The following is a 72,089-nucleotide window of genomic DNA, read 5'->3' as shown; positions in this document are numbered from 1 at the left end:
GGCCGTGGCTCAGTCGTTATGGCGGTCGGCCACTTACCCAAAATACGCGGGTTCTAACCCGTCTGTGGCGGTCAGCACGCGTATTGTGCGATAAGAGCGCACGTTAAAGAACCCCATATGGTCAAAACTTTAAGAGCCCATCGCTATGGCTTTCCTCATAGGCTCAGTCGGTTGAGGACATTAAAAACCCAAAAACCCGCCAGCTCATTTATCGTCAAGTTCTTGGAATTGTGATTCGGCTGGGCTCGTGATATTTCATTGCACGCGATATGCGAACGCGCAGATGTCTTCTTTGAACGTGCCTCTTTTTCGCTTTCTTCTTTCAATACCTCATGCCTCCCTTCCTTGATGGTGTGGTCGAGGTGGCCACTGAGAAGTGACATATACTGCGCCTTGTATTTCCGCCGGGGCAATTTTATTGCGAAAACAATACTACGCTCACTAATGGCCTTTCGCGTAGCGGCGGCCGGTAGCCACGTTTGACCTTTAGAACGAACTCTGACGTAGCAACCGTCGCGGTGGACACCTGAACCACACCTGACCCCTAGGCCACAGCTGGCACGATACCAGCGCAAGTACGGACACCGCGAGTATGATCGCGGTGTCCGTACTTGCGCTGAAAGCGTGCCAACTGTGGCCTATCCTCCGCGCAGCGGCGCAACCTCCTGCGTAATTTCCTTTCCTCTAATTCATTTTATTCAGTATGGGCCCTCTTTGTGTTCCTTCTTTCACTGCCACTTCCTCCCTTCCTCTGCAAACGGATGATGAGCGTTCGCCGAGAGATGCGAGACAGTTACTGCGTAATTTCCTTTCCTTAAACAGATTTTTATTTTCTTCACTACGGCTCCTCTTCGTCTTTCTTCTTTCATCCCACAGCCTCCCTTCTTGTACGGTGCGGTTCAGGTGTCCACCAGACGGACACCACGAGCATGAGCCCCGCCGCGGTGGCTCAGTGGTTACGGCGGCCGGCTGCTGACCCGAGAGACGCGCGTTCGATCCCGACCACGGCGGCTGAATTTCTATGAAAGTAAAATTCTAGAGGCCCGTGTGCTGTGCAATGTCAGTGCACGTTAAAGAACCCCGGGTGGTCAAAATTTCGGGAGCCCTTCACTACGGCGTCCCTCGTAGCCTCAGTTGCTTTGGGACGTTAAACCGCAATAAACCAAACCAACCAAACCGCGAGCATGAACGGACGCCGCGAGCACGGGCAGACGCCGCGAGAATGAGCCATTAAAGTCTTTCGCCTTAAAATGAATTAGAGGAAAGGGAATACGTACAGCCGCTAGTGACGTTAGAGCGTGACGTCATAGCAGGAGCGAGAGACGGGCTACCAACTCGAATCGTCGGGTAACGGCGGCCGCTAGCCACCAGGAACCCTTCTGTCCTGCCATAGCAAAACACTTCGATCCGAACACAGATGGGCGCTGCCCGCACTGTGGAGAGATCTGCGATATCTTTCACATGGTGTGGGCATGTACTCAGAATCCTCACCTTCCCTGTTCCCCCACCCCCACCCGAGAGGCATGGGAGACTGCCCTCCTCAACTGCTCCACGCTGGAGTCCCAAAGGGCTCTGGTCAAGCGGGTGCGAGACGGAGCCTCGTCGTGCGGTGTCCCGGACTAAGGATACCGACCATGCAGCAGGGTTTTTTAACCCTCAAGCTCTCTTTGAATAAAAGTTTTTCACCACCACCACGGCGCGACGCGCTCTTCCAACTAGAGGCGCTGCATATGCTGTATAAAACACCTGCTTTCGCAACCTACCAGCCTTACTCAAAGCTAAGCCCACTTCAATTTTTATTTCGAGCCCTATTAGACACGTGGATCGCCACAGGAACCGAAAGAAACCGGGATTCGTCCCCGGTAGTGGCGGAGGAGATTGCAATAGCCATTGCGATTGCACGACCAGGCATGAAACACGTCGTCAGCGATAGCAAAGCGCCAGTTAGGAATTTTAGCAAGGGTAGAGTCAACAATCGTGCTGCCAAAATTCTGAACGAGTCGTCTCTCGCCGAAAGCGTGACTATAATCTGGACCCCTGCACACGCCGGTCTCGCCGGCAACGAGGCTGCCCACATGCTCGCCCGCTCCTCATTACCTCGTGGTGCTGCGGACGCCTCCACAACATCATCTAAAAGCAAAGAAAGTATTGGTACGTTTAGGGATGTAACCGAAAATCTGAGGAAAGACCGGAGGATATATCCGCCACCGGATATATCCCTGAGTAAAAAACAGTCGTACGACTGGAGAAGACTCGAAGCCCGAAATTTCTTCTCGCCCCTGTGGAGGAGTTGGACGGATGACAGAGCGCGGAAGAGGGACGGTGCAGAAACCGAAATTTGTAAATTTTGCGCCCACGTGGCAACATTAGATCACATAATTTGGAGATGCGTTCGTGCCCCAGGGCGCAACGCGATTCAAACTAGCCATGAATGGGAGACCGCGCTGAGAAGTTCCGACGAAAAAACTCAGCGCATCGCCGTCCGCCTGGCGGCCGAGGCTGAAGACCTCTTCTCCTAGACGGGATCGGATGTCCTCCGGCCGCGGTGCGACTAATTGCCTCCCCGGACGCCTACGCGCGGACCCGAAGGTGGCTGCCGCGCCATATTCGGCGGAAATAAATGGTCTTCCTCCTCCTCCTCGAACAGCAAGAAAAAAATAAATGGAAATTAGTTTTTAAGGAAAAGAAAATGGCGCAGTAACTGTCTCACCTATCTCGGTGGACATTCGAACGGCGCCGTGAGGAAGGGACCAAGGAGGGTGTGAAAGAAGAATGGAAGGAAGAGGTTGACTAAAACGTTGGCGGGGGCTTAGCTTTGGTTAAGCCTGGTAGGTTGCGAAAGCAAAAGCGCAGCGCCTCGAAGTGGAGGAACGCAGTGCGCCGCGTCTACAGGTCACGCGTGGCTACCAGCTGCCGCTCCGCAACGACTGAAAGCGTCTTGGAACGCAGTGCGCCGCGTCTACAGGTCTCGCGTAGCTACCGGCCGCCGCTGCGCGAAGACTCAAAGCGTATTCGGTAATTTTTTTATATATTTTGTTTTTGATGTTGTTGGCTTTGAGAGAAAGAAACCAATCTACAGCTGGTATGACGTCACAGCGGCAGTAGCGCCACAGGTGTGCAGCGCGGCAAACACACAATTTAACTGCAACCGGGTTTTCTGAAGGAGCCAGTTGGTCGCCCATAATCTACAGCTGGTATGACGTCAAAGCGGCAGTAGCGCCACAGGTGCGCGGCGCGGCGTAACTGCAGCCGGGCTATCTGAAGGAGCGAGTTGGTCGCCCATAATCACTCCGCTAAAGGTGAAACGTAACTGCGGCCGGGTCACGCGAAGGGTTCAAAGTGCGAGTAGTATTGCTTCCGCAATAAAAATAGGAAATCGGTAAGTTCGTTTATGAGGAAAGGAAGTGACTGTTCATGTCACACATATCTCGGTGGACACCTCAATCGCGCCGTAAGCGAACAGAGGAAGGTGGTAGTGAACGAAGAGAGAGAGAGAAAGAGGTGCCGTAGTGGAGGTCTCCTGAATAGCTTCGACCACCTGGGGGTCTTAAACGTGCACTGACATCGCACAACACACGGGCGCCTTTGGCGTTCCACTGCTATCGAAACGCGGCCGCGGCAGTCGGCTTCGAAGCCCGGCACTCCGGCTCGGTAGGCCTGAACCTTAACCACTGAGCCACCGGGGCGCGTCAGAAAAAATTTCAACCATCTGGGGATCTTTATCGTGCATTCACAGGAGCCTTTTTGCGTTTCGCCTCCATCGAAACGCGGCTGCTGAGGACGGGTTCGCACTCAAGCTGTCCGGCTCAGTAGCAGAGTGCCCTAACCGCTGAGCCACCGCGCTGGGTAGCAAACCGGTACCTTGTGAGGTATTCCTCTATCAAACCCCTACCGCCATGTCCGTCGAAAGCAGTGCGATCTGCAACATTGTCTGAATGGTTAGAGAGCTGGACTGCTGATCCGTGGTAGCAGGATTCGCGTCCGGATAAGGCGGTCGCTTTCCGATATACCCAAGAACGCAGAAGCTTTCCATGGGTGTAAGCACATGTTAATGAACCCCAAGGGTTCGAATTTTAATGCGTACACAATAGAAGGCTGTGTTGATACCGGATATGTCCGCAATATGAGTCGCCGGAAGTTCCCTGTAAGGTCATCGATCATTATCTGATACATGAGAATAAAAAGGAAAGTTAATAAAAAATTGGCAGTGGTTCAGCTCAGCTATGCCAGGATATACATAGCCAAAAGTGCGGTATATACCTGGCTAGGTTATCTGTTTTGTTTATCGTCATGGCTACGTGTTAGACATCAAAGATGAGACATAAGGTGAAGGCGGCACGTGTTATTCAACTTTAATGACTGCCAGAAAGCCGACCCGGTGACGCATGAAGTAACACGCGGCCATCTCGGTGGTTCCGAGGGAGTACTGTGACTTAGCGGTTAGCCTTCGGTGTGCCAAATCTACGCCGCACAGCGTCAACCTCCCTCTTCTTGGCTGCAGTGACAGTATTTTGTAGCGAAATCTACACTGGCGACGAACTTGCGAATTCGCTGTGCCGGTGCTCCGATGAGACACAGAGACTTACCTTGAGCCATTTCCAAGTAAGCGCCAAAGCTGGCGGATGCCGCGCGATCCCCGCGGAGCCGCCGCTTCCGTTTGGTATGACGTCCCACCCCCTGCCTCGTCGTTGCACGCGCTTTCGCTACGTTATATCCTGGCATAGCCGAGCTAAGCCACTGCAAATTTTTTGTTGTGTTTGTTGCGACTGATGGAACGATGGAGAGGAAAGTGCACGGGCCTGCCCACTGGTTCAGCTGAGCCACAATCGCTGCCACGTACATATAGAGGAGAGTTGAAAGGCGTGAGAAGATTGAAAGAACAAGCGCGCGTCGCAGCAACCGTGTTCGCAGAAGCTACAACGCCTGCTGTAGCAGATACCCCAGTGCCCCCTATTTCTTTTTTTTACCGCCTCATACCATCACTTATACACCGCGACCCTCCTCCCCTTACCGCGCATGCGCAGTGTCGTGTTTGAAGCAGGACAACGGAGGCAGCATCCCTTAAACGGAAGGACTTTATTCCGTGACAAGGGAATCCAAAGAATTTCGCGCGGCGGCTGGCGCAACGCGCTTTAATAAGCCGCGTTATCACAGTGGCAAGGGCAAGCGGAGAGAGCGCGACCGAGGCGACGTAGTCACGCGGCTTTGATAAGGCTGCGCGACACCACATCCCTCCGCACTTATTTGCGAAGTTGGAAACATAGTCCTGTTCACGGCACATAGCGTTCGGGTGGTCTCCTTTCCCGAAGCGGGTATCGCCGTTCTGCAGGTTCCGTATCCGGCTGCCGGGCTTGCCCTTCGGCCTGTTGACGGGGAGAGCGGCAGATCTGCGCTTGCTCATCAGGCTCAGGGCATGACGCCAGAGGTGTCCTCTTCCGGAGCTACTCGGATGATATGGTTCTTGTGGCGAACCCACTGAAACACACTTCGAGGAGTCACAACACATAAGCGGTATGAGACCGGAGCAGTTCGCGGCCGAATTTTCCGTGAAAACTACTTTTCTCCGCGTCTGAAGTTCCTAACCTTTACACTATCACCAACCCTGAAGAGTCGCTCTTTGTGATGGCGTGACTTACGCCTTACACTTTGGATAAATTGCTTAGCAGACACCTTTGATTGGATTGAAGGCTTGACAAGATCCAACCTTGTGCGAAGAGGTCTGCCCAGTAGTAGGAGTGCAGGAAATTGAGCAGTGTTTGTATGAGGAGTGTTTCGATACGCCAAAAGAAAGTCGGCAATCGCTGAATGTAGCGGTACGGACGAGTTTTTACGCAGCGCTGCTTTGGGCGATTGGACTCTGCGCTCAGCTTGTCCATTACTGCTTGGATGATACGGCGCTACGCGGACATTACGGGTGCCAATGCTGCGCATATAATTTGAAAACGCGGCTGATATGAATTGTGGACCGTTGTCAGGTACAAGAGTTTCTGGAAAACCGAAACGACGGAAAAGTTCATGAAGACGGTCAGTGGTTTTCTCCGCGGATGTATCTTTCCTCTCGAACACTTCCAGCCACTTGGAATGAGCGTCCATTAATATCATGAACACCGCACCTCTGAATGGGCCTGCGAAGTCGACTTGAACTGTTTCCCAGGGCCGTGTAGGCCACGCCCATGGATGAAGCGGAGCAGGGCATGGTGTGTTCCGTTGCGACTGGCATGACTGACATGAACTCACTTTTTGTTCGATGTCTGTGAATTGTTGGCCACCACACCTAACTTCTCGCCAACTCCTTTGTCCTGACAATTCCAGGATGCCCCTGGTGCGTCTCCTCAAGCATGAACGTCTGGAAGCGCTCTGCAATGACCACTCATGTTCCCAGCACCAGGCATCCTTGCTGCAAAGACAACTCCAGCCGTCTGTAGAAAAATGGCTTCAGTTCATCAATAGGAGCACGATTCGGCCAGCCGCTCCAAACATACTGCACAACTGCTTTGAGTGTACGGTCGCGATTGGTCTCGCGTGCTACGTCACGGCAGTTTACGAGAAGCCAGTCGAAACGCAGAACGTAGAATTTATCTTCTCGTGCTTCGTCATCACCGCCATGCAATGATAGTCGCGAAAGGCAATCCGCGTCTGCGTTTCCCGCCGACGACTTGTACTTGAGCGTGTAATAGTTGGCTGATAAGAAAACTGCCCAACGCTGCAACCTCGCTGCAGCTATCCTAGGAATGCCTGTTGCCTGTTGTGAAAATAGTGTGCAATGGTTTATGATCACTCATGAGTACGAAGGCACGGCCCTAGAGGTAGAAATTAAACTTTTTCACGCCGAAAATTATTGCGAGTGCCTCTTTCTCAATTTGACTGTAGCCAGACTCCACCTTCGTTAATGTTCTTGAAGCATAGGCAATTGTCTTGTACCTACCATCTGGCTGGATATGAGAGCACAAGGCTCCAATGCCGTATGCCAATGCGTCGCAAGACAGCTGTACTGGCATTCCGGGCTCGTAGTGGGTAAGGACGGATGGCATGGACAGCAGCCTTTTAACTTCTTGAAAGGCGTGATTGCACTCACTGCTCCCCTCCCAAGGTACGTCACTGCGTAAAAGCCTTTTACGCGGTGCGATTACACTAGACAGGATTGGAATAAACTTGCCGTAGTAGTTGACTAGGCCAAGCAGAGACCTCAACTGCTGACTGTCATTTGGCCTGGGTGCATTGTAATAGCTGTAACTTTATCATCGGCTGGACTAATGCCATCAGCGCTTACAATGTGACCAAGGTATTGCAGCTGATCATCAAAGAACTGATATTTAGACGTCTTCAACTTTACACCCCTTTCCGACAAGCGATTCAGGACAGCTTCGAGGTTACGCAGGTGCTCTTCATCAGTCTTCCCTGTTACGAGGATGTCATCAATCTATCATGCAACCCCCTTCGAGTCCCTTGAGCATGTCATCCATTATCCTTTGAAAGATTGTAGGAGTGGACGCTATGCCAAATGGGAGGCAGTTGATGACGTACAACCCCTTGCGTGCATTTACCGTCAGGTATTTTTTCGACCTTTGATCCATTCCTACCTGTTGGTACGCTCGGTTAAGATCAGGTTTCGAGAACTTCTTTCCTCCCGCAAGGGTAGCAAAAAGCTCGTCTGCCCTTGGAAGTGGGTAATGCTCAGTGTCTCGGATGAGATTCAGTGACCTTGTAGTCACCGCACAGACTTATGGAGCCATCTGTTTTGATGGCCGGTACTTCTGGAGTCGCCAATTTGTTGCTGGCTACGGGTGAGACAACACCAAGCTGTTCTAGCTTCGCAAGTTCCTGTTTCACTGCCGGGCGCAACGCAAACGGCACGGTACTCGCCTTCAAAAATCCGGGCTCTTGATTGACTTCGAAATAAAGAGTAGCTTTCTCACCATTTATCTTGCCAAAGCCATCGTTGAACAGTGGCGCGTACTTTTGCAGCAGCACCTGCAGTTTTCCCGACGACTGCTTTGTCGCAGGTGGCAAACTCGTAACGGCATTCAGCTGCCAGATGCGGGTCCAGTCAAGCTGAATCTTTTGCAGCCATTCCCGTCTCAGAAGCGAGTGTCCGTCTTGCGGCACCGCGTAGAGTGGTAGAAGCTGTTTTTGACCGTTCGGGCAGGGCATGTATTGTGATGGCAAGATAACCGCTGGTACTTAAGGGTAACGGAGTGGATTCGAAGAGAAGGCAATGGTAGCAGGATACGGCAGAAAGTTTGGGGGGATGATAAGATTAGTTTGTGGGGATATGATGGCCGCAACTGGGAAACGACAGGGTTGATTGGAGAGACATGGGAGAGGCCTTTGCCTGCAGTGGCGTAGTCAGGCTGATGATGATGATGATGACCGACAAGTACCAAGGAGTACATTGACCATGGTGAAGACTCCAATGTGAGCGGCTTTTCCCTGGAGCAAGCAGCGCAAAAGCATTAGGTTTATCGGTTGTGAAATTTATGGCGCGAACCTCACTAGCTCCATCACGAGAAAAGAGGGCGGCGTGTGTTAGTGTTCGGAGATTATACAAAAGTGCGGCGTACATAAGAGACGGACTGACTGGACTCCGTAGCATTGAGTTTGGTTACGGTATATTTGTAGCAGATTATAGGTGGCGCCTGGCGGATTCAGGCTGGTTTTGAGGGGATTACGTTGTAATTTGTTGGAATACAGTCTATAGTTGTCGATTGAAAATTGGTATCATTTAAATTGGTGGATATAGGGCACATTAAGATAGATTACGGTTGCTTAAGGTATATTAACATTGCAATAACTTTGCAGTATGATGTATTAAGCGATGTTACTACATCTTTTGGGTTATCAATTATGTTATAGTGGATTGGTGTAAAACACGGCTAGAACCCTGTGGATTCCATTCGACAGGAGTAAATTGTTTGGAATTGCTTTGTTTAGATTGAAATTTGAGTTCAATACTTCGGATTAAGTTGGGGTGCAAATGAGCAAAAAGGATTGCACTGGAATATGATGCATTTTGGGTGGATTCTAGCTGAATTTGGTGGAACAACAGTGGGTTACATGAAGTTGGATCAGGGTGGACTAAGGAATTACGGTTCCTTAGGAATTAATTACTGTGGATTTGTAAAAAAAGAGAGTATGCTTTTGCCCACACAGCTCGTAAGAGAGCCTAAGCACCCAGCATAATTTTTACCTACCAGGAGAATTTTAGCAACAGCATGCTGTGCATTATAGCGAAATTGCAGAGCTTACCTGAGGGGCATCAAATTGCTGCAAAGTATCAGTGCTAGAAAGTTGTTGTTAGTGGGTATTTATAGTCAACAGAAATTTAAATATTCAAAATAAATAAAGAAGGAACTGATGTTGCTAGCGGTGGCATCTGCCATGGAAACCTGAAGCACGTGAGTGGCGGCTAGAGGGAATAAAAGGTCAGGCAGAGGGAAAGATAGGGGGCAGCGATAGTAGGAGAGTGTTCATTTGAAGAAAAACAATAAAAAACGGCATTGTAATTGATGCTAACCGCTGGTAAAATGTGCATAGACAGACTGCAAAGTCAACCGCTGCGTGTGTGTATGCCGGCTGGGAAAGCGTTCCGAGTTGTAGAAGCACGGTAAGAGTGAGACAGGTGCAGCGTTGAATGCGAAACTGCTCTACACGGCCGGTGGAGAGCTCACTGCATCAGTATGAAAAGTTGAATACGGGCTAGTTGTATTGCTTTATAATGGCTATCTGGTCACGTGCCATGCGTCCGTTACGTAATCGCATCCCCGCCTTCTATTCTGCTGCCCTGTGCGTGGAGAGTGCAGATGGAAGCATCTCTGCGTAACCATTTTAGAAAGCATTCGAGTTAATACGCACCATTCAATGAAGACTGATATCAGGCATTCCCCGATAGATTTTGGCTAATGGTCTAGTTCCACCGTGAGTATTAGGTTTATGCGACTATAGCTACGCGAAAAGTTGGTCGGAGAAACTAGTATGGGCCACCAGGTGTCTACTCCTTTCGAGTAGAATGCGCTCCTCGAACGTTTAAGCAAGGGTAGCAAGTCTTGCACGTTACGTGCGCACGTGCTCTGTGGTCTCTTCGTGGTTTCATCCTTACAACTGTGTTGAGGGTTGAAAACAGTAAGGCCAACATGCCAACAAATTCCTTTAACGCCTGAAGCGGCTCTTCCGCAGCAACCGCCTAGACCAGGAGCAAAGGTCTGCGCTGGGGAGCATAGAAAGTGTTTTCTTAGGTACTGATTTGCAGAAACAGACGTGATGTAACTCTTTGCCACGCAGCTCGCACATCCACCTCTGCATGGCTCTACGCCGCGACACCACCGTATCTTTTATGACCAGTACTGTTACATCGTGATCGCAGTGGCCGCCCTTCCGCTGCCCACGCCCTTCCCCCTCACCAGCTGCCTCATTACGTTGCATTCGGAAGCGCCGACCGCCTGCGTGAGGTCATTCTCAGATGCACATTCGTAGGTCTCTGAGTCCTCATATTAGTCCAATCGCGATCCGGGTTGCCCTTCCCGAGGAGCTTCGCGCGGCCAATTAATATTTTAACCACGACCTGCAAGTGATGTTTGATTGCAGGCCATGCAAGTGGTGGGACTGTGCGATCCGGACTACTCTATCCAAGTGTCACCTTCGCGCACTTGTGCGTGCACTCCCAGATCCCCTTCCAGCATGTGGACATATCGGCGCGCGACTCAAAAAAGCTGTCCCCGACTCAGCGTGCAAGCTCAGCCGTATACCAGCTACAAAGTGCCAAGGAAGGGTGGTCGATTGGTGCCGAGCTTTCGCGGGTTGTTAGAGAGAGATTTGCCGGAGCCAAAGGATGACAAAAAATACAAACCTAATAGATCAAAGAGACCATATAGAAAATTTTATAATCACTCCTAATAACACGCACCGTAGGTATAAAAAAACAATGCAACACGAGCAATGTGACAGAAGGCAGCGGTTTCAATACAGCAGAGATATTGCACCTAAAGTGCCCTAAGAGAAAATGAGGCAAACAAAAGAGAGCGCAATTAGTTCACCGGGCACTACGATATTCCGATGAGTGGACGACCACGACGGGGCTGTCCCGAAGGCAGTCCTGCGTTCCCTTTCTGGTCCGTGGCTGGGCAAGTGGTGCTGGCCCGGTAGTCGCACAAGAGCCCCCCCCCCTAACCTTAAAATGTGACTCGGGCTGACACACGGCCCTCAACGTCCTGTATTCAGCGAAGTATATAGCGCCCGCATGTGTGGTATAAAAGGGGTCGCGGTTGTTTGTCTGGGTCATAACTGGACAAGTAGAGAAGGTTGGATGACCCATGATTCACTATTATGCGGTGAGGAGATTTACGGGTGCCAAAAGGCATCTAGTAAGAAAAATTAATGTATTGGATAGGGTCATAGATCTTCGGTGATGTCTTTAATACGATGACCAAAGGAGCGGCGAGGTCGACTAAAGTTTGACTACATCATGAGTTTTCCGATGATGATCCAAAACTAAGGCTAGACTATAATCAACGTCATTATTTTCTGGTGGACGTCATAACTTTTTGACCAGCATATTTTACCTTCAAGAAAAGGGGCATCCCTATTCTAGAACAAAAACAGCGAGTAATTTGCAAAAAGTGCAAAAGACAACCCAATCAGTAAGCAACGTAGGGAGACCTGAGGAGCACCCGTTTCTGGTTTTGCGCGTGAGAAGCAGCACTGTTGTATGATTAAGGCGATCACTACTAAGGTTTTCCGCGTGATGTAGGTAAGATAACGAATAAATATACGTTCCTGGTTTTAGTGGGGATATGTACCCCTGCGTAACCAGTTCCTTAACCGTGTAGGCAGAGTGGGTATCCTAAAGAAATGGATAGCGGGCACAAGAAGTGCAGTTCAGTTTTAGTGCGCTAGTACTCATAGCGCTAGTACTGGCGCTAGTAGTCACCAGTCTCCGCATTCGGGCGTTGTGTGTTTCTCTGTTTGTCTGAAGCCAGTCTTGTGGCAAACTCCTCACCTGCCTTGTGGGTGGTGCGCAACCTGGCCACCGTGTCAGGCCACAGCCCATTTATTCGTGAGGGGCTGCTCGGGAAGAGCAACCTGGTTCGTAACCCAACCCAAGTCCCACCGATGGCAACGTCTGCCATAGCACCTGCGTTGTGCCACTGAGCCACTGCTCACGTGCCCACCTGATGGCTTTATTGCCAAGGCGTAGCCAGTGGTAACAGGTGAGAACTTGGGCCACTGTGCCACTGCTTATCTGCCCACAATGTGGTTTACTTGCTAAGTTGTAGCCGATTGTATCCAGGCGAGGATTTGGGGCCCTATTTAAGAAACACCACCTCTATGTGGACCAAACTGTCTGGAATGAACAGCAACGGTTAGGAAGAGACCGTGATTCGAATGATGCTGTCACAGTAGCTAAACAGAAGATGGAATTTCAGATGATGGTAGCCCGGTACTATCTAGCAGGTCGTAGCTCCAACCTAGAGTTCATTCCAAGCGAACGCATATATCCACATATGCCCTGTTAACAATCGGACTGACATTTGTTTATAGCAATCTTGCACAATTTCAAGAAGTATGATAAAAACCACGCCTACGGCTTGATGAGGCTGTCATCAGAAGTGATTGGCAAAAAATCCACGATGACGGGCAGCTGATTCAGAGGGTAAGCCCCCAGAGGGGTTAGACTCTGCGAGGTTGCCCTCTGGGGGAAACACTTCTGAGGGTAACCATCTTTACGTGTATCCCACCACACTGCGGAACCTTTTCGGATTTCTGCACTTCCAGAAACGCTGGGTTTGCAAAACATTTTCTCGAGCAGATATCGGCTGGAACAACCTCGATTAGGTCAATACTCGACTTATCAGTGATCTATAATATTGATACCTCTATTACCTAAATGTAACCCCACCACTTATGTAATACCTCAAAGAGGCCATAAAACAAATAAAACGCAATGAAACGTTAAAACCCGAGTAAATGGAGAGAATTTGAACTTGCCCTGACGTGATATGCGGAGAGAGGGAATTTATCTCAGGTGTCATCTCCCCTTCAGAAGGAAAGAGGGTACAAAGCGACTACGCAAGGCATTGGTAACCCGAACATTGTGGGTGTAAACGCACAATGTGGAGAAAGCTACCTCGTCTCGATCTGCCTTATTTAGGAGCGGAATACAATTCTGGACGGCTACCAAGTTCTTCGGTGTCAAGGTCATGGCCAGAGCCTGCTGGGAAGGAGGCATCGAGTGATCGTGCAGAGGTGTCGTGAAAATCTCAGTGACGCTTACTAGCAATGGAAGCAAAGTTTGTGGGCTTCGCGCTTACATTAGAAGATATAATTCTGACAGAAATGATTAACGTATGTGTATTATTTTAAAATTTACAAGGTTAGTTACCAAATCTATAGACGCTTGCATGGGACATCGAGCTGTCCGACACCCTATGCTCGCCTTAGCGGTGTCTAACACTGTAAGGATATTTTGCTGCACTTTAGCCTGCACACAAAACGGTAGGCTAGGTCACCTTATATTTAAAACCTCCTGCGAGGAGGGGGGTTCGAAAATGTCCCGTTCTCGTTGCTTTACCAAGAAATCATTTATTACAATTCGCCACTGGTGCCATCCTAAAAGTAGAGTGATATCAAGACATAATCAGCATGCTGCAAAGATCCGGCATGTGGTATAAAACTCTCCTACTTCAAGGAGAGTTACTGTGTGCGAGCTAGTTTTTCCGCATAGTACTGGTAGATCCTGCTAGCTTTTTTTGGAAGAACGCAGTATGAATCGTAGCATTCTTTCAGAATCACGTCATGATAACCATAAAATGTTTTTTCTCTCTCTTTCTCTCTTTCTCAAATACTGGATCATAGCCACAAAATCTGACTGAACTTCCGACTAAACGTTGACGGCTGGGAATGAGCCGGGGCTCCAGTACTTCACTGTACGCGCAAAATGGAAAAGAGTTTGCGGGAAGTTTCTCTAAACGAGCGGTGGCGCTGACAATGAACAAAGCCGCCTCTGCTGCACCTTTTTCATCGGTTTCAAACGTGCTGTTCGAAAATATGTGTTGCTCACCTAAACTAGAATACGCAGCATCAATATGGGACGCTACACATGAAAACCTTGTATATTGCTTTTAACTGGTCCAACATAATTCGGTTCGCTTTAATCTTTCAAATTACAACTGTACGACAAGCATCACAGTAATGAAATATAACGTTTCACTCCCACCGTTACAATCTCGCCGTAAAATTAGTCGCCTAACACTATTTAACAGGCTATATCATCACGTTGTGCTTCCCTTCTTTTTCATATCACCTCCAGAATACATTTCACGCTGCACCCATTACCGCCACAAGGTTGGCATCCCAACATGCCACACCAAATCTTCTTTTCAGCCATATCTTCCCCGCATACCTGTGGAATGAAACCGCCTTCCCCCCGATATTGCAGCCATTGCAGATAACAAAACCTTTCACGACGCAATAGCTAACCTTGTTTATTCTGAAGGAAGTTGATCATGTGTTATATCTGTTCCCACTGTGTTGTGTACATTGATTTTATGTTATTTACGCTGTGTGAATGGTATTTGGTTTATTCAGGAGAAAATTTATTTTGTACTAGCTGTTTTCACTGTATTATATTCGTTGTTCTTTGTCCTAATTAACCCACTCCCCTCTGTAATGTCTTTGGCCCTGAGGGTACAATAAATAAAAAATATAAAAAAATAATACCAATGTCGCCGGCTAAGTACGAAAAAAGCCATGCTCCCGGAGGAGCTGGCAGGCACACTCGACCCGGATTCCTTCGAGAAAAATCTATTCTTTCTCTTTATGCATCGGGTGCTAAAGAGGTGCTTGGCTTTAAAATGATATGCCTTGAAAAACAGCAATATTGTCGCGGCAACAATTAACCTCGAAGACCGGAGCACCCGCTATAATGAATTTGTTTTCGAATTCTGGGTAACACTGTCGTGAAGCAAATTTTGCTAGAAAAAGCAAGGTTTGAAAGTGCTTCGAAGAATGCAGGAGGATCGGCACATTATCTAAGATATGCCGCTCATTTTACGCGTCTGAAATACCCGAAATACAAAAGTGCATTGAATTTCGAATAAGTTCTGAGAAAAATCCGGTGTTTATCTACAGCTGCTAACATATTCTCCACTTTCACGAACGATATACTTATCTGCACTGCGCCAGAGATCCCTATAGCACACAGAACATGGGAAACAAAGTCTACCTATCGAGTGCGGAAAGAACAGCTCAAAACAAAAATACTGCAGTAGCATTCCTACACGGTGAAACACATTTCTAGGGATCATTTTGGACCGTAAGTATAAGAGAGAATTCGCGATTTTAATTAACAGCAAGAAAGCATTCGCATTAAAATGAAGTTTTGATATTCTTTGAAACAAATTTTATTCCACGCCATGCTGCGAAAAAAACATCACATAGGATGTGTTGCTAATCTTGTAGGGTTCGGCGAAACGCGACTCTGGGGTGATGTCCATGACACTGCCGAATTTCACTCTGCGTATGAAAGTTTTGGCGGCAAACAGACTGGCAGAGAGACGGGCACACGGCCTGATGGTTAGTGCCTGGTTGTTGCTTTAGTTAAGCTTCCGCCTATATCGATGATGAATTCAGTGTAGGAAATGGCATTAAGTAAATCTGACTAGTTATCGCGGGTCATATCCCTTAAAGTATGACGTTTCCCTCGCGGGAAGTATGTTTCTCTGCGGAAATTGCGAACGGAGGAGCTTTTTCAGTGTGTTGTACGCCATTTGTGCAAAAACATCGCAATGAAAGGCAACTGTCCTATTCCAGCATATTTTTCGCAAAAGATGAAGAGGTGTTTTGCTCAAGCGCAAGCATGTAAAACTCCTCCGATCTTAAGTATTTGACGCACTCTGTTCCAGTGTGAAGCCAACTTGAAATGAGTTCCGTGAGAATCCCGAGCTCCTTCAAGACAGTCATATTCCTGAGCCTGCTGTTCATCGGGGTTATACTGGTGACTGTGAGGCCACGGCTCGTGCCTTCTTACCTATGCCTTCCAGGGATTGACATGAATGACAGCATGCGGTGGTTGCTTTCTGCAAACGTGGAGGCAAGTGCTAAGACCTTTGCTATCCTAAAGCAACTGGAGACAAAGCTCAACGGCTTTGCTGAGGCTAATACCACCAAAGCTCAAGAGGCTACGAAGCTTACTGCTTCCACAAGCAAGAGACCAGGTCTCAGGTAAGTGACAGCTTAAGGTGCCCACCTAAAGGCAGCTTGTGAATGAAAAGAAGGATCCACTGTTCTCAATACTTGTGTCTCATAACTATCAATATTTCATTAGAATATCGTACGCCATTAGAAACTAAAATCTTCAGCCCCTTCTGCTGTCTCTTAGTCGGCACTTCTCAATAACATCAATGCCGTTTAATAACTGACGTCGACCGTTAAGTATTAGAGGTGCTCAAACAATTTAGGGCTACTTCTAAGCATTGTTTGAAAACAGCATTTTTTCCACGAGAAATACATGGCTTTAATACCTTAACGCAAATAATCTGCCGGTGCATTCCTGAACCTTTGTGGATAATCCACCTTTGGGGTTGTCCTTTTCTTGCCCTTTTATCTTTGCTGTAGTCTTTGGTTTCTCCTCTGGTGATCCAAGCAGTGCTCCCGTACGCACCGCGGACAACATAAAAATGTCGGAGAGTAAACACACACTGTAAGGAGTTTCCCAGAGAGACACGGCGGGTCTGCATTACGGTCGGTTTCGAGGTCTTCATTTAGTAGACGTGTGTAGTGCACCCTTGTCCTGCCAACGAGGCCGATGACAATAACGTTTCAAGAGGCGACGCTGCCTACGTTCCAGCTACTCCTACGCCTTTTGTGAGGATGCATATGGGCTAACGCATGTTTACTTGTGCTGGTCAAGGTGACAACGTGGCGCGGAGTTTTGGGTACCCCAGCCGATTTTTTTCGAACGGATGGTGAGCTTTGTTTTTCGATGAAACAGAAAAGTCATATTTCATGCTGCGTTTTTTTGGCATTATTGCAGACTTTAGAGTTTGACGCTTTAGTAGGGCTAATACAATCAATTAGAAGTGCTCAAGATAATATTGCAGCCCGATGTCCCGAAGGAAAATTGTCTGGGTCACCCCCTGTCAGAGATACATAAGTGCACAAGCTTTGTAAATGAGCAGGCAAATATAGACGAAATAAAAATTACTAGTAGAATTTCCGGCAAGCAGTAAGTTTTTCAAAGCCTAGCAAGGGGAGAATTTTCACACCTGATAAGAAAACATCAGGATGCACTAAGAGCACGGCACAAAAATAAATAAAATAAGTCTTATACAAATGCAGTAGAGATAAATGCAAATAGCGGAAAGCGGAGAAATCGAGACATTCAAAATGAGGGGCAAGTATGGGCGCCCACCGTTAGAGTGTGGAGCAAAACGAGGAGTTTAGGTCAGCTCAGGCATGGCTTAAAGCTGAATCAGTCGAGATAGATGGCTTTCAGTAAGATGGAGAATGCGGTCTGTGATGCAGGTAATTTAACAGTTAAGACTGATGAGTGGAAGTGTATTATAGAAAAACTGCACTTTTTCACATTATGAGCAATCAATTTGGTATTATATCAATTTTGCAGGGAACAGGGTGTTGCTATTCACAAGATAAGATACGGAGAAACAAAGGAAGTTTAATATAATCATAACCGGCACCATTCATCATAATGTGTAACTGCAGGTTAATGATGTGTCTATTTCAACAACGTTTAGGTCAGAGTAATAATGTCAAGCAAAGGCAGTGTGTGGGGTAAAATATAAAACTCGGAACCTTGATTCTGCAGAAGAGAAATACATGGCAAATGACTCGTACAAATATTTCCCCATGATGATGCAGAATAATTAAGGCGACTTTTAACGAAAACGTACTGAACAGACATGCGAATACGGTGCGTAAAGTTATCTCTAATGTTAATTACAACTCTTGTCCTAAAATAATTTTTTTGCTAATGAAAGTAGTGCACAAGGTAAATTTCAGATGGGTGTCAAACATGATGCCGAGAAATGTAGAGGATTCGTAGGAATGGGCGACTTGACCTCGAATCTAAATATTTGATATTGTGAGTTTACGAAGTTTATTGAAATGTCATATAACAATCTGGCCTCATATCGGCGAAATGTTTGTCGGGGCCCCAATTTCAGGACTCCGCTCTCTTCCGCAAGCCTCTTGGCTCGTCTAACCGACAATATCTGGTTGTCTAAAATTTTAGCTAGTGAGCAGTGCCTACCACTGATTCCAATTGGATTGGATATGTGACGTTTTGTTGTGTGATGTAGAGTTTTGGTCAAACGTCGTAAGGCCATAGCGTTGAACTACAGCGAAATGAATGCTCCTACAATGCTCCGTCATTCAAACCATTCAAAGCATAAGTCGAGCAGGCAGCTTCTCTGCCTTAAGTACAAATCTCTTGCTAGCATTTCAAAGAACTTCGGTCTTTCATTGTGCCTTAATGGCTCTCTTATTCGGATCCAGCCAAAAGCTGAAGTAGTGGCGGCAGTTTGGAGCTGTTCCTCCTTTTCGGCCACGCATAGCTTGGCTGACCATATTGTGATATCATCCGCATAAAAGGTTTTTTTCTTAAGTCTTGGGCGGGTATATTTTTCTGGCCAGGCCGATCATGGCGATATCGAAGGATATTGGTTGGATTACCGCCACTTAGAGGTGCTGTTATTCGGAGGCTGGAAAGTTATGGTTTCCACTTCTTGGAAATTTAGCTTCGCATTCCTTTCGCTCAGGAAGATTCGTACGAGATTTACGTTTGCTTCCCGTAGTTGCTGTTTGCTTGTCCTTCCAATATTTCTTGGTGGCTCACGTTGTAAAAAGTCTCTTTGAGATCTAGATTTATGACAACCCGTTCTCCTGCATGTGGGATGTTGACGACTTCTTGTTCATTTAACTGGGTGAGGATGTCTTCTGTCCAGAATTTGCTCGCAAGCCATGCAGGGTGTTCGGGGTCTGCCCACTCTTGCTCAGGAATTGTTGCAGTCTGATGGTCACTGCCCTCTCGAAGGCGTTTCCTAAGCAGGATGTAAAGGTGCCGAGTACATGAACCAACTAGCAAGAATGACCTTGGATAATTTCTGCTACTCTTTGAATGGGATCCTGGGCAGGACCAAAATATCACGAATTTAACATGAAGAATTTAGTGGAAAAAAAGACCAACACATTACCACAGGTGAAGGCCAATTAAAAATCACCGGAAAGACTAGCACCGACATTCTCGGGCCAAGACGAAGACATCCCTAAGGACATAAAAATTATATGTTCCGGGGACTTTTCCCCTATACACATTTATTGAGAAAGTTAAAACTCAACCGGAAATCTAGAGTAAGACGAGCGCATCACGACAGAAGAAGTCTGAAATGGAATAGAAAAATCGACGGGCTACACGACTGCAGGGGTTCATCGCATATCTAACGCCACCACTGGCATGAGCGACACAGCCGCACTTGCTGTCACAATATTCATAAATGACCACTGGAACAAGAGCATCACGCTTGAAGAGCGGAAGCACAACGAATTAATCATGTTAGCCATGCCCGAGAAGTAACTAATGGTTGAAAACTTCAGAACAATTCTGCTCAGAGGCTGCTAGTAACTATGTTTTAGCACATTATACTTTAAGTTTGATATGAGCGAAATATTGATACAGCTCAGAAGTGGACGAAGAAGAAGTGCTTCGCCATCTCGCTGGTGACGAGGAAGAAGAAGTGGTTCGTCTGCTTGCTGGTGACCGCTCGGCAGACTGGAGCAGTTCTTGTGTCTCTGTGTGCTGTGTAATATTCGTGACAAATCTGGTGGAGGTCAATGACAGCACCGTTCGTGTGGAGAAAGTCAAGACCGAGGATCAAGTCCCTCGAACACTCACGGAGGACTACAAACTCGCCGACGTACACAAAACCATGGATATCGACACGAGCTGTGCACCTGCCGGCAGGGATAATCAGGTGACCCCCAGCAGTGCGAATGCTAGGCCCCGACCACCCCGTCAATACTTTCTTCAGTTGTACGGCAAGGGCCAGGCACATGACAGAATAGTCGGCACCAGTATCCAGCAAAGCGGTCACGTCGATTCCGTCAATTTTGACGCACAAATCGGAGGTAGCGCGTCGGATGCTGTCGCTACTCGCTCCCGGAGAAACATCGTCGCGTGGTAGTGGCGCAGGAGGATCTTCACAAGTCCCGGCATCAGCGGCCTTGCCTCCAGAGGCCGCTGGAATCAGTTTTCCCGGCGTGGACTGGGAGAACGGCGTCCGGAGTAGCCTGCGGCTTGACGGGGGCTTGGAGAACGGTAGCGTCGCGGCGACGGTGATCGAGCCTCCTGGTGGCCTGACGTGATGTGGTTCTGGCGCGACGACAAATGGAATGCTATCTCCTGCGGTCGTTCCCCGTTCTGAGGGCACGGGTCGTCCGGCGCGAAACCACGCAGGCCCACGCGGCGGTATGGGCACGCCCTGTAGAGGTGACCCGCCTCGCCACAGTGATAGCAGAGGGGCCGACGATCCGGGGCACGCCACACTTCGCTCTTTAGCGGCCGCTGATAGGCTGGCGGAGCGTCACCACGAGGGGAGCTCGACGAGAGCACTGCTGGAGTCGCGGCAGTGACGTCGTGCCGAGGGGCCTGGCGCAGGACGGACGCATACGTGGGCCTTGCATCAGGCTGGCGAGGAACCTCGGAAATCTGGTGCTGTTGTGCTGCCAGGCGCACCTCGTCCCGGATGACTTCGCTCAGTGGCGTGAAAGATGGCGTCTCGGACGGCGTACGGAAGGCCTGCAGTTCTTCTCTGACGACGGATCGGACCAGCTCGCGTAGAAAGGCCGCGTCGATACCGGGAGGCATGGAGATGGGATCAGGCCCGAAGGTGTTGACGTCGCGATTGTACTGGCGGGCTCGCTGTTCCAGCGTCTTCTCCATAGTTGCCGCCTCGGTGAGGAACTCTGCCACAGTGCTTGGTGGGCTGCGCACGAGTCCTGCGAAGAGCTCTTGCTTGACACCCCGCATGAGGTGGCGAAGCTTCTTGTCTTCTGTCATGTTGGGATCCGCGCGCTTAAAAAGGCGAGTCATGTCCTCGTAGTACATGCGTACACTCTCGTTGTGGCGCTGGTTGCGCGAGTGTAACGCAGCTTCTGCTCGCTCTCGACGGTCTGCATTCGGAAAAGTGGCTTTAAGATTGCGGCAGAAAGCTTCCCAGGACGTAAACGAAGCTTCATGATTTTCGAACCATGTCCGAGCCGACTCTTCAAGTGCAAAATAGACATTGTGGAGCTTACGGTTGTCACTCCAGCCGTTGTAACGGGCAACCCGTTCGAATATCTCGAGCCAATCCTCGGCGTCCTCGAACACGTCGCCATGAAACAACGGGGGTGTTCGTGGCTGATGACAGAGGATGTGCGCCGGGAGCGTGGTCTCAGTTGCCATGGCAGCTGGTGCCTCCGAAGGCCGGGGTTGCGTCGCCCTGGTTGCAGCCGGAAGGAGTCCAAATTCAGGGGACGCTCCACGGAGGCGGCGGCCGCGGCGCTGGTGAACTGGGGTGAGATCCGTATTGGTCTGTAGCCTACGCGGGTCTGGAAGCGTACCCCGCACCTCCACCAGATTTGTCACGAATATTACACAGCACACAGAGACACAAGAACTGCTCCAGTCTGCCGAGCGGTCACCAGCAAGCAGACGAACCACTTCTTCTTCCTCGTCACCAGCGAGATGGCGAAGCACTTCTTCTTCGTCCACTTCCGAGCTGTATCATTGGCTCAGAAGTGGACGAAGACGAAGTGCTTCGCCATCTCGCTGGTGACGAGGAAGAAGAAGTGGTTCGTCTGCTTGCTGGTGACCGCTCGGCAGACTGGAGCAGTTCTTGTGTCTCTGTGTGCTGTGTAATATTCGTGACAATATCATGAGGCTAGTTTTTTTCGTGCTAGATTGAAATTTGACTTGACACTGTAAATGAATCTGCACAAAGTGCATGCTTTTTATTACGGATGCTAAAATGTTAGGCCGAGTTATTGTGAGAAATTCTTATATGGTTGGTACGACAACTGCCCAAAAAGACTAAGGCAAATCCAAAGTAGCAGAGGGATTCTAATTCTTGGAGGTATAATATCGTTAATTAAGTTAAATAGTTTCTTGAATATAAAGAATACATCAGTGGAAAATAATCCATTCTCTATAAATTGTTTATTTTCTTATAGGAATACAATTTTTCCGCTCTTTGGACAAATGAGGGTGCAAGCTAAATTGGAGATCTGCTAACATCGTTGATTTAAGATGGTCGTTCATTAGACGATCAACGATTAGATTAGCTATTCCTTTTCTAGAACTGACGGGAATTGGATTTCAGTAGTAAGATACCCTTTCTTGTTCGACAAGAAAGCACGGCCGCGGTCACTGAGAATTTCTGGAGGAGCGTCGTGATGCAGGACGAAGGGATGAAGAAGGAAGAAAGCGACGTAGCCAGCAGTAGCCGCATGTAGGGCAGCGGTCTCAGCATACCGAGTGAGGTGGTCCACGGCGTCTATAACCCATCGATTCCCAGCGGTCGTGAAGGGGAGCGGCCCATATAGGTCGATCCCCACACGACGAAAGGGCGAGCCGGGCACGGTAATGGCTGTAACGGGGCAGTCGAGGGGTGAGGTGGCGACTTCCGCTGCTGACAGGGTGTGCAGGAGCGAATGTAGCGACGAAGGAAGTTGTACATGCCCCAGTCGGAGTCTCATTCCATGCTAAAATCAAAATAACGGCAAAAATAAAGTGGAATGAGAAAGAGCCTGCACCTGCGGAGCATCAACAGGCTTAAGCCAATCAAAAATAAAAGAAAAGGGCCCAAATGGCCAAAAGTAGAATTTGGTGGAAAAAGCCAATGGAAAAAATAAAAGGAGGGCACGGTAGCATTGTGTCCGAAGGGCTCAACGAGCACAGAGGGATGATAGATCCTCGGAGAGCTTCTTTTATTTACAAAAGCGATGATGGTGCCAAGAAAGAGAAAGTAAAAAAAAAGGAAATCTTGGAAATGACAAGAACATATGTACAAGAAAATTACAATAAATAGTAATTCACAAAATTATAATATTTACAAAAGAAAAATATTTATAGCAATATTTACAAAAGGAAAAGAAAAGGAGAAAGGGAAAAGAAAAGGAAACTAAAATAGGGAAAGAAAAAGAAAAGGCAGGAAAGGAAAACAAAGGAGAAGCGAGAAAAGAAAAGGAAAGTAAAATAGAGGAAAGAAAAGGAAAAGTGAGAAACGAGAAACAAATTGGAGGTGAGAATAGAAAATAGAAGAAAAAGAAATGAAAAGAAATGATTAGGACATATGTACAAGAAAATTGCAAAAGGAGTAATATTTACAAAAGTACTAGTAATTACAACAGAAAAATATTTACAATAAAATTAACAAAAGAAAAGAAAGAAAGAAAGAAAGAAAGGGAAAAGAAATGAAAAGTAAAATAGGGAAAAGAAAGAGAAAAGTCAGAAATGGAAAACAATTTAGAAGCGAGAACAGAAAAAGAAGAAAAATAGAGAAAAGAAAAGAAAAATCAGAAATGGGAAACAAAAGAAAAGGGAAAATAGAAAATAGAAGAAAAAGAAATGTGATGGGTATGGGTATGATGAGGAGAGGCACAAGTTGAAGCCAGGTGATGCAGGTCTATGGCTCGTCAATCCAGGAGGCAGGTGAAAGAAGGTCTCGGAGGACGAGTAGAAAGGGAGAAGGTGAAGATCTTGAAGGCGTAGGAAATGGGTAAAAGGCTTGTGAAGTATAAGTCAGAAGGGAAAGCAGTGGGAAAGAAACGTGGGCGAAATGAGATAGGTACTGAAAATGTGCCTCTCGTACGTGATTTTTATGAAACAGAAGAGAAAGAAAAAGGGAAATTAAGAATTGAAAAAGGTTAGTTAGGAATAAGGAATGTGTGGAAATTATTTGGAAAGTGTGAGAGAAGAAGGAAAATGAAAAGGAAAGGGAGGTGGTGTATAGAGTTAAGGAGAGTGATGTAAGAAATGTTAAAGAAGAAGCGAATAGAAAAGGAGTGAAGCCAATGTATGTGTAATTGTAGTGTAAATGTGTGTATAGGAATGAGAAATAAAAGAAAAGTGTAATGTGTAAGTATTCTGAGTAACCGAGACACACCGCCACAGAGAGGAGGACACACCAGCATCCACCCATGATGGGGCCAAATGTCCCCCCTGTGGAAGCGGTACTCAGTCATGTGTATGTGTATATGTGAGGGAATGTGTCATGTGTAATGTACTAGCGGCGTGAATGATCGGGGAGCGACTGACTGACTACGGACACAATGCGGGGTAATAGAGCTACGGTGCGGCGGTCATCGAGCCAGGACCGCCACACCGCAGTGGTGTTTGTTTGTGTTTGTGAACGTGGTAATTGTGTAGCAATGTCTTGTGTAATTGGACAATGTGTTGACAAATAATGAGGCACATCACCGGTTGGATGACCACAAGGACATGACGGTGATGATGCAAGTCCAAATCGGTGAAAATAAAATGGGAAGCGGCCATGACCGGTGAGGAGTGTTGTTAGTGGTTTGGGTGGTGGAATTGTGTCGGGAATGTTATGTACACTGGGAATCCAGGAATAAATTCCGGTTCCCTCGTTGTTGTGTTGCCACCAGTGATGCCAGTGTGCGAGTACAGTGTTGTGTAAGTGTTTCCTTATGGATGATCGAGTTAGAGTGGATCGTCTGATGCGTGTGGATCGGCTGGCGCGAGATGCGATGATGTCCGCGAGTTCGTTACCGAGGACTCCAGAATGAGATGGAACATGGTATAACACCACGGGTCGAGCCTGTGTTAACGTATGTAATGATTGCTTGATGTGAAAGATACGAGTGTCTGTTGTGATGTAATTGTTTAATGTTTTGAGAAGGGATAAGCAATCTGTATATATGTGTATAGGTAGTGTACCTGGTAATGTTAAAGAATATGTAATGGCCTCCTGGAACGCAATGAGCTCTGCACCGTAGGCACTGGATGAAAGCTCGACCCGAAAGCGACCGACTGAAATGAGATGTTCCATGGAATCAAACATGACGTATGAAGCGCCAGCCGATGTTGTTGTGAATGAGCCGTCTGTGTATATGTGATATCCGTGTTGACGAGAGTAAGTGGATATGTCTGCTGATTGTAACTGTGTGTGTGGGAATGAGACGGCCTCGACAGGGTGCTGAAGCGTGTCGTCGTATGGTGCCGCCACTTCGGAGGCGCGATACGTTCTAGAACCGAACGTGACGTCCAATCTACGTTCGAAGAGCGCAAACTCCACATTCAACCGGTCAAGGTCGAGATGCAGAGGAGGCGCCCGCAACAGAATTTGGAGCGCCCTCGTGCTCGTAGTGGAGTACGCCCGGACCAACGGAAGAAGCGGGGCCCTTTGTACGAAAACCAGTCGAGCACGTAATCCCGAGTGGGGACTGTCGGTCCACCACACAGGGGACGCGTACGTGAGGGCCGGCAAGACTACCTGTGTGTAAAGTGCTCTCAGCTGGCCGGGAGCCGGCGTGCCGCTAAGCCGCAGGAACGTGCTAAGGCGCGCAGAGAGCATCTCGGCGCGCTCCTTGAGCAAGTCCCCGTGAGCTATGAAGGACAGGGTGCGGTCGAAGACAACGCCTAGCACTCGAACGGAGGGCCTGAATTGCAGGCGGGCTCCGTCGAGGCGAATGGCGGGAGGTGTGCGTCCCATACTCCCTCGGGGGGGGGGGGGGAGAAATGAGAAGGCACACCGTCTTCTCCCTGCTGATGGAGACCCTTGCCCCCTTCGCCCACGAGGCTACTCGGCCGAGTGCCTCCTCCGCGAGAGCCGTTAGCTGCTTCCTGCAACTGCCAGGCACAATGACGACAACGTCGTCTGCGTAGGCCTGGAGCGACACACCCTCTGGCATCGGCAGCTCGAGCAAACCACGCACAACTATGTTCCAGAGGAGCGGTGACAGCGGAGATCCCTGCGGGCTCCCCAAGGTGGGACGCGCAACCGCGTCGCCCGCATGAGAGCGGAACACCACCTCGCGGTCCGACAGAAAGGACCGGAGCAGGGCGCAGAGGTTTCTCGGACATCCCCATTGTGCGAGAGAACTGAGCACAAGGGGATGCCATACACTGTCGAAGGCGCCCCTGAAATCGATCGAAATGAGTATGGCGTGGAGGCCGTCTGTGCGGAACCCTCGTAATTTAGAGACTAAAGCGAAAAGGGCCTGTACGGCGCTTCGCTGTCTTGTGAAGCCGAATTGGTTGGGATGAAGTAAATTTTGGTGGGCCATGAAGTGGTAGAGGCGACCACAGAGAAGACGCTCGAGCACCTTGCCTAACACCGAGTTCATGACGATGGGACGATATGAAGTGTCTGCGTGTTGTGGTCTGCCAGGTTTGTGTATGAAAATGATGCGGCCCTTTCGCCAAGCCACCGGGAAATGGCCGAAGCGAAGGGCCGACGAGAACACGGTTATGAAGAAGTGAGGGTGTTGTGTCCAGAGTGTAGTGACGACACGCGGCGTGAGGCCGTCGAGGCCCGACGCCGTGCCCTGCTTGATGCGAGAGAACGCTATGTCTACCTCGCCGTAAGTGAAGGGCACGTCGTCGGGGCCGCCCAGCGCAGTGTCCCGCGCCAACGATCTTATGTGCGTGTGCTGTGGTAAGTCTAATGTGATGTCGTCTGTGGCAACGTGTGCAGTGAGCAGTGTGTTGGCGGTTTCGAGTAGTGATGTTGTTAGTGTTCCGTCTGGTCGCTGTATTGGTGGCAGTGTGAGTGGTGCACGTAAGCGTTGGAAAGCAATTTTGAAAGGCCGGCCGAATACTCCGCTCTTAATGAAATCGCGGGCTAACGTCTGTGTGTCTATGTGGCGTGCCTCGTCGATGTGTTGTCTGTAGACGCGGAGAGCAGCGTAATAAATGTGTCCGTAATGTTGTCTAATTGGATTGTGTTTTGTGCGTTGGTAGCGTCGTCGTAGTGCACGCACACGTGACCTCTCAGATGTAAGTTGAGGTGTCCACCACGACACAGGTAGGTGTGTTTGTGTTGGTGCGGGTCTGAGGGATGAGTGTTTCTTGCGTGACTTGTCAATGATGAGGTGTAATTTGTCAATGATTGTGTCAATGGCGTCCGCCGAAGCCAAGCGGACGCCGGCCACCGCATCGAAAAATGGATTTTGTGACATGTCATGTAGTAGTCGTGTAGTTCCTCTATATGTAAGTCTGCACTGTCTGGATGTTGAACGTGTTCCGAATATAACTTCAATGTGTTTATGTTCGGAAAGTGTACTTGTTTCAGAAACCAGCCATGTGTATGGTAACGTGAGCATGTGAGTGGAGGCAAATGTTATATCAATCCAACTGTCTGTGTATGGTGGGGAGTACGTCGGAGGGGATGCCGGATCGTTTAAAATTAACAGGCCTGAGGACATTGCGAAATTTAGCAGCTCCCCTCCCCTGATGTCACAAATATGTGGTCCCCAGGCCGTATGTTTGGCGTTGAAATCGCCCCCCAATACAACCGGCATTCCCTCCGTCAGGATGAGTGCGTGTCTAATGTCATCGAATGTCTGAGTAATTGGTGTGTGTGGTGGAGCGTAGGCTGAAATTAATAAACATGATGCGGTGGCCGTGGAACAGATGACGGCAACCACGCGTGTTGTGACTTTGATGGGAAACATGTCATATTGGTGTTGTCTTGCGATGATGGCGGAACGGGGACTGGACTGGGCAGCGAACACGGTCCACTCTGGTGGTATACCTGTGATGGTGTCTGTGCGTGTGTAAGGGTCAGAGATGAGAGCGAAATGAAAGTCTCCCTCCCGTAATCTTTCTACCAATACCGGGGTGGAGTTCCTGCAATGATCTAAATTTGCCTGTATGAATGAAAAAGTTAAGGAAGGCATTGCGGCGATATGTTGTTTGGGATGAGTAAATTTACGAGTGAAGCAGGAACGCGAGGTGTTATGGAATGTAGTGAAGAAGGCAGGAAAGTCGAACGCAAGAGTGTGAATAGGAAGAAGAGAAAAGTATGTGACTGTGGGAATGAGAGGGAGGGAGACGGGTAATGTGTGTGTAAAGTGTGAACAGAAGAATGGACCGTGTTGCGCCAGGTGTAGGCGTGACGTGTGAAGGTGAGAGTGTTGTGTGTATAAATCGAGGAGCGGAGGAACCGTGGCTGTAATGTGTAGCAAAAAGACAGACCGCTGAAGGTGGCGTGAAAGGAGGAAATGGTATGTGGAAAAGGAAAGGAAGTAAAAAAGGAACACGGTTATGCCACGTTCCTGGAGAAAGAAGGGAGGAAGAGGTTTAATGTAGGTATGAATGAGAGAAGGGGTGCGGTCTGTCAAGGAAAAAAGAGGAAGAAGTGAACGAGGAGAAGTGATACAGCGCCGCAAGCAAAGTGCTGGGCACCGTTAAGAGATGTGAGGTTATGTAATGAAGCACGGTCCTCCGCTCCTCGTAGTGCTTGTGAAAGTGTAGAGTGTTACTCATAATCTGTCCGTAGCCGCATCCTGGCGATGCTTTCCGCAAGGATGGGGCACTCCCTTGCCCCGGCCCTGTGGGGAGGACAGTCCCGTCCCGCGCGCCTGCACGCCGCGCAGGCAACCGCAGCTGCCGCGCAGGAAGCGGGACAGTCGGCAACGACGTGCGCCCCGGCGCAGCTTGTGCAAGCCGCCCTAGACGGATCCGAGGCTTGGCGGCAATTGCGGCGGGAGTGACCGTAATGTGCACAAAAGGTGCACAAAGGGACGTGGAGGTCCTCCTCCACCTGGGCCGAGGACCACCCTATCGTCAGTCGCCCCCTAGCCATGATCTTCTTGAACGTCTGCGGGCTCGCCGCCAAGACGTGAGTCTTTGTTCCGTTGCGAGCCCGGAACGTGTAGCGCCTCAGTATGGAAGAGGCGTCGATGGCGAGGTCAGTGTTTTTCGCTACAATTTGTGATATGACGGCGTCATCCGCGACGTCCGGGTCGACGCCCCACACGCGAATGTGGGGCTGACGTCGCTCTGCCACCCTCACCGCCATCGCGTTGTTGGTGACCGCATTGTTTCGTACTGCTAAGGAAAGGTTATGCAAGGTGTCTCGAGTTTTTGCGATTACCGTGACTCCCGTTTGCGTGGGCTTAAATTGAACGGGGCCGATGCCCTCGTCCTCTGGGATGATCTTTCGCTTGATCGTTTGTATTAACTGTGTTGGTGTTGTCGGGGGGGTGGTTGGTGTTAGAAAAGCGACGTGCCTCACGGTTTGTCGCTGTGCAGCAGAGGAGGGCGGCAGAGGCGTCGCAGACGCAGCCGATGGTGCGGGGGCAGGATGGACGTTGCCCCGTACGATGTCCGCAAAGGTGGGCGTGGCGGGTGGAGGCGGGCCAGCGCGCAGCCTGGTCTCCGCCGCGGAAGCCCGGGAGCGGGCCTCAGCAGCGTCGCGCCGCTCCGCGCCCCACATGGTCCGGAGGACCTCCACCCGGCCCCTGGCGTCCGAGGCCAGCGCCCGATACTCGGCGCAGCGGAGGACAAGCTCGCCGAACATCTGCGAGATGGTCGTGCAAGCGTGCACCGGCACCTTATTCTTTTCCGTGTTCAGGAACGCCGTGAGGCGCTCCTGAAGTGCCGTGACAGTTGAAAATTCCGGCACCGCGGCGAAGGCCAGGTCGAGCCTGGCCTCCGCGCTCGCAGGCCCCTCGGGGGAGGGACTCAAGTCGTCCGGTAAGGGCCCCGGCCCGACAGCTTCCGGGCGGGGAGCCTCCGGTGGTGGAACATCGGCCGAGGTCGGCGCAGCGTCAGGGGCACCGCGCGAACCCAGGGCGGCCGCAGAATCGTCGTTGCCAACCGATGGCGTCTCGGTTGGCCGCAGGTTGACATCTGGGACGCCTGCGAGCAAATTGTCACCGGCGTCCGAGAACTCCGAGCGGGGCGTCGCGGCACCCGTGCCTGACTGCCCGGAGCCAGAACTGGGGTCCGGAGAGATGCGGTGGAGCGTCACCACAGGTTGGTCCCGCCCCGAGGGCGAGTCAGGGGGAGACGCCCCCAACGAAGACATTCCCGCAGACGCGGGCGATAACCAGCCCTGTAACCAGCGGGACAGGGCTGGGCTGGATCGAAATCACGCCGCGACGAAGGTTGGACTCGATCCGCAGAGACCCGAACAAGCCCAGACAAGGCCACGGGCAGGCGAACGGCCCGGGAGACCAGGGCCACTGAAGGAGCCCCGAATTCGCGAGGGCGCCGCGAAAACGGGTCGCGACGGCAGCGGGAGCGACCGGGAGCGCAGACCGCAGGTGGAAGCCGCGACCGGAACGAGCCCGGGGCGGCCGAGAAGGCCGGGAGGACATCTTCCTCTTCCTCCTCCTCGACCGCGGCAAAAGCTGCCGCGGCTAAGTCCAGATCCGCGAAAACGCGGCGGAAATCGCAAAAAGCGATTGAAAATCTTGAGGCGGCTCACCCGCACCTTGTTGTCGCCGTCGGAGATGGCAAACGGGACGGCCGAAGGCAGCCCCGAAGTCAGAGGGTGGCGACGAGATGTAAACACTGGCCAGTGGCCAGCCCCACCTCGCAGCTGGTCGAAAAGCGGTAGGCGGCCGCGGGATGTGGGCGTGGCAGGTCCGGGGACGTCCGCTACCGCGAGCGGCAGCAGAAAACCGCGTCCCGCAGGACCCCGAGGCAGCAGGGCAGCCCAGTTGGTTGGTTGGTTGGCCTCGAGTAGAATGGCACATACCCACTACGGGGGAGTGGCCAAGACACAGGCGGTGAACTGTTGGAATGATTAGGAGCTTTAGAGGAAAAGGAGAATTAATAGGGTATAGGCTGACAGATAGGACGACGCAACGAAAGGGGTCCTGTTAGCTGGGAGATCGAAGATGGGAGGACGGCATAATGTGCAGATTTGAATACAACATCTGGAATGGTTCAATTTTGTATTGACTGAAAGAGAGGCAGAAAAAATAAAAAATAATAATATTAAATTAAAGTTTGATAATCAGAAAAATGAAAACAAAGAGGGGAAAAAAATAAATAAATAAATAAATAAATAAAAAGTAAAAAAAATAGCATGGGAGTCGCTGTGTTTCTAAAAGAAATTTTTGAACTGCACAGCGCGCACTCCTGTTGCTTCGTCCAAGCGAAGTAGCGCCAAAGGAAAGAACAACCTCAGTGGACACAGGCAGACCCAGCTGATGAAACGGAATTTCTAATAGGCGCCTCCTCAAAGAAGAGAATCGGCGGCAGAACAGCAGGAAGTGATCCACTGTCTCAGGCTCGGAACAAAATGGGCACAGTGGAGAAACCGCCAGACCAGATCTGTGAAGGTAGAAATTTAGCAGAGGAACTCGGCATCGCAAACGCGTGAAAGAGACCTCCAGTCTGCGCGAACTCCAGTCTTTGCTGCTCCAAGGGTGCAGAAGATGCTTGTATTCGGGGGATGAAGTAAGCGCCGAGGCTGAAAATTCCTGAAATATTGTGTAACTGCGAAACCTCACCGCAGCTGTATATGCGCAGGTTGGCAGGACCGAAATTATTGGGCCACAGAGAGAGGCCCTTGCTAATGAATCAGCGACCTCATTTAACTGAATGCCCACGTGACCCGGTACCCAAAGCAACCTCACCGAATTTAGATGAAGCGGGATCAGCTGCTTAAAGAGGCGTAATGCCCGAGACTCAGAGGGTGATGATAATGAAAAGCAAATAGATAGAGAGTCCGTCATAACCATGGCTTTGGAAACGGCAGGATCTAATTTACGTAAAGCTAGAATGACAGCTAATAATTCGGCCAGATAAATTGGAGTGAAGTCAGGGAGACGGAGAGAAAAGGACCATCCCAATGCAGGAGAAAAAATGCCCACACCTGCCTTTTCATGATCCTGTGAGGCATCGGTAGCAATGAGAATATGAAAAGGAAAGGATCTTAGCTGGTCCTGTAACAAACCGAGAAGGAGAGGAAAGGGCTGGAGCTTGGCATTCGATGGGAAAATGTTATCAAATGCAATCTCGACTGAAGGTGAGATGTTATGCAGAGGATGGATATCTGTGAGCTTAATGTTTAAGGGATCGAGGAGAGACTGCACGAAACATATCTGCGGAGTATGCAAACGAGACCAGCCAAGGCAGCCCAGGAAGCCGATCGAACAGCTTCCTCTTCCTCTTCCACAACCGCGGCGATGGAAGGCCGCGGTTGCGGAAAAACCGCAAAAATGCGGCAAAAACCGCAAAAAGGCGGTTAAAAAACCGCCTGCGGTTGCAGAGGAGCTCGGCGGGATGAGGTTCTGGGCTGCGGAACTGCAAAAAGCAGCCCCGAAATCGCAGAGGGGGCCTATGGGCCAGATGGGTGTGGCTGGGTGGGTGGGGCAGGCTAAGCCCGGCTGCCGGGAGCTCGGCCAGGCACGTCCATACGCTCGGAGCCGCTCGGAGCGGTCGAAGGAAGTTGTACATGCCCCGCCAGTAATACCTCTGGCGTAGTCACTCGTAGGTTTTTAGCGAGCCAGCGTGAGCGCTCTGAGGGTCGGCATGGTGGTGCGCACAGATCTCAGACCGAAGACGTCGGGTTATCACGAAGAGCCACTTTCGGCCGTCCGAACGATAGTTGCGGCGGTACAGGAGATCGTCGCGGATGGCAGAATGGGAAGCTTGGCAACGAAGGGCCCGAGGGATGGAAGACGTAGAGTGTGCTCGAAGGACATTGAGCAACGATGAAATCCATGGATCCTGGCATTGTCGATTGGGGATGTCACTACTATAGTAGTGAGTGCTGCGAGTAGGGAATGAGATATGAGGGAAGAGGACGCAGAAGAGGGCAGTGGCGATTGTGACAAGGTGTCGGCGTCGGAGTGCTTGCGGCCCAGCCGGTAAACTACGGTAATATCGAATTCCTGAAGACGGAGCGCCCAGTGGCCAAGGCGTCCTGAGCGACCTTTGAGTGAGGCCAACCAGAACAATGCGTGCTGATCAGTGGCGACGGTGAACGGGCGGCCATATAAGTATGGGTGGAATTTTGTGAGAGCCCACACTACGGCCAGACACTGCTTTTCAGTCACGGTCTAGTTCGACTCTGCTTTGGCTCGAGCATGGCTGGCGTACGCAACCACGTATTCAGAAAATTCGGGCTTCCGCTGGGCCAGGACAGCACCGAGGCCGATTCAGCTTGCGTCGGTGTGTACCTCAGTAGGAGCACTGGGGTCATAGTGCCGAAGAATAGGGGGTGAAGTTAGAAGACGACGGAGCGCAGAAAAAGCTGCATCGCAGGCAGAGTCCCACGTAGACAGGTCGGCGGGACCATTGAGGAGTTTCAAAGGGGCGCGACGATAGCGGCGAAATTAGGGACAAAGCGCCGAAAATAGGAGCAGATACCCACAAATCGCCGCATCTGTTTCGTAGAGGTTGGTTTAGGGAAGTCAGGCACAGCACAGAGTTTCTCAGGATCAGATAGAACGCTATTTTGGGTACGAGGTGGCCGTGTATTCTCTTTTGCCGGGCACCAAAGTGACATTTCTTGAGGTTAAGTTGAAGGCGAGCACTGATGAGGCAGCTCAATATCTGGCGCAAGCGCTTCAGATGCGTCGGAAAATCTGGCGAAAACACATCATCTTAATAGCAGAGACAAACGTTCCACTTGAGACCGCGCGAATCATTCGTTCGAACGTGGCGGGAGCGTTACAGAGACTAAATTGCATTGCGGTGAATTCATATAGGCCGTCAGGGGTAACGAATGCCGTTTTAGGATGGTCGGACGCAGACATCGGGACTTGCCAATAGCCCGAACGGAGATCCAGGGAGGAGAAGAACTCGGCGCCTTGCAAGCAGCCAAGGGCTTCATCAATGCGGGGTAGCGGGTAGACGTCATTGCGCGTAATTTTGTTAAGCCGGCGATTGTCCACGCAAAATGGTGTCGACACATTCTTCTTTTTCACCAGGACAACTGGGGATGACCAAGGACTGGCAGATGGCTGAATAATGCCGCGTTGTAGCATGTTGTCCACTTGCTCAGCGATGAGGTGGCGCTCGGGAAGTGACACACGGTAGGGGCGCTGGCGGAGAGGAGTATGTGTACCGGATTCCATGTGGTGCTCGACAGTGGTCGCGCGGCCCAAAGAGGACTGGTGGTCAAACGATGAGTGAAAGTGGTTTAGCAGGGCAAGGAGATGCGCGAGTTGAGCTGTGTTGAGGGCGGGGTCAATAGAGCGATCGAAAATGTCCGAAGGCAGTGAGTCATCGGGAGTAGCCCTACGTGCGGTGAGGGCAGCGAGGTCGGGACTGGAGGAGGTCACATCGGTGTTCAACGAAAAGATCAAGTTAGCGGTTGCAAAATGACCAAGGCACTCGCCACGTAGCATGTATTCCTGCGTTATAATAGGGCGGTAGATCGTGGTCCTCGACATTTGGGTGCTAATTTCTCTTTGCACCGGAAATCCTAACCGCAATTATTAGGGGCACAAGTGGGATGTTTACTTATCTCAGCTTTTTAATTTCGCTCACTTGCTTGTAGTTTATCAATATATATTATTGCATTATTTCTTCCCGCCATTCAGTGTGCCAGACCCCTATGTTGAGGGTCTGTAATACGCTCTTAGGCTTATTCCTCACACTTTTACTAATACGTTCTCTTTTGTCCGTTCTATGCAGAAACACAATCACGTTGGTGTTCGCCATCTGTGAGGATAACTTTGATCTTGGCATGACTGCTGTCAAATCTGCTGCGGCTTACTCCTCGTCCCCGATACGCATAGTCATCTTTGCAGACAAGAAAAATATTCAGAAGGTTAAGAACGCGGTGAGTATGGGCACACACCTAATCTCTCGGTAAATGATCAAGCAATTCTCGGAATTACCTTACGACCGTATAAAGGGTAAAAGAGATCTAAAATACATTTATTTTTCTGAACTATATGACACTTTCTGGATGTCTAAAATGAAGTAATGATGCGTTTCTTCACCAGAATATATAAACAATGAAAAGCCCTGGATAGAAATATTGTCATATACGCACAGGAACGCTTCACGGGAACAATACAAACAAGATGTTTTCCCCCTCGCGCACAGTCTGTGTGCGCGCTCTTACTTTCCACACAAGGCGCCATCTTTCGGCGTTCGTGGACGAGTGGACTGCGGGGGGCGCGTGCCAGACGTGCAACGCGTCCAGTGTTGACGTGTTCTTTGCTTCAATCCTTGATGAGCGCCATCACATACGGTATATGGGTGTGTGTTTGCATCACGACTTACATTTTCCCTCTGCCAGACCTACTACTGTTATCTGACGGCATTGTTACTGCTTAAGTTTTTATTTGAGGGTAGTCGACTAGGTAGGCTACGGACTTGAAGCCGGTGCTTACAAAAATATTTCTGCTGTGTTTTGCATGCGCTGCCATAAGTGATGACAATTGTATGCATCAGAACGTACAATCTTTGTCAAAACTATGCTGCCCAAGGGGTAAGATTCTGAGCCCTGCAGTATGGCTCTTCTTGCATACTCGCAGACCGTAGCCTTGAGAAGGACGGAAGAATTTAATTCATAAACGCTCCCAAGCTTGGAGCTGTCACATGTGGTAAGGAGCCCCGCTACGCGGCCTGGAAGCAAACCTGTAGGCTATATATTTCCGAAAAAGAACATTTCACGGGATGGTGTAGCGATGAGCAAGAGCTTACCGGATCGCGGAGCTCACTGAATCATGTTCAGGCGAAATGTGTGTTTTTGATTCTTAGTAATTTGTCTTCGGCATCCATGCGCTGAACTTGCTATTGTTCAGATGAAACACAGCTTGCGTACGGGAATATAACAGAACCGCTACCGGCTCAAGCTGGCAGTTTCAGGTGTCAGAGGAATAGGCGGATTAAAAGGCTCATTCTGTTGTAGGCCTGAGCCCTAGAAAAATACGCAATATTTTATTGCATTGTATGGCACTTGGTCAAAAGGTTACACGCCTCTGCCATACGTGCCGAGATTTTCCGAATATCATCGACATGACATCAGCGCACAGAACGAATAAAAGCTAGTTTCTCAGGTAATATTTATGCCAATAGCATAAAATAAGCTGAGCTGCTTTGTTATGCCCAAGTTAGCATAAAGCATGACGGACGTTTTCTCATACACAGCGACTCAGCTGAGCTCACAGCCATAATTTCTTGACGCGACTGCCGCATCACCGCGCAGGAGGAAACACAGCCATACATGAGGTTTGTGTTTTTACGGCCGGCAGGAAGTATTAAGACCGCCCTGTAACTAGAACGGGAACCGCATGCTTGCCAAATATATATTGCTTAAAATTCACGAAAAACACTTTCTCTCCCATGTAGCACCAAGACAACACCCCTTACGTTGGCACATGCTTAGCGCCGGCTCAATTAACGGGAATGGCAAACTAAATGTAACGATTAAACGATCAATTTGCCTATTTGATAACAAAAAATTTCTACAACACAAGCACGCTGTGGTATGCCCGGCAGTCCTTTTTTGGCGCAAGAAGGGCATCACGGCTCTCACGCAGGCCCGACCGCGGAGCACCTCAGCCACGCAGTCCCCAAAGAAACGTCCCCACGGCGGCGCGACAGTCGGCAGAAAATGGCCGCTCTTTAGAATGGCTGTGAATCGTGGTCTATACACGAGAAATTTTTGAATCGCTGTTCTTTAAAAGTAATCAAGATGTTCTCAGGTGCTTGCAGAGGAATGCGGGGTTCAATATACAGTGCACTGTGTGAGCTCCAGTGGTAGGTGCCCGCTACGCAATAGTTCTGATCATTATCAGCAGGCTGACGGCGGCCACTGCAAGAACGAGGCCTCTGCATTGTCTCTCTAATTAACCTTCTCATTTGCCAGCTGTGGCTGCCCAGTTCCCGCTAAGTTCTTAATCTCGTCTCCCTTGCTACACTTGCCTCCTCTTGGAATCCACTCCGTAACCCGCTTATCTTGCGATCGCATTACATGCCCAGCCATTAGGACCGATTATCTTGCCATCGCATTACATGCCCAGCCCAAGCCCATTTCTTCCTCCTGATTTCGACTAGGATGCCATTGACCCTTGTTTGTTGCCTCATCCAATCTGCACGCTTCCGGTCGCTTAACCTTACACTTATCAATAGCTCTAACTCAATCTAATTACAGGGGTGCTCCACAAAACAGATTTAGATTTGCATTATTGAATTAAAAAAAAAGAAGTGATGCCGTGTGATGCCGACCGCATCGCAGGCAAGGCAAGGAAGGACGAGCTGCAACGAAGGCACAAAAACAAGCAAATAGTCAGCACCGGCACGTGCGTCAGCTCGCGAACACACTGCTACCACGTATGTTATCGTTAGACATACAACGTGGCCCATCTCGTTACAGAGCTGTCAGCGCCTTGTTGGCGCGGAACTGTCTGGGAGAAAATCACGGCTATCATTCCTCGCATGACATAAAACAGTAAATCCCGAGCAAGCAGCAGATAAACTTGGTAGAGGACAGGTGTCCACATCCAGTCTTGATTATCTTCCCATATGGTCATTGTTGTGGTGCGTCGTTCACCATACGCGCGCGTTCATAAACGCGCGTTCATCGAAGGATCAGGCAAGTTTCCAGGTTCGAAGCGACGTTCATTGCCGCATGTTCGTCGGTGCATGGCTGGCCGAGATAAGCCCGCGCGTAGGTTGCGGCGCACGCCTTTTATTCGTTTTGGTGCGCCTGCGCATTAGCGACGGCGGCGATACCCGACCCCACAGTCATCTTCTTGCAGCTGAATGTTGTAGCGGCGCGCACCAGTGCCTTGTTGCTCGCAGAAGGACACTTGAACAAGCTGATGGTCTTTTTGAACGCGCTGAACGAATTTCAGGGTGGCTGTGATGTTAAAGGTGGTCATCACTTGGACGCATAAGAACAGCATCCCTGCTCTGAATTTCATCTTTGTTTACAAGAGGCAAGATAGCGCACGCTATAATTTCTTACATGGCAATGTACGCTGATATGTGAAACACGGTAGGAGTATATCGAATGTTATGTGGTGGACTTCTGCGTACATTGGAAGCATCTCGTAGTGATCTCGTACAGTTGGTCGGTCAGTTAGTTGCTCCGTGGATATTGGGCAGTGGTCTTGCCATGACTCTTTCATCAAAAGTGGAAAATGTGGCCGATGTAGATCTTCCTTAAACACATTTCCTGTGTTGGTAACGGAGAATGATGGGGGCCCGCGCCACAGATCGATGTGTCGCGAGAACAACTATATGACTTGGGAGCCTGTTCAATGAAAGTCCCCTTAGTCTCTGAGTATTGAGGGATTATTGATTATTGAGTCTCTGATCATTGAGGTGAGGAGGAGGTCCATTTTAATTGGGTTAAAGGGAGGTCTATAAGAAATATGGCGGTTGAGAAACCCTATACACCAAATGTCGGTTTCTTCATTGGCAGTGAAAATGGCATGAAGTCGAGGCCAGTTGAACATTTTGTGTTATCTGTCGTGCGCTCGTGGAGCATTCAAGTGGCTGGCTGAACACTGATTGTGAAACACGAGAAGAATGTCTGCCCGGATATTGTGAGGAATGACTGTAAAGTATATCTGTCTTGATCAGCCAAGTCATTTGTATGCGAAATACCTTCAACATGTGCAGAGAATTGGGCTTGTTGAACGGTCGTCATCATTTAAATAGCAAAAAGGACAGGAAAAAAATGAATTAGTCGAGACGTGACTTTTCCTTCTTTGATGCCCTTAATTCTGCCAGTCAGCATTCTGCACAAGTTACTTGTTAATTTTTATTTGTGCCGTTTCAAACTACTTATTTTCACTGTGTTAGTGACAGGAAATAAACTGGTCCACTGACTAGACAGAACTAGAGCGGTAAGCTTGGCAGCACGTCCTTGAGGAAGGGAGCCGGCCAACTTCAAGTTCCTTCAGTTCGAGACCCACGAGTGCAAACGTTCTTGAGTGTGATCGCCGCCTGGCAGCCCTCTCCTTTAAAGAGAAGCGCGCCCACAAGCACACATAAGCACAGAAAAATGTGCTTCATGCGCAAAACATGGACAACCTCTGGACTGGATAGTCGCCGCCCTCTTTGCTCTGGGAGTGTCTCGTCCGGGGGCACGTAATAATCCTGCAAGCGCGTCTCAATACTTTATAAGGACCTAAATAGCGACAAATCTGGTTTTCGAACAAGCCTCTCTGTTGAACAGGGGTCAACACCCAAACCTTGTCGCTGAGATCATAGAAGACTTACCTGTGCCGAAGCTTGTACCGATGCGCATCTAACCCTGTTGCTGTTCGATGTTGAGGCGTGCTTGTTGACGACTTTGCGCGGAATCTTCGGCTAACTGCCCAGCGTGGCCCGAAAGTTGGTCATCGGTTCAGCAAGGGGTCACTGCGTCTAGCTTCGCCTGAAACTCTTTTGTGTAGAGGAGTCGAAGCAGTGTGCAACGCATCGCCTACTGTACGGCCGTATTATAGGCGAATGTCCATTAGGGCATGATCATACTGATATATATCGCCAGCATGACCGCCGCTCTTTCAGCCTGCTCAGCTGCGGGTGGTATGTAGCAATTTTGAGTCGAAAGCCTTTACAGGCTCATTACTCGACAGCATATGCGTCCACGAAAACCAATAAAAAATATGACGTCATAAATATATGTCATGCCAAGGGACTAGAGCTATCAATCAGGCCTAGTTCAACAGCGTGGCATCCTACACATGATCCTATACTTTTGTTCTCCTGTATACGTACAGGGCGTCCCAGATAACTGTCACAAAGCTTGTAAATAAGAGGATGTTCCTTAGCCCAATGAAATCAACTGAGGGTTGTTGACAGTCGCGAGTCCCAGTTTGCAGTAGTTTTTCTTTACGCAAAAGTAATAATTTAGCAGAGACTAAATAGCTAACTTTTTAATTATTGCCTTCAGGTAAAAAGTCTGAATGCAGGAGTTGTAAATCTTTCTGAATAACAACCGGTTGCCGTGCTTGCAACCAAGTACCACTGATGTGGCTACTTTTATTTGCCTTAAAAGAAATCCTGCGAAAGATATAAAGGACCATATGATAGGAAAGCAGTTTCAGCGCTCCCAAACGACTGGTCAAGCAACGGCATCCGCTTATATATCGAATGCTCTCCCGAACGGGATTCGACGCTTTGAGGTGGTGGCGAGATATGCGCCAGGAACTGCTAATGCGTCGTGTAAAGTTAGCGGGCGCTGCTTATCAAGGAAGTGAATCAGGGCTCGCATGTAACATTTTTCATGCAAAAATTCGCTTCGCGTGATAGGCATGTGGCCATACCGCTGAACTTCCATCGTCACGCGCTGAAGAAACGGTCATCCATGCGCCCACGATAGTGGATGTTTACTGGTAGGGTCACGTGCGTTTCATGCGCAGTGCTTGCAAAAAGCTCCATGCTGCCAGGAATATAATTTTATTCAGCAATTGCGAAGACACCAGGGAAGAATATGGGCTAGAAAAACTAAGTTGGAAGAAACAACATGCACATAAGGAACCATGTATTATGACAACATACAATAAAGATTGCAGGAGGAATTTAGTGTGCAGTTACTCAGGATCGCTTGTGTCCCCGGAAAAGATGACAATAACGTGCGAGAACGTGTTATGAAGGTCAGTCGTTTTTTCACGTGCGATCCTCAAAAAATGTCTTGGCGTGCGCCTCAGCCCAATTTTTGCATTCTACAAGAAGTGTTCAAACAAGTCTCCTTCTGAAGCGATGCACAACAGGCACCTCTTCAACGCATCTGTAGGTGCGCTTCTGACTAGATCTCAGTGCGTCTCAGTTCAGTGCACCTGGCGTGGTTCTTTCGGTTCGATACACGCGATCTTTCATGTAGCCCCGCCAAAAGAAGTCGAGTGGGGTCATGCCTGATCACCTTGTGGTCATAACACTGGTCCGCGCCCCCCCCCCCCCCCCCCCCGATCTATTGCGTTTGGAAGACGGCATCAAGCCAGCTTCGAGCTGCAGTAGTGTTGTGGGGAGGCGCTCGATCATTCTGGAACCATGCGCTCCGAAGGCGCTTCCGTTAAAGGTCACTGCAGGAAGTATTTATTGGACACTTCAAGATCTCGTCTCTATAGCGGTGCCCGTTAAGCCTGTTGTCAAAGATGGGACAAATAATCCTGCTGTCGAAACTTCCGCACCAGACATTGAAGGACCACTGATACTGCTGGTGCGATCGGACCAACCAGTGCGGGTTCTCTCCGATCCACTAATGGGCATTGTGGAGAGTGACTTGGTTGTTTGAAAAGCTTGGCACATCAGTCCAGAGAACACCGTTGAGGAAGCACGGCTCATCAGCACACTCTATCAGAATCCAGTTGCTGAAGTCAAGACGGCTTTGGAAATCGTTCATTTCTTACCTTTGGAGGAGTGGAAGATGGTATGCGTGAATATTTGCCTTCTTCATGATTGTCCAGGGAGATGACTTCGACACCATTGCGTCAGCACTTACGTCGCGAACGCTTGCATCAGGGTTCGCAGCCGTGAATGCCAAGACGTTCATCTCCACTTCACTTATAGCCGAAGTTCTGTGCCTCGTTCTCTCTAGAGTCCGTGCTGCCGTAGCGCCTGGTAGATCTTCATTATTGTGAATGCAGTTGGCTGCCTGCCACAGTCTAAAGATTAGTATATTTTCGAGGCCTTGCTCCTATTCCCGTCAGCGGCTCCCAAGGCAAGAATCATAACTGCCTTTGTGCTCATTTGTAAAGCGCAATGTTCTCGCCGTACAGGGCAAAAATGAAGAGATACCGTTCCATCCAGGCGTTCCTTGTGGTTGACATTCTTATTAGAGACTAACTCCCGTACCATACTCCCGTTCTGTTAACCTTACTAAGCCCTCCTGCCACAATCCCAATTGGGATTAGCAGTATTTGTAAATAAATAAATAAATAAATAAAGCATTCCCTTACGCTGGCTGTCATGGACATCTCGTTAGCCTCTACGGTGGAAAATCAGACACGTTCTGAAAACAATAACAAATTGCAAGAAAGAAATATAAGTCTGCAGAAATAATAAAGAAGTTTCGTGAACTTCTAAATTTCAATGCCTCAGAAACTTCTTTCAATAAAAGCTGAGTGCTTGATTATTTGCCAATATTATTTGCTTTTCCTAATTGCTGTTAGTTTATTGACTTTACCTCTCTATATATATGTATAAAACTCCTCATAAGGACTGCGCATTGATTGAATTTTTTTTTGTTGTGAATGCGCTTTGATGTTTTCTGGAACACATTCAGCAAAAACTTTCATTCTTCTTGCAGTAATTGTGTTCTGATTTTCGAGATGTGCCTTTTATGTTTATATCCATTTCAATGCAGCATGCAGCTGTGTATAGAACGGGGCTGGGACCTTCGTCAGCCTCTCTGGGCCTTTAGTCCCAGTTTCTCTTCGTTTTGCCGAAAAATAAGTTTCTCTGAATCAAAAGTGAAGTCCATGCCTGTGTCCTTAATAAGGTTGTACGCGATTCCGCAACAAAGCTTGGCCTCGGCGTATGGAGAGATGTAATCAGCAGCAAAGTTGATGCAATGGTTGCCACCCGGTCAGAAGAAAAGTCCGTAGAACGTTCATGTCAATTTGATTGAATTAGGCAAACGGTGAAGCATAGGTTTATTCAGTCCCTAAGGTTTGGAGGGCAGATTCTTAAGGCACTGACATGACCACACCTCTGTACATAGCGCTCAAGAACAGTGGCAAGGTTTGCCCATTAGAACAGCTGGCGTTTTCTCGCAAGCGTGTGACATTATCCCGAGCGTACAGAAGCTGGTTCATCGCGGCGCGCAGAAAGATTATCCTCTCGCGGAGTTGTGAGGACGACGACGAGGAGGTATACTAATTAATTAACTGGAGCCAGGGTTCTTATACAGCCCGTTACATTTCAGGAAAAACGACGTCAGGTGCCATCAAAAAAAGCACTTAGGTGTCATGGTTGGCTGCCCATCTAAATAATCGATGAGCGGCCGCTACTCTGGATCGGCGCACGGCTGGGTTGACAAATCAGAGTAGATGTGCTGGAAGAAACTCCAGTCGTCGTTCGTGTCAGAAGTGGCAAGCTCGACATGCTCAAGAGAGAGTGTTTCGAGATCTTCATGCTTATGTCCGGACATATAGACAATGTTGAGGTTAAACTTGTACACGAAGAGTCTCCATTGCACCATACGTCCAGATGCGACACGCAGGTTCGCCAGCGAACACAGGGAGTGCTGCTAGTGACCGCTTATGGTCACCATGAAGATAGTGGCGAAATTTCGCAGCGGCCCAAATACTGGCGAGGCTTCCCTTTTCTGTTGCGGAATAGCTGAACCCGGCTTGTGACAGACTGGGGCAAATCGATGACTCGTTAGACGCCGCCTTGTGGTTACACGGGAACTGTGCCGAGGCAGATGTTGCTGGTCTCGGAGCGTATTTTGTGTCATCCTGCCCATGAAAGTGAGCAAGAATAGGCTGCGTTTGGAGACGGAGGCGAGTTCGGGGATAGCCGCTTCTTGCTCATGGCTTCAAACAAAAGGTATGGCGTCCTGGGAGTCAGAGGTTGAGCAAGATCAGCGAAATTTGTAATAAAACGCCGATATCAGAATCAAAGCCCGAGAAAGCGGCGTAAAGCTTTCTTGTCTCCTGGGGTTGAAATTTCCGTGACCGGTGGAAGCTTATCGGGGTCCGGCTTCACACAGGCGCCGCTGATGACATGACCCATAAATCTGAGCTTTTCGTAGCCAAGGTGACATTTCTCTGACTTCAGTGTCAGGTTAGCTCAACGAAGGAATTTCACGACCATAGGCAGGTGCTCCCATGTCCCACTAACCCGACGGTTAGCAGGAGTTCGAGCCCTATATTGGACGACACGCCATTTCACCGTGCAAGCTGCAGGCTACGAGGCTTACCAGCTGAGCTTTCCCCATTCGGCATGCCCACAGAGCGACCTCGCGCCACAGCGCTTCTTGACACAACCACCAACAAATTTACGCCCCAGAACCTCCCCCCCCCCTCCCCCAAGTCTTTCTCCACGGCAACAACTGAAGCCGCAATAGAATGGTTGAAACGCTAGGAGAGAGTTGCAACGTTAAATCAAAGGGATGATGCTGACGCCTACTATACAGCGCTCGGACGCGGTTTGAAAACCATAAAGATCCGCTCGCTTCTTGGTGTGGGTACTGGAGTCGTGTCTTGGAAACCTACGGCAGCTCGCATTGTCGCGATTGAAGAGATCGCGCTCTGCTATCTCGCAATCAGCTCCCAAACGAGAATATCGCAGCGGACGCCGAGGGCACGACGTGCCTCTTCAAACGCGTGAGCCGTACAATGTACGATGGAAAAAGCGGCGGGACCTCATGCGTGGCGTCAATGCGCAGCTCTTCACTGACCTTGTCCGAACCCCTCCAAAAACTGTCGATGAGTTTCCCACGGAGTCATCCACCGTTCAGAATGTGCTTCTGGGAATAGCGTCTACGTACTATCGTACTGTGGCCGGCGCCTCTGTTCCCGGGAGTTGCCATCGAATGGCAGGGATGCCGCTGTGCGCTTCATTACATCCGTTCGATAATGTGCGACGAACCCAGGCAGCTGTACCACGCACCTATCACGACTGCCAGCTCTACCGAGAGCCTTATCCGAGCGGAGGTCTAGCAAGCTCTCGGCCGCCCTTGCCCACTGACGAACTTCGCCCATCCCCTTCTCTTGTCTCCCCTGAATATTTTCATGTGTTACAAAAGAGCCCAGCTGAAAACGTGGGTTTTTCACCTCAGAGGCTGCAAGATCATGTCTTCAGCTCAGAACTCTGCCGCGGTCAGTAATGCGGCGCGACCAAGCCAGATGCTTCATTTGTCAGCGGACACTGTCACCCTGCCACATCGAACCAGTGCTTTCTTTACTGTTGAGTGTGATGCACTTCCGGACTAGAATCCATCACTGCAATTGGCATTTCATTACTGTTGACGCAGTTGTGTGTGTGTCCCGCAGTCTGACCAACTTCAGAATGGCCAGTCACATCTAGTCTTCGTCAAAAATATAGAGCCCAGGGAATTTTTTCAAAGCCATGCAGCGGAGCTTTTAAGCCAATTTAACAGTCCTAAGCTTGTGAGCGTTGAGTATTTAAGTTCCTCTCGCCTTTGTGAGACTACGGTCCCTAAGGACCCAAGAGGGGCCGCGTCGCAGGGCTCAGAAGCAGGCTTTTCGAGCTGTATACTTTTCACAAAGGCTGTACTTTCTACCAGTTTTACGCACTTGCATCGGGATCTTTCTCGCGGCACTTCGGTAGCATTTGCCGAACACATGTCTGAAGTTTCGCAGTGTTTCTGCTCTGAAACGCTGGAGACTGCTCTGTTGCCCGGGAGTCTCATAGCCACCTTCGCGGTAGCAGCCAGCAAAGAGAACAGCTGTGTGTGCTGTTCCCCGGATTCAGACAGTGCTTCGCCGCCTCGGCGAAGGTGCGTCAAGGAACCGTTGCCAAGCACCACATTGTGGCGTTCAGTGACATACACCCTATCATCAACACACCTAGCGCGTCTTGTCGAGAGAGCGCGACGTCTTCAGTCTCAGGCTAAAGAGATTCTAGAAGATTCAGGTATACAGCCTTCCAACAGCCCATGGCCCTCTCCGGTCGTCCTCGTTAAAAAGGAAGACGGCTTGGTGCGTTTTTGCGTCGACAGCCAGAACCTGGACGCTGTAAACAAGAAAGAAGCTTTCAGGTTGCCCTATAGTGATGACTCTCTACCGCCTCCTGCGTGCTCGGTATTTTTCGTCCATCGACCTAGAATTGGCTACTGGTAGATTGCGGTCGATGAAAAGACAGTGAGAAGACGGCCTATACCACTTTCAATGGCTTTTATGAATTGAAAAGTTCTTTTCGGCCTTTCTTTCGCACCTGTCACATTTTAGCGGATGATAGGTGTTATATGTCCAACAGCCGTTTCAAGGAGCAGACAGATCTGTTGTCTCATGCCTATGGGGTTGTGGCTCGGACGGTACAGAGACCACTCGCAGACAATGCTCGGCTTTGAACCGTTGAGCGGCCCATGCGCACTTCACAGACTGCCTTATAAGGGGCGCGCACAGACAACACAATGAACACAGTCCCGGCTGGTTTTAAGTGGCAGTGTTGCCTAGTATAAAGATGTGGTTGTTTTGGTTTGGTTTGGTTTTGTGGTTTAACGTCCCAAAGCGACTCAGTCTATCAGAGACGCCACAGTGGAGAGTGCCAGAAATTTCGACCACTTGGAGTTCTTTAACGTGTACTGACATCGCACAGTAAACGGGCCTCTAGAATTTCGCCTGCATCGAAATTCGGCCGCCGCGGTCGAGATCGGTTTTGGCAGACTTATAGTAGTCAGAAACTTGATCGCCGCCTGGCAATGTGTTTCTAAGCTTCACGAAATTATAAACGATGGTTGATAGATAGCGATTCAGGTGTCTCCTCCTTTGGGTCCTGTCCTTCGCGATGTTTTAACTACGAAGGTATCTTGTTGGAAAGAAAGGAAATTTTCGAGCTGGAGACGTGTCATGCCGCACCGGGTATTCAATGAGCCATCGGATTTCCGCGCAGCGCATTCTATGGCCCCCATGTCTCATGTGTTCTGTTTAGTATTAAAAGCGCTGTTATCATCGGGTTCATGCTGACTACTATCGACTGGTACAGGGCACCATGCGGTCGCCTTCATGTTTACGCCTCGTCTTACCGACGATAGGTAAGTCGACCTGCTGAAACTATAAAATGGAGCTGGAAATCCTTTTCTCTGGTCGCGCACGTCTGCCAGCCACTGGCCACATTTTCACTAATGAATGCATCCACTTCTTTTTGCATGCGAATTACGGTTCGTAAAGCCAAGAATGCGCATGTTTTGTTACTGCTCCCAACGCGTGTCTAATGCATTCATCAGAAAATTACTTCACAGGCAAGGAAGGGCGAAAAAATGGCGAAATATGGCGCAGGTGCGAAATATTGCCACTGCGCTTCATATTTGAAACGAAGTGTTCGCTCAATGCCAGTGACACTCTGTCAGCACTTATGTGAGAAGAACAGTTCATTATCTGCATTTCTTTTTGGCAGTTCATAGCAAAATATATATCACACTTTCTTTTTTTGTTTGTGTACTTTAAATAGCCTTATTTTCCCGACAGTGTATTTTTGATCAAAATCAAATGCTTTCTCTTCAAGAGTAAGAGAGGGCAAACAAGTCCAATTATTATTCTGAGTAAAAATTTGTAATCATGCGCTTTCTGGTATGTTGAGTGCAGTGGCGTAGACAGAAATTTTGTTCGGGGGGGGGGGGGGGGGGGGCGCTCATGTTGCAGCGCGGCCTCCTCATAGCATTTGTGGAGGGATCAAACCCAAGAATAATAAATGCGTTGCCATTGACAATGTCATTGTGTAGTAGGTAACACTATGCACTGTCTAGACAAGTGGAATATGTATTTTTTAAGTAAAAAAATTTATTCGTATATCTTAAAAATCGTGGCAGATAGAACTGATACGATTGCTTGCATATTTCTGCGTATTTAATAAGCAAAGAAAATATCGCACGAAGTATATAACTATATCAGTACGAAACCAGCAGAGCAGTGCATTCCGCTGATATGAAAAACGTAAAGGTGATGAAATGAGCAAGTAGAGGATGGTTTGGTTTGGTTAATTGGGTTTAACGTCCCAAAGCGACTAAGGCTATGAGAGACGCCGTAGTGGAGGGCTCCGGAAGTTTCGACCACCTGGGGTTCTTTAACGTGCACTGGCATCGCACAGTACACGGGCCTCTAGAATTTCTCCTTCAAAGAAATTCCAGACGCCGCGGCCGGGATCGAACCCGCGTCTTTCGGGTCAGCAGCCGAGCACCATAACTACAGAGCCACCGAGCAAGTAGAGGAGAAATATTCTAATGAATCTTTTTTTTTGTTCAAGAACCTTTGCATTTCTGTATATATGCTACGGCCAGGGAAAAATCTAAGTGACGCACCGAAATTTTTGTCGCAGAAGTGAGCACATGTATAAATGGGAATGAATCACCACAACGCTTCGTCTCATCGGACCCCTCTACGTGCTTTGTCAACTTGTCTTATAGTGTTTTGATTTGGCTTGTCTCGTTGTACGGTCCGATGTAGGAGATTAAAAAAGTCAGTGCACCTTTGGCGTCGAAAGTTTATAAGAATAATAAATTAATTGAAGTTCCTGATTTGAATATCTAAAAACGCCCGACTTCTGAAATCTGAGCGGGGCTTCCGCGTCAAAGTTTATGGGAACTTTATACTCATTAAGTGTCGGAAATGAAATGCGTGACTCCGTAGACTCCGCGGCGATCCCGCTTGTCCTTGACAGCCACTTGAAATATTGCGCTTGGATGGGGCTCTTTGCGTTACGAGAATACAGGTGCAAGGGCGTTGCCATGAAATACAATCCAAGTTTAGCAATGTTCCCGCCAAAATGTATTTTATAGTCTGAAAATACATTGTAGGCGACAAAATCCAGAATGACTTCAGGCGCAGGTGGTTGTTTGGTCAGCGGAGCGTGAGTTCGAAAACATTTCGAGGAGGGGAAGGGGGGGGGGCTGAAGCCCCATAAACTCCCCCCTGGCCACGCCCCTGGTTGTGTGTGTCCGCCAGGAAGACAATTTTCAATGAGGAAGTGCATTTTAAACCTTCCGGACAGAAGGTTTCGTTTTGTGATGCCCCAGAACCGGAGTTGACGTCCGCATTTTACTCCCAAACTCGGCCGTTTTTGGTGAGACACGTAATAAGATTTTTCGTATTTGTTTGCTTGCAAAAACTATTGAGAGGTGTTGACGACCTACATTTAATCAAGAAGAATTGGGCACAGGAGGGCATGTGATTTGAAGGCAAAAAAAAATTGATGGGCCCTTAGGGTACTGTAAAGGAATCCGACAGAAGGCGAAGCTACCAGGGGCTGGCAGAGCTTCAGGTGGACGGATGAGGTTGCTTGTGGGACAAGGTGTCACCAGCTGGCTGATAACAGGGTTATTAGCATGGATGAGGGTAGACGAGGGTCAGTCTTTGTCATCGATTCGACGCAGTGTGGCTGTTGATGATTGCGATGTTTCTATCGGTCGTTCTGTGTTTCAGTCTAGGAATGGCTGGGTGGCTTTAGGGAAGAGGCGTCGGCCGCGTATTACCTCACTGATTCTTTTAAAAAAAATAAAGCTATCTGCCAGACAAATACGGCGCAGACACAGGACAGCAAAGCGGTGAACGACGCAGGCGTTGCTTCCTTTGTCCTTTATCTGCGCTCTCTCTATCCGTCGTGTCAAACCAACTAACCTCAACAGTAGTCCTTTTTAGCTGTCTTGTCATGAATAGCAGGTGTAACGGCAAAATCGTTTGCGTCCATGCCTGAGGAAATTCATGGGCAGCTGATAGGTTGTATTAGCAGCAAAAGGGTAACGGCCAAGCTTACAGGATCCATTACGCACCCCGCTGCCTCTCTCTACCGTTCGTCGAGCGCAAAGTCTCGCTTCCTTTTCTACCGCTAGAACTGCCTCCGCGAGCAAGCGCTCTTTTGTGTCTACAGCGGGGCTGCCTTCCTTCCACGTGTCGAACCACTCCTGTTTATGTGTGGAGCAGGGCGCCCAGCATCGCTGGCTGCTTTGGGTCCTCTACATCTAAATAGTGCTAGCTCACTTTTATCGACCTTAAAGAGGCGTTTTGTGGTGTTCTAACCTTCATCAGCATCTGCAAAATACAGCCGTTGGCGACATATCTGACTCCATGGCTCTCTCGTCTCAGCAGGTTCAGTCGCACGGGAGTGACGGCAGCCGTAATACTACCGATCCGAAGTCTCGATTGAATGGTTTAAAGATGAGGGAGACGAAGATATTCAGTGGGCGGTCCGTGAGACTGCCAGTTAGAAAGTATTGCGTGAGGGGCGGCGGCTCTTTTAAAAAGTGGTTTACAGTATCCGAAAACGAAGCTCCTAAGAACAATGCTGGTTTTCCATTAATGAAAGCTGAAAGCATTTCTTGTCTAGACATTTCTAAGACATGCAGCTGCAAATGCAGTGCGTAGCAGCGCTGCCGTTCAAATATATTACGCCGCATGCTACCCGGGACACCAGTGTATTTGTGATTTTGCTTCACTCCACTTTGCCAGGTGTCCTAGTAGAACTGAAGACGCACATGTTGCCCACATTACCGAATTCTCTTCTCGGCACCGAAATTGACTAGTCTATGGGGGCTTTGTCTGGAGAGGAGCAATATCATACGATGTGCGCAGCTGTCGGATATTAGCCGAAGGAAATGAGGTCGTTGAGAAAGAAGCACTTGTTAGGCATCGCTCAGCTGACCCTCTAATATCTGGTTGCTTAGCGGCTGGGAAACAAAACAACGATGACGATCAGGTTTCAGTATTCTTACTTCTCTTGGTGCTGTTTCTTTTCAGTGAGTGGGCACATTTTTTTTCCGCTCTATCGGCTGTACTGACTGTATTTTTTTATTCTATGTGCGCCTTCGTGGCATATTCTGACCCTTCTTCACATGACTGAAGTCCTCATCGTGGCCCCCCAGTGTCCTTAAAAGGGTCCACGTCGATGTCCTGCCGACGGCTTTCCCAAAAAGAAAGAATGAAAGATGGCGTACCATATTTCGGCCGTGCTCTGCACAGAGGCTTTTCGTACCGGTAAGAGCCCTACTTTTTTGGCCTGCGTTTATATTGGGGAACGATTTGTTCGATGATATTGATCGTTTCTCATGCTTCTAAGTGCACCAGAGAATATAAACTCCGTAGATTGGTGACACTCTCTTTCTACGCCAGCCTCTGCGTTCATCTCTTGAGAATATAGCAGCATCTCTCCTAAAATACCCCTAAAGTTTGTAGTTTCTTGAAGAATTTTACTCCCGCCACTCATTTCGAACTTCTGAGGATAGCACTAAGATATAATAAACCAATTTCAACATATGTACCTTGAAGAAACGACGAAGTGGGGACGCGGAACAAGAAGCTCGCCATCTGCGTGCTCACGCACCAAATTCTGGTCGACTCAGCTTCTTACATACAAGCTGTAATAACGTGGAGGAGGTGTTGAGTCGATGACCATCGATCCCTCTCGACATTGCGGGAGCCGCACTCGCTGGACTGACCCCGTTGCCCGTGAAAATAACCCAGAATAGCGACGCACATCAAACTGGAGCAGCATCGCGCACTTGGCAGCACTACCACGAGCCGCGGACCTTTTCAGGATTTACCACAGAGTGAGCAACTACAGCTGCTAGGATACCACAGACAAGCTGGCCACTGCTGTTTTTTCTATGAGCGGTACCGCGTAAACAAGAATTGCAAACTATGAACCGTCCGTGACGAGTTGGTATCGGAACTGCTTCGAGATCTGGAACTGCTTCGCGAATTCCGTTGCACAAAAGAAATACGCTCAGAAGACCTAGCTCCAGAGAGCGGAAGAGCCTGGTGACACGTGCGTCACCTACCTACAAAGGGAGTTGAATCCACGGATGTACAAAGAGAGAATTGGCCATCTAAATGGCATCGTACAAAAAATGTAGTTTTCTTATTTTTGAACTTTGACTCTGCCCCGTAAGTCACCATGTATTTCCGAAAATTTGAAGCGTTTAAGCGACGTCGCGTTGCTCTCAAGGTAGGCCAATTATGTAATGTCAACACCACCAAAAGCGTGGATTCCCACGAGCCTGTGAATGCTGTGAACATTCCTGATGTCATTAGACAAACTGACTGCGATGAACTTCCACGGCAGCAAGACCTAATGCGCCGCAGTGAAGTTTCGTTTTTTGCGGGAATCTCTTTCACAATAGGATTTTTCAAATAATTTCTTAACGTTCAGGAATTCATGCTAATGTAAGGAGTACGTCATGCCGGAATGATTTCACATCATGAGCCGAGTAAGGTGTGCATGTTTTTTCCTGTCTTGAACAACATTCATTGCATTCATCTGTGAATATCTAGGTGTCCTTCTGTACACAAAAACGTTTTATAAGTTGTCTTTAGAGAGGCATTGAGGGAGGTGACAACATTCTGGCCGACCTTTCTGACTTATACAAGTCAGGCGCAGTATGATTTCTACGTCCTTTCACTCTGGCTAATATTCGCTCACTGACATAAGCTTAGATTCTGATCAAGCGAAGGCCATCGACGTTGAACAACACGTATTCTTGGAATTAGATCTCTTGATGATATGAGTGATTATAAGGAGTGCTCTAACATCATCCTTGCTAGGAAGGCAATATTATGAGCTTCAGCCAAATTACGCAACGCCACACAGCATGACGATCGGTGTCCGCCCTTGCTTCGCATTTGCTCGCGTTTACAACCTACATGCTGAAAGTTTACGGCAGCCTTGTGCTCAAACTAAGTCTCTCTGAGTGAGAGAAGATGTTTTCGTTCCTCACGTTCTAACGGTAGGCAATAAACGTAGTAATTATTGCGGCTTTTTTAGTCTCTCCTTCCAGATGCTGATGCTGCGATTTACGCGGACACTGATACGATATTTATGCACCGGGTTGAAGATGTGTGGAGTATTTTCTATTCCATGGATGAATTGAAACTTGCTGCCATGGCACCTGAAACCGAGGATCTTAAGGTCAACCCTTACTTCCCCAGCACGCATATTCCAATTGTACCACCAATTGGTAAGTTATGCTGCAGAGATGACATGGTCTGGAAAAAAATGCTTTTTCTCACTTTGATGTCTTCAAAATGTGTTCTTAATATCTTGCTCTTAACGTGCTTCGAGGATGGATCCATGAGAATGTTGACATGACGGTTGCCACTGCTTAATGCGAGACTCAACTTCAGCTGCAAGTGTATTTATACTGCCCCAAATCTTCGTACTATGTTTTTTATGTGGTGTTGTCTTCGTTGGTGCTGTGTCTTGATGCGTCGAGGTTGTTGGAAAATCTTCGTTGATTCGTCGGCAGGGAGCTTGACGTCCACAAGTTGCTTTCTTTATATTTCAATGCGGGCGCTGTGGGACCTTCAGGGAACAGCCGCTGCGTAGGTGCCGCCCGGCGACATTAACACTACACTACGCACACGCCCCCTCAAGCGTCCAAGAACACAAGCCCATATCCCAGATTGGACGAAATTCAGGCAAAATTTTAACTCACTTGATAATACACCCATTTCCGCGCAAGGCTACACAGCATGGTCCCAACAGCTGCTGGCACACCTTTCCTCGCATGAAACACACATCCAGCTCTCAGAGGCGGTCACGGACGTGGATAACCACCTTCTACACCTCTGGGAAGCCCGTCGCAGCCTCGTCCGCCGTTGGCGACGGCAGAAACACAATAGAAAGCTTAAAGCTCGAATTGCCGAGCTTACCCAGAAAGCGGCAGAGTACGCGGCCCAACTCGCCGACTCCAACTGGGTAGATAGATGCAACACGGCCGCGCGACAAATGTCCAGCCGAAACACGTGGCGTCTCTTTCGAGCCCTAATCGACCCAACCCAAACACGATCCGAAACACAAAAACATTTGCAGCGAGCACTGCACGCTTTTCCTGGCAACACGACTCAACTGGCACAGAAACTTCGGGACCAGTATCTGTGTACAGCCCAAGACCCCCGTGGATCTGCGTACTCTTATGCAGGCAGAGAGAACACGGAGCTGGATCAACCTTTCCAGCTCCATGATCTGCGGGCGGCTCTCGCCAAAATGAAACGGGGCACTGCGCCAGGACGGGATAAGGTCACCGTCAAGCTTTTGACGAACCTGCCCGACTTGGCATACCAGTCCCTCCTGGAATACGTAAATGCGATTTGGCGCGGGCACACCCCCCTGCCAATCGAATGGAAAACGGCTTTGGTCACATTTATTCCTAAAGCTGGCAAACCAATTGACACAGATAACCTCCGCCCCATCTCTCTCACCTCATGCGTGGGCAAACTAATGGAGACGATGGTGCGGGATCGGTTATCTACATATCTTGAACACAAACAAGTCTTTGCGAGCACCATGTTCGGATTTCGCCCACACAGATCCGCACAGGATGTCCTCCTGCAACTCAATCGGGAAGTCCTTGACCCCCTCGAATGCCCCCATAATGACCGGGTAGTACTCGCCTTGGATCTTAAAGGGGCATTTGACAATGTAACACATGAGATCATACTCACTAACCTAAGTCACACCGACTGCGGCCTCAACACATTCCAATACATAAGCAAATTTTTAATGGATCGTCAATCCTACATTCGAATTCAAGATAGAGACCATGGTCCTTACCTACTCGGCACGCGGAGAACCCCTCAAGGCGCGGTACTTTCCCCGCTGCTCTTCAATCTGGCCATGATGCACCTGCCGGCCCAGCTGAGTGGTGTCGCCGGCGTGCAGCACGCCCTGTACGCTGATGACATCACTCTGTGGGCCACGCAGGGCAGCACAGGAGACATTGAAACCAGCCTGCAAACAGCGGCGACGATAGTAGACCGCTACGCCCGCCGCTGCGGTCTTCAATGTTCTCCTCAAAAATCGGAATTTGTGCACCTCCGCCCCTCACAGCAGTGCACAACTAAAATATCTCTCTCTCTTGAGAGTGGTCCCATACGCGAAAGTGATGAGATACGGGTACTCGGACTCTACATCCACAAACACAGGCGGCCAGACACTACATTGGCCAAACTCCGTAAGGTGGGGGACCAGGTGGGCCGCATGGTCCGCCGGGTTTCCAACAAACGCGGAGGGTTACGAAGTAAGGATGCCTTGCGGCTGGCAAACGCCTTCGTAACTAGTCGAATTCTGTATTCGACTCCTTATCTCCACCTACGGAAACAAGAGGAGGACGCCCTTGAGGTCATCCTTCGCAAAATTGTTAAACGTGCCCTTGACCTCCCTATCACTACTTCAAACAGCCGGCTTATGGCTCTTGGGGTGGTGAATACTTTCCGGGAGCTCCGGGAGGCGCACCTTACAAACCAGTACACGCGCTTGTCGCTAACGGAGTCGGGTCGCCGCCTTCTTGCTCGACTCCATATCCAACACACCCCTCCAATGGAAGACAGGTTTCGCATCCCGGAACTGTGGAGACGTGCCCTCCACGTGCGGCCTCTTCCAGCAAACATGTCACATGAAGACCATAATGGTCGGCGCCTGGCACGAGCGGAAGCGCTAGCCCGATATTATGGCAACAAAAACGGTGTATACTACGTGGACGCTTCCGGCCCTCACCACGGGGGATGGTACACGGCCGCGGTAGTTCACAACAGCAACACAGTTAACGGCCTAACTTTTAGAGCTCGCAGTGCAACACAAGCAGAAGAGGTCGCGATTGCTCTCGCGGCCTCACATTCCAATTCAAAATACATAATCACCGACTCGCGAGGGGCCTGTCGGAACGTCGAACAAGGCTGCACTCCCTTCCTAGCCTATCGAATATATCAAAATTGCATACGGGATACGGACCCCGCACACCGTTACCTCATATGGGCCCCTGCTCATCAGGGGTTGGCAGGAAACGAGGCAGCAGACGCAGCCGCCCGCGCGCTCTCTCACCGGGCTGTTTTCTCCTCCCCATCCGATCAGGAACCCGATTTTAATCCGGTCTATACATTCAAAGATATTACAACATATTATCAAAATTGTCATCGCCTTTACCCTAGCCCATGTAAAGGCCTGAAGAAGGCGGATGAGCGGCTCCTTCTCCGCCTTCTCACCAATACTTTGCTGTGCCCGGCAGCGCTAAAACATTTTGACCCCTCCTTTAGCGGCAGCTGCCCACACTGTAGTGCAGTGTCTTCTGACACTTATCACATGGTGTGGGCCTGCCCCTCCAACCCCGCTATTCCCCCCATCCCCAACCCAACCCGGGAGGACTGGGAGGCGACCCTGCTCGGCTGCCACGACTTACAGGCCCAACAAGCCTTAGTCGGGCGCGCCCGGGCGGCGGCAACCGCCACTGGGGTCCCATACTAGGGACCTCCACCTAGTGTTTGTAAGGATCGGTCCCTTACGGGCTGATCCAAACATACCTCCAGTTCATTCGAAATAAATGTTTTCACCACCACCACCCGGCGACACAAAGCGTGGTGTGGACGGTGACGTTGAGTGGGTACGCCGGACGCGGTTCGCTGAGGCGTAATCATCTCGGCACAGGTGTTCTACGATCTCCCCCGTTGGTTAGCCGGGAAAGGGTCGTGGAGCCTCAGTTTAGAACCCCGTTAGCCCATACATCTGCAGAGGTAGTGCCGAGGAATGTGGCCGGGTACGCAGCAATGGAACCAGAGCGGGCATTGCTGATCCGGGGATCTCCAATGATCGGCTTTTCTTGGCTGAGCTTGCAGCATACCTGGGCAGGCGGGCGACTAATGTCTTAGCGTCCAGGCACACAGCCTGTGCGTAGAGTGGCAGGACGCATTGGGCTGTGCACCATGGTTGCGTACGCCATGATCTGGTGTTCTGTGGCCCTTGGAGTAGGGTTTCCAAGTTCACGTTTCGCTTCTTCCCGTGTCATGTCTTTCAAAGTCGGAGCTTGCGTCTGTGAGAGGATGGCAACAGTCATCTTAGCTCCTCGCGGATATTCTCACGGATGATGTGTTCTGGGCTTTGATTGGTTGTCGTTGAGGTGGCCTCGTGGCTCATGGTGGTGTCCGGTCGCACTGACGCGCCCATTGTCGATGGTCTTCTCGGTAATAGACGCTGTAGTTGTGAACTCAGTTAAGGTCCCAGGTTAGTTGGGAACCAATCCGGCAAAGAATTCTTCCCTAGTATCCTGCAAAATGAAGCGCACATTCTCCTCTCTCAACTTTGAATTTACACTTCAGAACAGACAGCACATCTCCCCGACGTAGGAGAGGACGGTCTCATAGCTGGCATAGGGCATGTGTTTCCACTCTCAGTGTTCATTGAGTACAGTACGTTTTGTTTGTATCAAGACACCTTATCTGTTTCGCAGCATCGGGTCGATCCTCTTTGCGCGAGAAGTAATGACGCCAATATTTATAGCTTTGTTTGTTTATTATTCAAAGCTGCCTGCACGTGTCTTTATCCGTTTCTTGGTGACCGTTGTAATGCCGTGTGGTATCAAGTCGCAAAAGAGAAAACGCCGCAGATGCACCGACGAAGCTTAACAACTGCGCGTTGTGTCGAATGCGGTCGCCCGTTGCGCTCGGAGTTCCCCTTTTGTCAGTTCATTTTTCATCGTAACAAGACATTCGCGTGGTTTTGCCTAATTTGGGTAACTCACCACTAAATAAAAAAATGCCGTAACCAGTTCCTTATACCAAGATCAACCGCTGCCACACCTTCGTTACCGGGAGACCACAAACACAAGTGCTTCAAAGGCGGCGGCATTGAGTAATTGACAAACTTTGTAATATCGACAATTTATCTGTATAGAGGTTCGCGAAATCATCTTTAACTGTGCTAAAATTTGGCGGTATGACTGGGCCGAAAGTAGAAGGTTAACAAACTGCCACGCCAATTGTAGCGTTTACAAGAACTCAGTACCGCTGCTTAAAACACCATTAAAGAAGAAAAAAGTTGCAGAAAACCACTAGCAGCTTAAAGCCGTGCTCAGTGGTGGCACGACCATGGACACTACTGAATGCCTGTGGCCACTTCGCAGGGTGGCCGGTAAACTATTAGGTTAATGAAGAGAACTTTGGGCCAGCCAAAGAGACTCTCCAATCGACGACATAAAATAAAATAACCTTAGAGATCACTGCAGTAACTCGCATTCAGAGAATGCAAAAGCACTGATGCCGCCACGGCACTAGTTATCTCTATTCCCCTCTCTTCGATACTTTTTGTCCCTGCTTCGTACTCTTTGCATTTATTGATTAACCACTTTCATTTATTTATTGATCGCGATCGATTCGTTTTACATTTTTGTTCCTAATGAATCACCTTAATTAATCATCATTACTCTAATTACACCCAGTCTCGCCTCAATCACGCATTTTAGTTTTCAAAATTTGGCCCATTGCTGCTTTCCCATCCTCGTACTATACCTTCGTCCAGCCGATTCGACCGTCCAACGAATTTTACTTCTAATTAATTAAGTAATTATTCCATGCCAAGCATTTTCGATTAAATATTACCCATCAAACATATTTTAATTTATTTCAATCTCCATCTTCACTCCTTTGACTATTTATTCGCTATGTTACCGTCCCCGGCTGTTTTCCTGTCCTTTCACTATATAGACGTCCGCTTTATTTTGATGTTTTTTGGAGATTTTTGGCTCTAATTAACAACTGTATTCATCCTATTGACATCAAATTTTCGCGCATCATCCTCACATCCTCCTCTATCGCTTACAACCTCTCTCTTTTTCCTACCTCTTCTGCGGATACGTTTTGGTGACACGACCTTGCCGACCAAGCCCAGCAATGCTTTCGCATTAATGAACAAGAGACAAAGACAAAATGTTCTTCTGACTTCTCAAACCGCACAGCCCGAAAGCGGAGTGGCAGGCGCTCGATCAGAGGTTTGGGGATTTTTAAAATCGACCACATTGACGAAGATAATTCCTGTAAAGCATGTGAATAGCAAATCTAAGTCCGGTAATTACGAACGATCGATTGTCAGGTTATCGTACCACTTCAAGAGAAATGAAGCTGGAAAAGTTTACCAGTACATCATACAGTTCTTTTTTCGCCGATTCTTTTTTCCCCAGCAGCTTTGTCGCTGTGCCGTAGTTTGTGTGCTGTTGTGACGCGTGCGGTTTTGTCCTTCGCTGTTCTCTAGTGTTATCATAGAGCATAATGAGCGCATCTTTGCACCGCTGCGCCCTAGGAAGTGCTTTCTGACAAAGTACATTTTCATGGTTCGCTCCAGAAGGAAATGTTGCAGCCTTAAACTGCCACTGTAAATACGCGAACTGCTAAAGCAGCCGTAGTTTCTACACATACGTTCATGCTATGCATATTCTGCTGGTCACATTAGAGCGTGGAACTATTTCCTCTCCTTGACCATAAAGGAATCACTTGAATAATGGTAAATAGCGAGGATGAAAGAAAGAAACGATCGCATGGAGACGTGTGCGAATAACTAGGCCTGCCTTATCGTAGTAGTGCAGCTGATTTACAGTGTAAAGCTGCGGTTAAAAAGAACAATGAATTGTGAGGACTTTCCGAGGAACGCTGCATGTCGCCACTACTAAGGGCAGAAAGGCAACGGGGGGGGGGGGGGGGGGTCAAATAGCCTGCAATCTGAAAAAAAAAATGAGAGAGCAGGAACGAAGAGAACAGAAAAATGGTTGGCTGTTGCACAAGCAGGGAACGGGAATACATTAGGAAACTTAAAGGGTTAAGATGGGCATATAGTTTGCGCAGGTTGATCGAAGATCAGTGGCAAAGCCACCCTTTTCTCTTACTTGCCTTGTTAATTGGATGTTTCCCTTATATTCTGCGCAGGTGCGAACGCCGGTTTCATGCTAATGAACCTGACGCGCATGCGCGCATTCGAGTTCGAACGCTACGTGCTGGAGATTGAACGAGAGTTCGGGTGGAAGTTGAAGTTTGGAGACCAGGACATCCTGAATATCTTCTTTGCGCGCAATGAAGAGCGCCTTTTCGCCCTAACGTGCCGTTCGAACTTCCGCCCCTGGCACTGCAAGAGGACGCCTCCCTGCTATGACAGGCCTGTAGCTCTGGTCCATGGCTCAGCTCTGGTATTCAAGGAGAATAAGGACCGCGAGTTTAGAGCGCTCCAGACCTCCATGAATAAGGTGAGCGAGAGAAAGCAAAACCATTAGCTAGGCTTGCCACTACGTAGCATTGCATATTTTTCGACAGCATCCGATCGATGTCCTCTTGCCCAGTGGCATAGGCAGAAATATTTTTTTTGGGTGTGTTATAAGCCGCCGGTAAACAAAAATAAAAATAAAAAAATCGAGCCTGCATCAAACAATATCCTCATTTCTCGGCCTTATTACAGCCGAAGGGTAAGTTGTTTCGTTAATTCTAATATCTACATAAAAATACGAGTCACGCAGGACTCCGAGGACTTGATTCGCAGGACTTGATTCTTAAAGAACATTTGTTTTCTTAAAAAAAAAGCATCGCACGGAAAATCGCGGCTATTCGCAATTTTTATACATACTACAGAGCAACAAATAGCTTTTGCTCCACAACAAAGTCGGCAACTGCGAAGTAATGGCAGTTGTAAAAACTTCTACCCCATGCATAATCTCCGGCAAAATGCCGCAGAGGCGCTTCTAAAAGGAACGCAGCACTTTTTATTTTCCCGATTGTTTCTGAACATTTGAGGAGAGTGCAAACGATGAAAAACTAGGCTGACCTGTAACGGTACGTTTAATCGGGTGAACAGTGCATACTGTTAAGAGAAGTGCCATAAGTAGTGCAGCGACGAAGGAGAGTGACTCTTTCTGCACTAACGTCCGCTTCCTAGTATAGCGCGGTGACTACGTACTCATATCAGTCTTTTGAAGAATAAACGGACACTCTTCTTATTTTCTTTTACATTTTATGAAATCGATGCGATGTGTATATAGCATGGGAAGAAAAATTGCTCGAAAATCTCGCGAGGTGTTCTGGCATCGAAACGCCAACCTGGCTATGGTCCTGCTCTCGCCCAACATGGCCGCGTGAAAAGAAAGCTCACTGTAATAGGCTTGAGGACAACACCATTATATTTTATGGAGTTTTAGAACATCAAAGCGAACCAAAAAACAAGTTGAAGATGCAATTTCGTTTTTAAACTTCCTGCCGTGTTAGTAACTTTTTCGTTTGAGGTGCTTTTTTTGTTCGCAGCAGAACGCCGCCCTCTACATTTTACATCCGGTTCGAGGCTTCATCACCCTTACATATGCCGGTAGTAATGTGCAGGTTGTCAGCTTCGAACATAGAGCCCGCTCTGGTAACATCTTGTTATCCGAAAGTGTTTTCTACGAAACACGGAAGCTGCCCAGACATCTAAAACGATCGCTAAGAATGGATGTGCTCCTATAAGCAACTGCATTTTGAGCATGTCGCAGGTCCGAACTTTCTCAGGAGAACAAAAGATATCACCATAAACATTTTCCATTGATACGTTTTGTTTACGCCTTTACCTACCCGCCTCACATCAGCACAACAGGCGTTCTGGTTCCCAAAATCGTAAAATGCGGAGCTGCTGTCTGACGGATAAAAAAAAACTGCTAGCCATGTAAGTTTTTCGGTGCAAGTGAAGTGACGGGAACAGGAGGCGCCAAGAAGCGCAGTGGCCAAAGCCGTAACGCTAAGGGGAAAAAATTCACTGGTATTTATTTCTTCCCAGCTTTTCAGACTACTCGTACAAATGCTGTCAATAAGCTTTGAAAAGGGTTTAAGCTTTACGGAGCTGTAGGTATTTAGGAGTGATCATTTATCATCATCTGTGCTGGCAAAACCCAAATGGGGGTGTTTTGCTCAATAGCGTATTGAAAACTGCTATTTGAGAGAAAAAGTGCAAAATTTACCAAAGAACCTGAAATAAATTACCTACAGACAATTATTTATTCGCATAGTATGGAGGAAGCATCCTCTGTTCAGTGCCCTAACAAAGTGTACTTACGAGGAAACATCAAAACAATTCAGTGATCCGCAGCGCGTTTCGTCTAGTCGCGTTATCGGATGAACGATTCTATCTCAGTCCTGCTGAAATATTGTGACTTGGAACTGTGAGAAACCATTGGGAAAAAAAGAACAGAAACTCTGTTCTCCGATAACTTAGAATCAAATAAAAATCAATAAAAACATGTATATGTAGTCCTCTAAAATGCTGTACGAGCATGAACCAGTGCGCCCCAACACAGCTTTACAAAGGATGACTAAATAGTTCAAAACGGTTTCTGGCCTGCTTGTAATTTTAGGAATGGGCTTCTTGTCTACACTGTGGAAGCGCAGCGTGTACGATTTCGAGCTTTCTTAGGAATTGCACTGCAGACAAATTGAGAATTAGGAAAGTATTATTATTTTGTGATATATCGTGCTGGGATGAACGCTTTCACAAAGGCTGTTTTGTTGCCGTTTCTGCCTTTGTGTTTTGATCACGATTTGTAAAGGTATATTTCCGGTGCTTAAAAGTCGCGTTTTGTTTATTTGTCTCCAGTAATGACCCTCAGCTGAGAGCAACAGTATTCTTAAATAAGCCTAAAAAAACAAATTGACGAACGGTGACATTCAACAAATGTACCGAGAAGTGTCAGTCGCGATAGGATCTGTGTTTGTTTGGATGACATGTGATAACTTTCGATAGGTGAAGCGAAATAACATTCTCATGCGTATTACGCAGTTAATGCACGCATGTAAAACTAGAAGCACGGTTCTCTGCTGACTAGCAAGCAAACACCCCCCCCCACACACACACACACACAATCACACACACACACAAAAGGGTATTATTCGGCTTCTTCCCAAGCAGTCTTCAGATACTGCCTCCCTCTCCGAAGCGCCGTCTTGCAGTGCTTTCTCGGATAAGGATGAAAATCCTGCATTTCTGCCGGCGCATGACCATCCAGATTCCAGGGCCTGAAGGGGCCTTGTCACGATAACTTCGTTCATGAAGAGAACTCGGCAATGACACTACTCAGCGATTTTCCACTCGACCATTATTACGGCATTAGTCAAACACGGCTCGGCCGCATAACGAGCAAAAAGTCAACTCCAAATCCTGCATGTTTTCTTTCGTCCGTACTTAAATCTGAACCATCTCGTTATTCTTGAATTTTATTCCACACGAGCATTTGTCAGAGTGAAATGATTATTGACTTTCGTGTTGAGGGTTACTGGGACCTCACTGTTCATGTGCATAGATTACTTTAACAATGTTGAATGGAGGGAACATTCGGACAGCCGTTTTTAAAACTGAGAGTGCAGCTTTCAGATATCACATGGAAAATGCGGCGACAGGACGAACGCTACATTTGCAAATGAATGAAATGAGAATCGATTCGTTGCAGGGGTGAAAACATATGTGCACAAAAGTGAAAATACTGCAGCGAAAACCATAAAAGCAAAAGGTAACAAATAAGCCTGCTTTATGCCGGCAGTACTCACTTTCTATGCTTTGAGAGCAAAAACCAGTTTTGAAGCGAAAGCTTCACTATGGGCCTTCGTGCTTCGATCGCCGCGTGCCTAGTTTTCACTTTCCAATGACCTTGATGTTCTAAAGCAGAGCATAAGCGCATAACTGCCCCCTGGGACAGTAGACATCTTAGCCGCGTTTTAAGCTACGAACCCAATAGATCGGGTGCTTGGAAAGCAAATGAAAAGCGCATAACTGCTCTCTTGGAACAGCGTACACGTCAGTCCCGCTTTAAGCTACGGGGTGGTAGTGACAGATGTGCGCTGCATGCGTTTACATTGACAGCGTTGTGCGAGAAACGCAACACTGAAGCGATAGGCCGTCGGTGTTCACTGTGTTCACTTGCGGGGGCGGTAACATTTTACACCCAGATGATATTATTGAAAGAAAGTGCTCATAACTGGCTCCCTGGCTCCCTGGATGCCTGAATGGCGCCTATAGGTACGTATGGGGTAATGAGAGAGAGAGATGTGGGCTGCATGCGTCAGCGCTGACAACGTTCTGGCAGACACATGGCACTGCTGCAATAGGCGGCAGCTTTCATTAGGTGTGCAAACTGTCGCGATCAACCAGTAACTGCCACCTGCAAGGGTGGAGGGTGGGTGCACTGCCTGCGCATTGTCCGGAATGCACTGAACGTTACAGTTGCCTAACAGGTTAGAGTTACCTGATAAGTTACTGCTCTCGCTCTCAAATAGATTCAGCAGTAGTTGAACCACAGCTAATTTTGACCACCAAAGCCCGGCGTTTTCTCATGTACTTCCAGCGTTTGCGGAGGCTCCGGAGAAGTAGCTAAAAAAACAAATTGCAGCTCTCCCCTCCATAAATATCTGCAACCAGAAAACAAAGCGTTAAGTACTGTCTAATGTGCACAAGCTCTCGCACAACCTTACGAAATTTGACTAGTTGTTTTAGCTTCTGCCTCTTTCAAGTTATCCTAGCTTCGCGCCCTGCTTAATGGAGGGGGGTTAAACTAGTCGCCTTAACGCGTCTTGGAAACCATGCCTCTTCCCTTCGTTGAACACTCGCGAGCATATAGGCACCGACGGTTTCGCAAAGATTAATTTCCCTGTCCAAATTGCACGCATCTTTTAGCGCGCGGGAAATGTCAGTTGGGCAGAGAAATCTTGGGAGCGCATGAAATCTGGTAACGCCGCATTGAATGATCTACTGGTAGACCTTCAGTGTAAGGAATGGAACTTTTTCGAAGACATTGGGCTTACCGAACATTCTTATTGCACACTTATTTGACATGTTGACCTGTATATTTTGTTTTCATGGTGGTTTATGGAATTTCTTCACGTTTACGCATGTTTCTTTCTTGCTCAATTAAGGAACGCATTCACATTTCTTCAGCTCCAAGTGCAGCGTCCGGCCTGTCTTCGTCTTTTCTAAGTGATGCTTTAAAGCTGCGTTGTCTGTTTCAAGAAACGTAGAGCGCATGCTATAAGCTTTCTACATCATTGTCCTAGCAATTTTGCTCTCTTGGTAGGGATCTGCCATCCTTACTCTAAACATAATCGCTCGTCTATCCCATCACCTTTTTCCCTTTAGTAACCTGTTGCCTCCTTCTTAGCCTGTTGATCTCTTTCTTTATTTTGCGAGATACTGCAGTTCAAAGCCCAGGCAGGAGGCGCATACACAAAACAAAACAGTTTTACAGCAACCATCAGAAAAACATAAAAATTGTTGCACAGGAAGTAGAATGGCGTAGCAGTATATATACACAGTAAAAAGCACATGGTGGTACTAGGGGATGTTAAAGAAAAAGCTGGTAGTACAGAGAGGTATGAAATAAGGAATTCGAGGTACACAAGCAGAGGCATGACATACAAACGAAAATGCGAATGAAAAGAGACTATAGGAATTGAGCACATACAGAGATATAAAGGCGTGAAATACAAGCACAAAAAACATTGAAATGCAAACATGTTTTTAGGCATTAATCCCTGTAGTTTAGAACGTGTGCCTCAATTGTACTCAAATACAGACGACAGTTTTCTAGTAAGGTGTTCCAATCAGGTGGTTCAAGACGGTTATTACCAATAGTATCAGCATTCTCCTGCTGGTGAACTCCGCTCTGCAAATGTAATTATATATTTTCCGTAATATACAAAACCAGCTTATATCAGATGATTCTATTCTGTGGATTTCGCCCTAAACTGATTCATGATTTCAATTTCTGCTACTGAAGAATTCCTGAAACTTATCTGTTAGATTGTTCGATTGCCGTCTTAACAGTTCCGACTACGTTTTCCATTATCTAAGCAAGAACCTTGTGGTAACTGATTGATTGGTTGATTTGATTAAATACATCTTTATTTGTTCAATATTCTCAGAACATGTGGGTGGGCCGCCTAGTCCAGTAGTCCACTGGCTTCTGCTGCTGCGCTGGCCCTCCCCACCAGCCAGTGCTGATGGTCAGGATCATCGCTGAACAGAATAGCCTCCCACTGCTCCTCCGAGGGGTTTGGAATGCGGTCAACTAAGGGATTAAATTGGCATGCCCACACCATACGGTAGAGGTTAGCTACCTATCCACAGTGTGGGCACTGCGGAGAGTTTAGTGTAGGGTACCACTGGTGTAATTTAGCTGGTGTTGGGTATGTGTTGGTTTGTAGTTTTCTAAGGGCGTTCTCTTCTAACTTATTGGGGAATTTGTGTGGTGTTGGGTACTCCTTTCTGGCTGTTCTGTATGGCGCGAGATTTTCAGCATACACTGCTAAATCTATCAGGTCGCGGCACCCTTCGTGGTGATAAGGGGAGACGCCCGGTATAGAAGAGCTCGGGCATGCCTGTGAGCGGCTTCGTTTCTTCCTGGTAGTGCCAGGTGACCGGGAAACAAGATGACTGAGGCTTGGTTGCGTGGATGCTCAGTCAGCAATGACAACCCTGACCTATGAATTAATCTGTAATTGAAGTTGTGACGGGCGTTAGATGCTACAGCTAATGCAATAGCTGCCTCCTCTGCGTGAGTGGGGTTAGATGTTTTCACCGAGGCGCAGTTCACCATCGACCCTGAAGGCGTTGAGACTAGAATAGTCATGACACCATTCTTTGGTCCTGCTGAGTCCACGTAAAGGGGTTAGTTTGCTTGTCCCATTTCTTCTGCAGGGCTTCCCCTCTTGCTTTCTTCTTCTCGATGTTATATGCGGGATGCATATTCCGCGGAATGGAGTACACGTTGATGCGTCTTCTAACATCGCGTGGGACTTCTTTCCCTTGGTCAATTGTATAGGGCTGATTAACATGGATCTTCTCGAGCAGTTCTCTGCTGGGTTTTGTAAGTGCGAGCCTATTGAGTTGCGAGGAACGGTATACGCATGTTATGTGATCAAATCGAAGGAACATGCGCAATATCAGAGTTCCCACACAACGAAGTCATAACAGGTGCGCTGGTAGCAGTAGAAAACACCAGTTAATATGAATGAACCAATATATGTGCAGCGTGTTTAGGTAATGTAAATAGACTGAGAGCCGATTTAAGTTTTATCGAACGTTTTGTCTGCGCGCCAGCGAAAGTACGCTTCCAAAACCTAAAACATCCGGTTTGGGCAAGAAACACCAGATGGCGCTTGAAACATTAAAAATCAATATAATTTTTCTTTATTCTACACATGAGCATTCTGCTAGAGAGAAATTGTGTAGTTTTCTCAATAAAAGTATATATATTTTGTTTGTAATAGTGCTTGCATTTAACAAGCACTTTCTTTTGTTTCAGTACAAACTGGGCGGAAGCCTGGTGGATCATTTCATCCATCCTCTGAACGAAAGCCTTCGAAGCCTAAACACGACATGCTCACAGGAGCTACTGATGCAGCTTCCCTTATCGAAGGCGGCTGCCGTTCGTATAGACAGTGCTTTGAGAAAGCCAGGAAGCAAGAATCGTCGTAAGCAATAAACATGACGGATGGCCATTGTGCATCCCCTCGTCATTGTGCAGGGCTTCTTTTATCATATATAATGAACATCTGCTGTTAGTTGCACACCAGACATACATTTCCTAGGGAAAACAACTTGTACAGAGAAGAAAGTGGTGTAATGCTGAGTGAACATACTGGTTGTTGCGCTCAAGCTGTCACCGTTCTTGTCCATCCTACCAGAATTTCAGGTGCGTTGAAGAGCGCTGCGGTGCAACTCATATGCATCAACAGCTTAGCGAGTCATATGCCCCTACCAGGAATGCTTATGCATTCTTATTTTAACCTACTGATCTCGGATGGTCGTAGCGCCCCTACTATTCTATAGCCGTTAGGACACTACGGCTCTTTTCATGTGTGAAAAACGACGCTGGCGTTAAAAGTTCGGGCGGGCACGACGCAACCAAAGAGATACCCGTCATAAATACCTGTAGTACGCCGCTTTCAAGCAAGCTCTTGAGTGGAGCCTTTTCCGACTTATATGCTATGGTGATCTGACAGCGAGTCGAAGATGAAAGCCGTGCTTGGTGTTATGGCGGCGACGTCTCCAGCCCCGTTGCCTCTACCACCCCCGTCTTGCATTGCAATGGCCCTTCCTTCTAGTCTTACCGGGGCTCCTATTGGACGTTAGCGCGAAGATGCTTCCGCACAGAGTACAGCTGGTAGTATAGCGTTGTTCCAGCTTTTGTCCACAATTGTGAGTAGGTGTGTGTTAATTGTGTGAGCATTTTTGTTAGCCCGGAAAAAACTTATGTCTTGTCGATTTTGCACTGGTGTCACTCGCCGGCCCGGACCGTGGTTGGCAAAGTCCACATAAAATAAGTTGTGGCGTTCTCATTTAAGTCGACCAGCTGTTCGTAGCTGTTCGTACTTCGCCACTGGCCTCCATGAGCCTACAACGGCCTGATGCATGGAATGTATTGTCGCGTTCAGTGTGTCTTTTAACGCGACCGCTACAAAGCAACTATGTTCGCGCTATACAAGGTACCTTTACACAGGGCATCTAAATTGCCCAAACATTCATACTTTTTTGTTCGCAGCGAAGACTAAAACAGAAGAACCACTTGGCTCACAATGATTCGAGAAAGGAGCTCTCTCTAGAGATTGTGCTTTCGAGCGCACATTGAGCGCATAGCAAATAAAAGTTACAATCAAGCAGACATTGATGTGCCATGCCTCACAGCCTTAAGAAATCCGGATAGGACTTTTTATTATTTAATATTTATTTATTTTCAAATATTGTTGGCCGTCCGGAGTAAGATGTGCGTCTGCAATTGTTCAAATAAACACGGTTCATCTTGATATACACAATCAATTTCTTGTAACGTTACTTTTCATTTTATAGAAGCAGTGTTAATAGATATTGTCACGGACGCCGGTAGGACGTTCTATCCCTGGCAGAACAGTACCTGGCGAGCACACTGGGCAGAGCGCAGCCGGCAGGCACTAGCACCGAGCAGAAGAGGACGAAGTCCGTCGCGCGACAAAGGTCGAAGACAGACCGCACGGGGGCGCCGGTAGAGTGATTGCTAAACTAAGTGCGGCATTGCCCCTCCCCTCTGGAAAGGCATCGACTCGATGCCTGAAAGTGAGGGGGAGCCACGTGGGGGTGTTAACAGAATCCCAGGCACCGAACGTGGTGAGAGTTGTCCTAGCGGGCATGGTCTTGCGACGTGGACAATTTCGGATGTCGGCGGGTGTCTGGAAGAACGAACACTCCCTTGCGGGCGCACTTCATACGTAACGCCGCTGAGTTTGCGGAGGACCTCGTAGGGGCCGAAGTAACGGCGCAAAAGCTTCTCGGAGCGACCGCGCAGACGGATGGGGCTCCAAACCCACACTTGATCGCCAGGCTGGAAAATGACTTCGCGGTGACGGAGGTTATAGCGGTGAGCATCGACTTCTTGCCGCACGCAGGTTCGTTGCCGAGCCAGCCGGCGGGCAGCCTCTGCATGGCGAACGAATGCATCAGCGTCGGCAACGGATGGGCGTGCAATATCGGGCAACAACATCGTGTCCAACATAGTCACGACTTCACGACCGTGTACCAAACGAAATGGCGTGAACCCCGTCGTCTCTTGAAGGGCAGTATTGTAGGCAAACGTGACGTACGGAAGGATTTCGTCCCAGTTCTTATGGTCATCGTCGACGTACATAGAAATCATATCAGCGATAGTCTTATTGAGGCGCTCGGTTAGGCCGTTGGTTTGAGGATGGTAAGCTGTGGTCTTACGATGACTTGTGTCACTGTGCCGCATAACTTCCTGAGTAAGCGTGGACGTGAACGCTGTGCCTCGGTCAGTTAAAACAACATAAGGGGCGCCATGGCGGAGGACTAAGCTGATGATGAAAAAGTCAGCAATTTCAGCAGCAGTGCCGCGGGGAAGGGCTTTCGTCTCACAATACCGGGTGAGGTAGTCGGTGGCAACCACGATATACCGGTTACCCAATGATGACGTGGGAAATGGGCCCAGTAAGTCCATGCCGACTTGGTGGAAAGGAGTTCTCGGCGCAGCAATGGGTTGGGGCAAGCCAGCCGGCTTGAAAGGTGGTTTCTTCCGACGTTGACACTCGCGGCAAGTGCATACATAACGCTTGACAGCCGCAGAAAGCCTGGGCCAGTAATAACGGTGACGAACTCGTGCCATCGTTCGAGAAAATCCGAGGTGGCCAGAAGGAATCTCGTCGTGGCATGCCTGCAAAACGTCAGTGCGGAGCGCCGTTGGAACCACGAGCAGGTAACCAGAGTCCGTCGGGCCGTAATTTCGTTTGTAGAGGACGCCATCTTGCAAGCAAAACGAAAAGCCACGCACGAATAGACGAGGCGGTAACGAGGCGGTACCCTCAACATAATCGATGAGTGGCTGCAATTCCGTGTCGTCCCTCTGTTGTTGAGCGAGGGCGGACATGGTCAGAGCACCAATAAAGAGAGGGTCATCTTCGAGGTCATCAGAGCTGGACGGGATAGGAGCACGGGACAAGCAGTCTGCATCGCTGTGTTTGTTTCCCGACTTGTAGACAACTGTTACATCAAATTCTTGCAAGCGAAGGCTCCAACGAGCTAGCCGGCCCGAGGGGTCTTTAAGATTCGCGAGCCAACACAGTGAGTGGTGGTCACTCACGACCCGAAACGGACGACCATACAAGTAGGGCCGGAACTTCGTTATGGCCCACACAACAGCTAGACACTCCTTTTCAGTGGTTGAGTAATTGGCCTCGGACCGAGACAGCGTGCGGCTGCCGTAAGCAATCACGCGCTCAACACCATTTTGCCACTGGACGAGGACAGCACCGAGGCCAATGTTGCTGGCATCGGTGTGAAGTTCTGATTCCGCCTCCTCGTCGAAATGGGCTAGAATGGGCGTTGTTTGTAGGCGTTTTCGGAGCTTTTCGAAGGTGTCCTGCTGTTCCTGTGCCCAGACGAAAGGCTGATCGTCTTTTGTAAGCCGTGTGAGAGGCTCAGCCAGCCTGGAGAAGTCTTGCACGAAGCGTCTGTAATATGCGCAGAGGCCAAGAGACCGGCGCACAGCTCTCTTATCAGTTGGAGTCGGGAACGCAGCTACAGCGGGTGTCTTGTCGGGGTCGGGGCTGACACCCTCAGGTGTCACAACATGGCCCAAAAACTTCAGCCGTTGGTACTCGAAGTGGCATTTTTCGGGGTTTAGAGGTAGACCGGCTGATCGAATGGCCGTCAATACTGCACTCAAGCGTTTGAGATGTTCTTCGTAGGTCGCAGCGAAAATAACCGCATCATCAAGATAGACGAGACACGACTGCCATTTGAGGCCAACCAGGACAGTGCCCACCATTCTTTGAAAGGTGGCAGGAGCGGTACACAGGCCAAAGGGGAGCACCTTGAACTCGTACAAGCCGTCGGGGGTTATGAATGCGGTCTTTTCACGGTCACGTTCATCGACTTCGATCTGCCAGTACCCACTGCGTAGATCAAGAGAGGAAAAGTATCGGACATGACGCAGGCGATCGAACGAGTCATCAATTCGGGGCAACGGATAAACGTCCTGTTTAGTAATCTTGTTGAGGCGACGATAGTCGACGCAGAATCGGAGAGTGCCATCCTTCTTGACGACCAGCGCAACGGGCGAAGCCCACGGGCTTGTTGACGGCTAGATAACCTCGTCGCGGAGCATTTCCTCAACCTGCCTCCGAACCACCTCCCGTTCTTTCGCAGACACTCGATAGGGGTGGTGTTGTATAGGCCTCTCGCCTTCATCCACTACAATGCGGTGTTTAGCGACCGATGTTTGCCGAACTTTAGAAGTGGTCGCAAAGCAGTCACGAAAAGAGTCGAGGATCATGTGGAGGCGGTGTTTCTGATCGGCGGTTAGGACGGGGTTCACGTCAGTCATAACGGGGGCGTCAGACGTCGATGCATGGGTATCGTTGAAGGACAAGGCGCAGTGGGAGACTGAGTCACTAATTTCATTCAAATAGGCTATGGCGGTTGCTTGCGGCAAGTGGCGGTAATCGGCGCTAAAGTTCGTAACAAAAAGCTGCGTTCACAGTCCGCGGCGGGAAGTAACACCCCGCGCAACGCAGACTTGTTGACTCAGCAGTAACGACAGGTTACCTTCCGCAACCCCGTGAGGAGTGCGTGGGTTGGATCACTCCACCGTAATAAACAAACTGGAGCCTGGTGGTAGCGTGACATTGTCATCACACACGCGAAAAACAGGCCTGTCGGGCTCGCTGCTGTCTTCTATGGCACAATGAGGTGAGAACGTCACGACACGTTCGCGGAGGTTGATTATCGCACCGTGTTCCCGAAGAAAATCTAACCCGAGGATGAGGTCCTTCGAGCAATGAGCCAACACAGCGAAGCATGCAGTGAAGGTGACACCACGAATCTCCATTCTAGTGGTGCAGACGCCAAGCGATGTCACCAGATGGCCTCCAGCTGTCCGGATGTGCGTTCCAGGCCAAGGTGTCAGTACTTTCCTCTAGACAAGCGTCAGACCACGACTCATGACGGAGAAATCGGTGCCGTTATCTACGAGAGCAGTCACGCGGCGGCCATCAACGATGACCGGGATTTCAGCCGAAGCTTGGTCACCTTCAGAAAAACGCTGTGTGAGGGAGGTGGGACTAGGGGATCGTTCTCGCGGTCGGGTTGGGGCGTCAAGCGGAGGCGTCTCCGTTCGTCGAAAAATCGTCGCGGCGTGGGGTCGGAGGTCGGGTCGCATGCTAACGTCGGTGAGCGGAGGATGTTCGTCATTATGTCCGGTGACGGCGGCCCTACCTCCGGGGGT

The 72,089-nt window shown here is 48.9% G+C and overlaps 1 protein-coding gene across 1 annotated transcript; it reads left to right on the top strand.

Moving 5' to 3' along the window:
• The first annotated feature begins 15,913 nt into the window (after positions 1-15,913).
• On the top strand, positions 15,914-66,803 carry LOC149328505 (glucoside xylosyltransferase 1-like). The gene is made up of 7 exons (XM_089559002.1): positions 15,914-16,208; positions 21,111-21,117; positions 34,619-34,766; positions 50,416-50,547; positions 52,334-52,526; positions 59,251-59,564; positions 66,624-66,803. Exons 1-7 carry the CDS (start codon positions 15,914-15,916, stop codon positions 66,801-66,803), a joined length of 1,269 nt encoding a protein of 422 aa, XP_089415128.1.
• The last annotated feature ends 5,286 nt before the right edge of the window (positions 66,804-72,089 follow it).

This window comes from Amblyomma mixtum, chromosome 9, assembly GCF_055824585.1.
Source record: "Amblyomma mixtum isolate Tamu chromosome 9, ASM5582458v1, whole genome shotgun sequence".
Lineage (NCBI taxonomy): Eukaryota > Metazoa > Arthropoda > Arachnida > Ixodida > Ixodidae > Amblyomma > Amblyomma mixtum.
This window is presented reverse-complemented; position numbering and strand designations above follow the sequence as displayed.

Excerpts from the sequence above, each read along its gene's own strand:
- LOC149328505 (XM_089559002.1), top strand. The coding sequence starts at position 15,914 with ATGAGTTCCGTGAGAATCCCGAGCTCCTTCAAGACAGTCATATTCCTG. Across the intron at positions 34,767-50,415 it reads TTCAGAAGGTTAAGAACGCG|TCCTCATCGTGGCCCCCCAG; the intron begins GTGAGTATGGGC and ends ACATGACTGAAG. Across the intron at positions 52,527-59,250 it reads TCCAATTGTACCACCAATTG|GTGCGAACGCCGGTTTCATG; the intron begins GTAAGTTATGCT and ends TATTCTGCGCAG.